The sequence below is a fragment of the Acipenser ruthenus genome, chromosome 53 (genome assembly GCF_902713425.1).
Source record: "Acipenser ruthenus chromosome 53, fAciRut3.2 maternal haplotype, whole genome shotgun sequence".
Lineage (NCBI taxonomy): Eukaryota > Metazoa > Chordata > Actinopteri > Acipenseriformes > Acipenseridae > Acipenser > Acipenser ruthenus.
Genome location: NC_081241.1, coordinates 1,404,861 through 1,465,808, shown reverse-complemented (window position 1 = coordinate 1,465,808; position 60,948 = coordinate 1,404,861). Strand labels below are relative to the sequence as shown.

Here is a 60,948-nt window from a genome sequence, read left to right as displayed (position 1 = left end):
TCAGTTCTAGAATTCTTCAATGGTGACAAAAAATGGGACAAAAACATTGGAAAACCTGCTACATGCAGCACACACTTTTGTGTCATCCACAGGCCTGATTGAAATGGTATTCCTGACATGTATTGTGTTACATGTAAAAGATGCATCTCCCTGACACAAGTCTGTTTCAGTCATGATGGGACCACAGGGCAATAGATCTGACAGACTTTGATATAGGGCTGATAAGAGGTGCTTGGCTGGCAGATGCTTCCTTTTTCAAATAGGCACAAATTACTACTGAGGCTTTTTCACAAGGAACAGTCTCTAAAGTGATGTGACTCTCTCTATGTATGGGCCATTCTGACTTGACTGCAGATTTCCACCCCCAATACAACACAACCTGAAGGAATTAGAGGCTGGTAATCATTGAGGAATGGTCCCGTATCCCTCCAGCACAATTTAAAAAGAACCTTGCAGAATCACTACCTGCCATGTCCAATCAGTGCCGTGCTGGCTGCCCATGGAGGCCCTACACCATATTGACACTGCTATGGCAGGTGTTTCTATTTGTTTGTACAAATAATGAAAAACCTTTTTTCTGTAAACAGATTATTTTAAAATACAAAATAAATGACCCAGACAATGAAGTGTAAATCATGTGTGTTTAATGTGATTTGTCCTGATTTGTTTACAGCTAATATACAGTTTTATATTTTCATTTATTGCAGATTCCTTATATCATCTATTCAGTGTTTATAACACATTATAAATGCTGTTACTACCCTGTATTACCGTATTACTTCAATTTGGCGTCGCTGCGTTTATTTTAATAGAGCAGCCTTTATACGAGGGCGATCTTTATTAATACGATTTTCAAACGCTGCCGATGTTTTATTCCATGACTCGTGACATTTTAGAAGTCAGGCGGCTGCTTATTTTCTGTAATACGGTAGCCTACCTGTATGTAGCAGCATGTGTGGCTATGACAGTTACCGAGAGCCTATTAGGTGGGATTACAATACACTAGAAAAGTCACATTCTTAGCAATGACTTCTTAACAACCACAAACCTGCTTCTAAACAAACCAACAACATTGTAGTACAGTCAGACATGGGGTCAAATGCATTTAAATACAAATGTCTTCATGTATTTGAAATTCTGAATTTGCTCGATGCAAATGTGATGCATTTACTACCAAACAAAATACAAATATGTGACAAACACCAAATGCATTTCAAATACTCTTCCATACAATACTTCTAAATTGATTGAGCTCTGAATTACTTCATTGAACTCTCAATTAAAAGTAATAATTGGCCTTTCAATAGCTTTTCAATTATTTGTAGCTCTTAAATGGCTAGATAATAAACATTTACTTTTCAAAAGTGGAGTCCTTCAGTTTGTATCTTTCAGGTCGATAAACTTTGCTTGCAGCAATACTGAAAAGTCTCTACTTTTATTATTATTAGTAGTAGTAGTAGTCGTAGTATTGAACAGTATTTAAATGCATTTGACATGTTTTTGAAGCTTTCCCATGATTTGAAATGCAAATGCCTGTATTTCAGAATGCAAATATCAAGTCAAATGCAAATAGTTCAACAGTTTGCATTTAAATTTGCATTTGACCCCAAGTCTGAGTACAGCACCTCCTCGCTATGATGCCCTTTATTATTACCAGGGATGCTAGAAATCCGTTTGCATTGGAATGACACAGAAAAATACGGAATGTGCATTTTACACAGCACAGGTCAGAGGATCACAAAATATATAAAAACTCTGTCATTGAATACGAGAGCACGCCAGATCAGGCTTCGTGCAGAACCAGATGTCATGTTGCAATGAGAATGTGACATCACACTGTTCTGCATATAGATCTTATAACAGAAACTTATTCCAGCTACAGAAAGTTCAAACGAACAGAAATAAGCTTGCGTTTACATTGATCTTAACAAACATCCTCATCATTTCAACACGACGCTCACTTCAAGGGTTTGCATTCGCTCTTCTCCATTTCATGGCAGGGGAGCTAAAAGAAAAAAAACATTAGGTTACCTCTGTAGAAAATAATGATGACTGTTATTGAAAGGGTTACTCTTGTATTGTGTTTCTGGTTTTTGTTGCAACCACCACGCTATTAATCTGTTAGTTTACTGCTCTAAGTATTTGCTTATTAGAAAAACAAAAAGTGAACACTTTTGCTCAGGGACTTTACAATGTTTACAACAAGTAAACTGTATCTTCAATAAAGACAGTGCTTCATTTAAATCAAATGAAAAATATACCCCCCAAAAAATGTCTCTTAAAACCTTTTTCAAATGGCCACATAATTGAGCAATTAAGAGCTGGAGTTGGAATGGAATGCAGAACCTGGAGGACTGGAATTGAAGAGCCTTGCTGTACAGTGTGATGTAATTAAACTGTGAGGTTTCAAAATAAATCAACAATTACCTCTGAGAGAAGACTTAGAGCTCCGTCTTCCCATCTGTACAAAAATTGAGAAAAAGGAGTCAATGAAAAACAAACACCTGACTGCCAGTACTAGTGTCTAAATACAACTCATTTCTAATATATATATAAAAGGTGTATTCACAAAATGACATACTGCTGCAGGTTACTGTTTCTCAGTCATTACTGCTTGTACATTTTTTTAATTATTTGGAATCCATTTTTACCCCCTGATAATGGCCAATTGTTTTTAAGATCTCACCGCTTCAACCCACGCAGTGACTCGGGAGAGGCAAAGACAAGCACGCTCAAGCGTCCTCCGAAACGTGTCCCGTCAAACCAGCCACTTCCTCTCACACTGCAAGCCGACAGTGAACCCAAACAGACCCATCACGTCAGATCTGGATACAACACAGCTAGCTTGCAGGCGCAGGGCCACCCACAGGAGTTGCTGGTGCGCGATGAGACAGGGATTACTTGACTCGAACCCTCCCCGCCCAGGCAGCGCTTGGCCAATCGTGCACCATCAAGTCAGCTGGGTAATCCTTGCCTGACTCTGCCAGGTGCCCGTGAGTCAGCTGTGCTGTCCCCTGCGTAGTCCTCCAGCGCGATAGGTCTGGTGACTTAGCTGTGGGCTTGCAGTGAAAAAAGAGGCCGGCTTGACATGCACATTTCAGAGGACGCTTGAGTGTGCTTGTCTTCACCTTTCCCCAGTCACTGCGTGGGGTTGCAATGGTGAGACAGGGTCTTAAAAACCACTGGATATTCAAACTGGGGAGAAAAACAGGGGTAAGAAGAATTGACGATTGCAAATAAATAATAAATAAATAAATAATAAATAAATAAACACACGTACTTGTGAGGAAGTTGCGTATTGCTTTTTCTATCCCCCCTTCTTGGACAGTGCAGATGTACTGCTGGTGAAGATCACTAGTTTTCAGGACAGACATCACTTTGTACACTTCACCCTCTTTCTCTGCTGGTGCTGTTTCTGACTGGTCAGTCAGATTCTCTCCTTTCTCATTGGTCCACTGGACCTTCGGCTCACGATACCAGCCAGTAGAATTACAGGTAAAAGTGCTGGTCACGGAGTCGAAATACACTGTGGGATTCTCAGGCTCTGATTGGATGAGAGGAGGGAGGAGGATATGGTTTTTTTTAGCAATCATGACAATGTGCAAATGTAGGTCATCATCATTTTTTGATATATATTTTGAAATATAATGGTGTAATTATACACTATTGCTTCAGCTATATCAGTGGTTTTCTACCCTGCTCCACCCCTGCCCTGCTGTTTTTTTTTCCAACATACTTTTTAAATCTCTGCTTAGCAAAGGAAGTTGATTCTTTTTACCCTTATCATTGAGTTAACAAACAACGTCAACTGATCTCACCTGATTCTTTTTGAACCTGCACTAATCACCAAATCCAGCTTACTAACTTCCACTGCTTTAGTTAGTTTCCAGTAGTGTTACTAGTTTGTTTTCTCTCCCCGCTAATTTAAACAATGTTTCTCTTTATCCAGTATGCAGTTAAGGCTTAACTATGAATTAATGAAGGTTTAAAGGGAGGGAGAGAGCTGAAAATGAAGGGGTCTGGGGTTATCATATCTACCTGTAGTTTAAAGACTCACCTGGTATAAACAGGTTGACAGTTTCGTCATATTTCCTGGAGCGAGTGGCGACAGTGCAGTGATAGGAGCCCTGGTCTGTATATTGAACGTCTTTGAGGAGCAGCGACATGTCTCCTTTGTCAAGCCCGTCCTCTCTGACCTCTGCTCTGGGATCTCCAGGCACACCTCGCTTCCCCCTTTTTACACCCGGGACAGCCTGAAGACCAGATATACATCAATCGGGTTCTAAATGACTTCTCTAAAACACTGTTTCTAGGGGCCCCACAAATGATATCACAGTAGTTTAGATTGTACAGACAGTCAAACCTGCTCATGTGACCTGCTCCTTTATTTAGAGACCACCTGGTCTAAGTGACCTCTTTAAATTTCTCCCAGTGATATCTGTGCTTTCATTTGCCTGGATTAAGAGACCGCCTGTCTAACACGACCAGTGACATCAATTCTCTTACCCAACAATGGACTCAACCTGTATTAACAGTAATCAAAGTAATGTAATCAATAAACAAACTATTAAAACAACTGCGCTTTCTTGTAAAGGGAAAGGTGAGGAAAATGAAAGGTCTTCCTCATCCTAGATAACAGAATTAAAGTTACTGAAGTTGGAAAGTGATAGGTCTGGTGGCTTCGCTGTGGGCTTACAGTGTGATATAAAGACGCTGGCTTGACAGCACATGTTCTGGAGGACGCTTGGACGTGTGCTTGTCTTCACCTCTCCCGAGTCATTTGCAGGGGTTACAGCGGTGAGACAGGGGTTTAAAAACAATTGGATATTTCAAATTGGAAGAAAAACTGGTGTAAAAATAATTGAAAAAAAAAACTGTCAAGGAAGATCAGACGTATTTGCTCTGATTTCTGCTCTTGGTGTTTGAAGTCGCCGCTAAATCAGAAACACATTGGCAGTAATAACAAGCAAACGAGTCCCATAGCTTTGCTTAATTGCCACATGTTAACAAATAAAATAACCCAAAAGCAGTCATTTTTTATGAAAACCTAGATGATCTGGTAGGGGCTGTGTTTCTTCAGTTAGTCATATTATTATCAAGTAACATGACGATGTACACAGAATAAAAAAGAAATACGTGAGAGAATGAATGACATGTTACCACTATTGTGTTACTATGTAGAGTAATAACAAACATGCTAGAGAAATTAACTGCTCACGTGTGATAAATACTTATTGTATTTGCTTGGTATTTATCACCTGTGAACCAGTTTAAAAGATGTAGAAATGAAGCAGAGATATGGGACTCTTTGGCTTGTTATTACTGTCAATTTGTTGCTGATTTCACAGAGACTTCAAACATTAGGTTCATTCCAGGCTGGAGTCAGGTTGAAAGCAGTGTGCAGAATCCCTGCAGGAGTATTAGGTGGGGTAGTACAGTAGAATGCTGTTTCACCTGAGCAACAACGTCATTTCCTTTCTTCCAGGTGACAGCAACGACATCCTGGGGACTGACGCCTTCCAGACGACAGCTGAAGGTGACATCACTGTAGGGTTTCTCTTGCAAATCCCGAACACAACGCAATCCAGACTCTAATGAGAATAGAAAAGAAGCATCAACAGGTAATTCAGTTATCTTATTATCTTATTAATTGATTTATTAACTGTGAGAAAAGTTACAGTAAATCAAGTAACAAATAGTTTATTAACTGTTAACAGACTAGTAACTAATGTTTATTAATATATTTACTATTCGTTAATAGTTAATAAGCGCCCCTCAAAATAAAGCATGACCCATCGATCCAACAAGACACTTGTTAAAATGTTGTGCTTTCATTTTCTTCATTCTGCTTTGAAAGCAAAGTGAAATGAAATAACACCCCAACCACGACTCCCCACCCCAACCACGACTCCACACCCCAACCACGACTCCACACCCCAACCACGACTCCCCACCCCAACCCAACCACGACTCCACACCCCAACCACGACTCCACACCCCAACCACGACTCCGCACCCCAACCACGACTCCCCACCCCAAACCAACCACGACTCCACACCCCAACCACGACTCCACACCCCAACCACGACTCCGCACCCCAACCCAACCACGACTCCACACCCCAACCACGACTCCACACCCCAACCACGACTCCCCACCCCAACCCAACCACGACTCCACACCCCAACCACGACTCCACACCCCCAACCACGACTCCGCACCCCAACCACGACTCCGCACCCCAACCACGACTCCACACCCCAACCACGACTCCACACCCCAACCACGACTCCGCACCCCAACCACGACTCCGCACCCCAACCACGACTCCACACCCCAACCACGACTCCACACCCCAACCACGACTCCGCACCCCAACCACGACTCCGCACCCCAACCACGACTCCACACCCCAACCACGACTCCGCACCCCAACCACGACTCCGCACCCCAACCCAACCACGACTCCACACCCCAACCACGACTCCGCACCCCAACCCAACCACGACTCCACACCCCAACCACGACTCCCCACCCCAACCACGACTCCCCACCCCCAACCACGACTCCGCACCCCAACCACGACTCCCCACCCCAACCACGACTCCGCACCCCAACCACGACTCCACACCCCCAACCACGACTCCCCACCCCAACCACGACTCCCCACCCCAACCACGACTCCCCACCCCAACCACGACTCCACACCCCAACCACGACTCCGCACCCCAACCACGACTCCGCACCCCAACCACGACTCCGCACCCCAACCCAACCACGACTCCGCACCCCAACCACGACTCCCCACCCCAACCACGACTCCCCACCCCAACCACGACTCCCCACCCCCAACCACGACTCCGCACCCCAACCACGACTCCACACCCCAACCACGAATGCACACTGCTTATTCATACTGAAGAGACAGATACAGTACATACCCACTGCACCATACAGCAAGAACACAAGACACAGTTGGAAGAGTGACATCATCTAAAAACAGAAAAAAAAATGAAATTTGAAAGCAAAATATTTGGCATAAGCATCAGTGCTTTTAATCCAGCCACTTCCTAATGAACCTGGCCAAGTGTAAATTGTGATTTCATCCCTTACAAAAAAGGTTTGGTTTTAGAAATATATCTGAAATATTGCTGTTATATTGCAACAAACCAAAATTCCCCAGGTAGCAACAGGTTGCAGGTAGCCTTGCTGTGATCCAATTCTAAGTTAACAGAGAGGTTGCAAAGAAGATTTTGTGGTTTGCTGCAATATAAACAGCAATGTTCCAGATATATATTTTTTTGTAAGGGATATAAGAAGCTGTGTTCCCTTCCTGTTTACAGCCAGAAACTTGTATATACTTTAGTTTGAAAATCATTTCAATGTGATTTCCAGAAGCAATTGTAAATGAAAAGAGGAGCACTCCATAATTTAATATGAGAATAATACAATACACACAGCTGAATCTCTTTTAATATTTATTTATTAGCAGTGACGACCAGGGCGACTTACAATTGTTATAAGATTTATAAGATCTCACCTTATTTTTAGAATTACCCATTTATACAGTTGGGTTTTTTACTGGAGCAATCCTTGCTCAAGGGTACAGCAGCAGAGTGTCCCCCACCTGGGATTGAACCCACAACCCTCTGATCAAGAGCCAGAGCCCTGACCACTACTCCACACTGCAGCCATTTATCAGCCTGCCTTGGGGGACAAGGGTCCTCCGATATGTGAAATCCACAGATAAACGAGGTGTGGTTAAATATGAGGAGAATGTATCAAAAATGAAGAAAACAGTAATGTAAACCAAAAGAATATTTATTATATATATTTTTTCAGTTCGCAACTCAGAACTCTCAGTCAGCAGCCACCTGGCTTACTCTATTGTAGTTGCTCCTCGTATTAAGGCTGGTTTATACTTCTCTCGCAGACAAAAGCCGAACGTCAGCTGCAGACACTTCTACGGGTGAGCCAGAAGGACTGAAGCCCCTCCGAGCTGACGCAGCAAAGTGGTCGTAGCTGTCGGTCACACTTTCAGCCAGTCTGCGTTACTGTCGACTTGTGACTACGACTGCCAACAGGCTCCACAATCCCGCGACGCTTTGAGACGGGATTTTAAAATTGCCCGTCTCATGAATGAAGTGAATGTGTAAATTGGCTCTATATATATATATATATATATATATTTTTAGCAGCAAACAAATAAAACTGTAGCCTATCTAAGCACCAATATTCATTATAGCAAAGGTTCATTTACACTTCAATTCCATTCATTTTAGAGGTAAGTTTAGAATCCTGGTTCATGTTTATTGGGTTTCTCATAAACTCGCTCTATCTCGCTTCACTGGCTTGTGAAAATCAAAAAATTGAACTGCGTTGTTTTACTGAGTATATTATTTTTTTGCTTGTGTGTTTGAGAACGTGTGCCGCCCTCCGGATAACTGAAGTCACAGATAAACAAACCTGCCCAGTTCAGTTCTTCCTAGCAACCACTGATGCAAACAAAGAGCTACTGTATCTTAAACGTGATTGGAGGATTTGTATATATGACTGTTTGCTTGTCTAACCTTCAGGATGTACCACTACCGGTTACAAACCTGTATAACTCTGTTTTCCCTGGCAACAGGCGACGCAAGGACTTTTCTTAAACGTGATTGGAGGGTTTTTTTTCTTATATATATTTATGCCGACTAGAGGGAGGACTCTTGTGTGTGGAGAGAATTAAAAAAACAAAACAAAACCGAATATTGAGGCCTAATGTCCCAAATCTCTATACAAACCAATAGAATCTACAGAATAGCCAACAGAATTCTATAGAATTTCTATCGACTAGACTACAAGTATTTAAAATTATAACCTATAGGTTAAATAAGGGTTTTTGACGTCTAAAAATAATGTGAAAAAGTAAAAATATATTAATGCGGAAATTAGTGCAACAATAGATTTAACGAAAATACAAATATAAAGACGTGAAAAGTTGAAAAAAAACGAACTTTATATCATATTATCTAACGCCTGGGTTCTCAGCTCAAACCGGGACATCCCTAAAACAATGTAATTCGTGCTTTGGTTAATTTTCACCAAATAAAAAACGAGTTCCCGGATTACAGGGGTGTGTTTTTAAAGATACTTTTAAAATGTAGGCTGAATACAATAGGCAGAATACAAAATATATCTCGTGAGTTACAAACATTGGCTATTAAAAATGTAATGTCTGGAGGTTATACATGATGAAATATAGGCTTATAATTTAAGATGCAGCCTACACCAATTCACTTATTAAAAACTGCGCTTATCCCTCCGTCAGAATATTTACATGCTGTATATCATCTCTGTTGTAATTTATTTTATCAGGTGTGCTGTAACTGGAAAAGACATTCAGGGTTCCATGACCAAAACTACTGCGACACTAAAGTCGGCTCTTCCGTGTTTGTTCTCCATAGCCTTCTTTGTTTAAATTGTAACCATTTTTGTTTATCGATCATCATACAACATTAACATACCTTAAGTCTAAATCTACAACAGAAATAAGTTATTTGTGGTTTTGTTTTTACCTTTAGTACGGGTTTATCTTCGCCGCGTCTTGTAATTGTACCTGTGTCGTTCCCAGTAATGATGAGGCACGCCGCGTTTCTGATAAGAGAAAGTGAAAGTTTAAGAATGATAAATGTATCACACCCAATGACGATGTAGGATAATTAAATGAGAACATTGCAAAAAATAATTAAGGTCATTTGGAGTTTAGTAAACCTAAACTGTGTCTCTAAATTGTAGGGGAATGAGAACTAATTGGCTAATCAAAGGAAAATAAATATTTTTGTAAGAATTGATGCAGCTATTCAACTTTTAATACTGTAATAATTGTTAGTAAAAACAAACAAACAAAATCTTATTTGGTTAAAAAAACAGCAGTATGACCAGTATTATTGAGATCATGATAATTGAAATACGAATTATTGGTGTTTAGGGTTTGGTTCATTTATAAACTCACCTGTTCGTATTGCAGTTGGTTTTCGGGATTGGTGTGCAGTAGTGGATAGGGTTGTTTCGGGGTCTTGTATTCGATAAGCTTTATTGACAGCTAAATGTGTTGAGAGACAGGGAAGTGTTTATCAGCTAGCTGCAGTAATACAAATAAAAATGATACATTGTAAAACGTCTGCGTCCAGCTCATTTATTCAAATAATATTCGAATAATTTACACCGCATCCGTATTTTGCATGTTGATGATTTAGAAGGTGCACTTGATTCAACTTACACTAGTATCTGAACATTAATAGGCCTGAGCATGTGTTAAATGTTTCTAATTTATCAAATAATTATGCCAGTTAACTAAACTGACAGATTAGTTTTGACATTCCAGAAGACACCACGGCCTACTAGGACTGGAGTTGGGCACCCCTGGAGTAAAAGTTTTGACAGCTGCTACAAAAACCAGAAGACACCAGACAGGTAGCTGGCTCTTCTGATTGCTAGAGAAAGCTAACTGTGGTTATAATGAGAACCATACAACTATGAACAGAGCAGAAGAATGAGAACACAATCACATGTAATCTTATAAGAAAACATACAGGTTAATGCATGAATATTACACACTACAAGATAGCTGATAACAAGAGATTTGTATGATTGCGCTATTATACTGGTGAGTTATGGATAGTTTCCATCTGTTATGTTCACAAAACCCTGTGCATTTCTGAACACTGATGCACTGCCAGATTACACCAGCAGGGGGCAGCATTACTGTACATTGAATTCCAAACAGTAGAATTCCATTCCTTGGTAAAGGCTTAGCTTACACCAGGGGTAGGAAACCCGTGCCACAGACACTTTTGTTGTTTGTTTTACCCAAGCCCCTTAATAAATTAATTGATTCAATGATTGTCTTAATTGTTCAGAATTCCCATTTGTTCCAGGTATTTAGCAAATAATGATTAGAAGATACCTACAAACCCTGCAGGATTGTGGCACTCCAGGACCAGGGTTGCCTACCCCTGGCTTTCACCCTCAACTCAAGTGTTTTCAAATGAAAATATCAACAGATCCTTTTTGTACCATTTGTCAAAAAGGTGAAATAGATTCTACATTCCATGTGCACTGGGAGCGCTCCGTTTTGTGTAATTTTTGGGAACGTGTGGCTATCACTGTCTCGAAATGATTGAAGACTGACACCCACCTCATTTCTACTAAACCATGATTCCAAACTTTGTCTATCCTAGGCAAATCGTAGGCTCCTTCCAGCAGCTCTTACAGCTGTAAAGAAAACCACTGACTCATTGTGTGACCCTAAGCAAGTCACTTCACCTCCTTGTGCTCCGTCTTTCGGGTGAGACGTAAATGTAAGTGACTCTGCAGCTGATGCATAGTTCACACACCCTAGTCTCTGTAAGTCGCCTTGGATAAAGGCGTCTGCTAAAATAAACAAATACAGAATTAAATGCAGTAAAATAGGGAGCACATAAGTGCAAGTAAAGCGCATTAAGGAATGGTGATAAAGTGTCCAGAGGGAAAAGAGGAGTTCTACAGGTGCTGTCTGAAGAGGCGAGTCTTGAGGAAGCGCCGGAAGGTGGTCAGGGACTGGGCAGTCCTGACATCTGTAGGAAGGTCATTCCACCACTGCGGGGTGAGGGTGGAGAAGGAGCGGGCTCTGGAGGCAGGGGAGAGTAGAGGCGGTACAGACAGTCTTCTAGTGCAGGAGGAGCGGAGAGGTCGAGTGGGGGTGTAGTGAGAGAGATGATATATAAAGTATACCCCTCCCCCCCATTCACACAGCCTGCTGTCCTCGCAGCTCCCCTTCCTGCCAGCCGATGCCTGAGCCAGACGGAGGGCCCTTGTGAGGGAGCTGTGGAGGGGCTCCACACAGAACTGGAGGCTGTTATCTGGAGCAGTGAAGGCCTGGGTGGCGTCGAAGCTCAGCCCGCAGTCCTGGCTCAGGGGTGCCTGGCCGGGATGCGCTCTCAGGAGCTCCGACTCTCCAGGGAAGGCGGAGTGCAGTCCCAGAGGGGCGTCCCAATCTACGGCCCCCGTCTTTTTTTGTGGACCCAACCCAACAATTAAGAGCGCACGTTATTGTGTAAAATCTGATAAAAGTTCCAACGTAAACATACAAGTAAATGAATAAATAGCATACATAGGCTTACTAATAATAAATCACATTTATACACTGTCGATAAAAAAAAAACATAACAGCCTATTCACAAAATAGAAAGAATATATATATTGTAAACGATCCAGTAGCGTGGTGCTGCTGACCACTGGTTTCCCGTTCCCACCAACTGGCACAGACTCGATACGTTTGCAGGCAAGCATGTTTTATTTACAATATTTACACAATAAAGCAGTTTCTGCTAAAGGCTAATGCCCTGTACGGGCCACTGACTAACTCACTTCTTCGACCCTCTCTAAGCCATTTCAAAACTACTACACTTCTACAGGCTTTGGCCTGTGCACGATCCACTTAGGTGGGACCAAGTCCACTGGAGCGACCCACCCTGGCCACTGTATCCGTGGAGACAGGAGAGTAGCACAGAGGTTCCTTCCTCCGAAGTGAGTTAGTCCACAGGTAAGAACAGGACCAGCTCTCTTCCTTAGAGCTGTCCTGGATCACAGGTAAGTACAGGGTACGCTCCTTCTGCTGGAGTAGTTCTGTAACACAGGCAAGTCCAAGACAGACTCCCTCTGCTGGAGCAGTCCTGTAACACAGGTAAGTACAAGACAGGCTCCCTCTGCTGGAGCAGTCCTGTAACACAGGTAAGTACAAGACAGGCTCCCTCTGCTGGAGCAGTCCTGTAACACAGGCAAGTCCAAGACAGTCTCCCTCTGCTGGAGCAGTCCTGTAACACAGGTAAGTACAAGACAGGCTCCCTCTGCTGGAGCAGTCCTGTAACACAGGTAAGTCCAAGACAGGCTCCCTCTGCTGGAGCAGTCCTGTAACACAGGTAAGTACAAGACAGGCTCCCTCTGCTGGAGCAGTCCTGTAACACAGGTAAGTACAAGACAGGCTCCCTCTGCTGGAGCAGGCCTGTAACACAGGTAAGTACAAGACAGGCTCCCTCTGCTGGAGCAGTCCTGTAACACAGGTAAGTACAAGACAGGCTCCCTCTGCTGGAGCAGTCCTGTAACACAGGTAAGTACAAGACAGGCTCCCTTGGATTTCTGGGTTGTGTAGTTTCTCCCCTAGCGTCGCCATTTCTTAAAGGCGACACTACCCTTTCCTCACAATATATATATATATATATATATATATATATATATATATATATATATATATATATATATATATATATATATATATATATATTGTGTATATAAATGTGTGTGTGTATATATATACACACACACATTTTCACCAGCATGTAAACCCAGCCAATGTCATGTGAAACGTGTGCCGTTTGGACCCATTTGATTTTTTTCACTGAATTGGAGTTAGAATGCGGACGTTGTAGTCTTTGTTTAAATACAGCCAAAGAATTGCAATTGCTGATAATAATAATAATAATAATAATAATAATAATAATAATAATAATAATAATAATAATAATAATAATAATAATAATCAAACATGCCAAAGTGTATGTGGTCGTGCTGCTTGGTGATCGCCTCTAAATCCTGCTTTCCAGAAGCAGAAGGACACTTGAGCTGGATGCCTCTGGGCATGCCCATGGCCACCAGCCTCCCTTCACTCAGCGCTTTGTAGGAGCTCCTGCCAGAGGTTCCACTCGCGACTCCTAACAGACAACACGGCAGGAAACACGTTTTATTGTAAAACACTTTAAGTTTGCAGACTATTTAATTATTTCAGGACATGTTCAATCTGTTGTATGAATACATTCATTTTTAATACACTTACAGTGTGTGTGTGAGTTAATTCAAAACTAAATATAATGTAAAAATCAATAAAATATCTAACTTGTGTATTTTGTGTTGAATGTGCTGCCCTTCTCTCTTTTAGTATTGGCCCTTCATTTCCTAAAAAATGAAAAAATAAATACAGCATCTTTATTAAATTCATTTAGTTTGATGTATTATGTGCTTGTGAATATGTTATAAGGGATTCTAAAAATGGGTATGATTGGCTGGCATGTATTATAATCAGCTTATTAAATGTTTACAATTTTCCACCTACATTCTCACAAAGGAAAATATGGTAATATATACATTTATTTTTCAATACTTCAAATGCCATTTGCACAGCTAAAGATTAAAAAAGTACTTCCTACAAGTTATACCAGCAAAAAAAATATTGTGTAATTCAACTTAAAGGGGATACCTGGGAGGTTTGGGGAAATAAATAAACATTACTACTTACAAATCAATTTCCTCATTTGAGTTAAAGGGTTTTTTTGTGTGTCACATGTTCCCATGTGTTGCAACAACTGCTAAAGTAAAGTGTGTGTGTGTTGTGTTCATTATTATTTTTTAAATCTTGACCGTTTTCTCTTTTAAATTGCAGTATTCCCTGGCTGTTTCCAGGATAGCGCAACGATGTCTTCTCATGCAATTTTCAGAACTACATTTCCCATCATCCTATTGGTCACTGGTAAATCTACCTGTTACAATGTGAGCAGGAGGATCATGGGAAATGTAGTTGAGCAGGCACATGTGCGCTCCCATGTGAAGCAATCTTGGAAACAGAATGCAATTTTAAAAAGTGATCAAGATTAAAGAAAAACAAACAATAGACTCACCATACTTTAGCAGCTGCAGCAACACATGAGGACATGTGACACAAAAAACATCCTTTGTTACCCTTTAAGATCCATGGCTGTTTTTGTCAATTTTCCCATTCTGGAGCTTCATTTTGAATTATTTAAAAACAGGCTTCTCTAGTCCAATTTCAGAATGTGTCTGGAATTATCAGCGGTTTTGAGGGAACTTGCCAATTTGAGGAAAATAAAAACAATAGTATATAGTTTTAAAAGTAAATTAAACGTATAAAATAATATTAATTTAATTTAATTAAAAAAAAAAATCTTAACTCAAATGAGGAAACTGATTTGTAAGTAGTGTTTACATATGTCAAAAATGTCAAGTATACCTTTACCCTTCAATATAATGCTTGTGAGTATGAGAACACACACTGTTTATTATAAAACATACTTTTCAATTCAATGAAACAAGTTAAGATATATTTCAATTCTGAATTTGTAGATGAGAGACAAGCCTGACCTATGCAGGTGGAAAGGAAGCAACACTGCAGCTCCATTTGCTCGTTCAGCCAGGCCAGGCCCTTGTCTGTCCCAAATCATGATCATTTATTGCTGCAGTCTACAGTGAGAACTATGACCCCCTTGCTTCCTAATTCTTGTAGGATTGACACCTATTTAAGATAGAACATCTCATCAGAGTGTGACAGGAACATTTGTTTTTAATTCTGAGTTTTAGATTGTTTGTTTGGTGCAAATAAAGAACTGGCTCTTTGAGTCTTTGAGGGGCTGGCATCTTTGTTTTATTTTCTGATTAGCAACTGGTAGAAACATAAGTACAAAAAAGACAATGAGCATTTACGAGCTTGATAACTGAGGTAGAACATGAACGAAAGCTGCAAATTTGAGGACTAGAGTTGCCCATCTCTTGTATAAGCTGACCACACAGATGACCTGTTGTGCAATATTCTTTAAGGTGTCCTTGTAGAGGCTCTTCTTTTGATCAGGACTGTGGTCTGCAGGTCGCTGTGGAGGGGTCATTTTCCTCATCGTTTCAGAGCACCGCTCCTGTTCCTCGGCTGTGCTGCTCCTCCAGGTCCTGTGTAAAGCCTGCACCTTCTCTTTGTTAGTGTTGCCCTCTGTAAAGAGCACAATATTGTATTTTATTATATCCAGTCACATCATCTATGTTTTGTATTTTGCTTTTTCTTTTAAATGCCTTTAATACATTAAAAATGTGTTCTGTAAGGAATAAAACCCTGTGCGTGTGTGTGTCAGTACCTCTGTGTGTGTTTATTATTATTATTATTTCTTAGCAGACGCCCTTATCCAGGGCAACTTACAATTGTTACAAGATATCACATTATTTTTACATACAATTCCCCATTTATACAGTTGGGTTTTTACTGGAGCAATCTAGGTAAAGTACCTTGCTCAAGGGTACAGCAGCAGTGTCCCCCCACCTGGGATTGAACCCACGACCCTCCGGTCAAGAGTCCAGAGCTCTAACCACTACTCCACACTGCTGCCCTGTTTGTGTCAGTACCTGTGTGTGTGTGTGTGTTTGTTTGTGTCAGTACCTGTGTGTGTGTATATGTCAGTAAGTGTGTGTGATTGTGTGTGTCAGTACCTGTGTGCGGGTCAGTATCTTAGTGTGTGTGTGTCTGTACCTGTGTGTGTGTGTGTGTGTGTGTGTGTGTGTGTGTGTGTATCTGTTTGTATGTCAGTACCTGTGTGTGTTTGTGAGTCTGTACCTGTGTGTGTGTGTGTCAGTACCTGTGTGTATTTGTGTGTGTGTGTGTGTGTGTGTGTGTGTTCTTGTCTACCTATCTAAGTGGGACCAAATCCAAGACCTCACTTGGGAAAGCCTTTAAATCAACTTAAAATGATGCCTAGACCCCCTCCCCCCAGTGAAGTTTTTTTGAAATGATCAAGTGGGGACTTGGGGGGTCCCCAAGTGTGTAAATGTTTTTTCTCAGTGCTGCCCCTGTAGGCTGGTGGTGGTAGTGCAGTGCCTTACACACACATGTGGTTCACACACTGTGCCTTTGATGTTGATGGCTGAGAGCCTGAGCCAGCTGGGAAACCAGCTCACTGAGGTATTTAAATTGTTTGATTGCAGAATCACCTGCTTCACCTGATTAAAACACAGGTGGTTCTTTTGACGCTGAGTGCGGCCGTACTGAACACGCACATTACAGGGCTTTTTACACTCAGTTTCTCCACTTTATAAATTTGGGCCTGAGTGCCTGAGTGTTGAACAAACTATGGAAGACTCTCTTCATAGCAAATGTAGTTTAATTATAATATTAAGAATGTAAAATTCTATGATGGAAGTATTTGTTTAACTTCTTTTTTTAAGCAATGCAGCATCAATCACGTTGTTTCAGAAACAATCATGCCAGCAATACAATAAGACTAATTAATGCTGCATCTTTCACTTAGTCATATTCATTTAAAGAGGACTGCTTTTTACATTCAAGCTGCATTATTTAATCTATTATTATTATTATTATTATTATTATCAATTAATAAAAATAGCAAAACAAGAGCACCAATAAAACATGCAATTGGTCTAAGTGTCCATTACTAATTAGCTATAATATCCCCTTTTCTTACCTACAGTAGCTCTATTTATTTTGCAGAAACACACAGAGCAGTGTGTGACCATCGTTCTGTACTCTGCAAGTGGGGACTTGTGTCGTTCTGTACTATCTAAATGGGGACTATAATGTGGGGGGTATTTATATAAAGAATTATGAACCTGGTGACGTTTTATATTGGTTGAAAATTAAAAGCACAGTTTGCATCCTAATCACTATAACTATTTTATACCAGTTACCTCCAATGTACTGGCATAGTGTACTTATATTACAGAAACACACACAGCCGTGTGTGAGCGTCGTTCTGTACTCTGCAAGTGGGGACTCCGAACTATCTCAGGATTAATAATTATTAATCTACTTATCAATTTTCATTCAGATCCATTATTGACAACTCTAAATGATAACTCTTTGCTCTAGATTACTGTACGCTTGTAAATGATTATGAGATTTAAAGAATTGTAAAAGTTAATTTGTGAATTTAAAAAAAAAGTTATATTGAAAAAACAGTTTCAATACTGTTTCAGTTAAACTAATTATAACCATAAGATTATTTCGATATAATTATATATATATATATATATATATATATATATATATATATATATATATATATATATATATATATATATATATAAATATAAGAACATAAGAAAGTTTACAAACGAGAGGAGGCCCCATTCGGCCCATCTTGCTCGTTTGGTTGTTAGTAGCTTATTGATCCCAGAATCTCATCAAGCAGCTTCTTGAAGGATCCCAGGGTGTCAGCTTCAACAACATTACTGGGGAGTTGGTTCCAGACCCTCACAATTCTCTGTGTAAAAAAGTGCCTCCTATTTTCTGTTCTGAATGCCCCTTTATCTAATCTCCATTTGTGACTTTGTGACCCCTGGTCCTTGTTTCTTTACTGCACAATACTGTTATTTTGGTTCTGCGTCAGTGACTTGGAGAAAAAGAACGTCTTATTTAGTTTTTCAGGGCAAATCGGGTAACCCTAACGACATGAACATTGTGAGAAACTCAAGGTCTAATATAAATTTGCTCAGACACCAAAATCCAAGCAGAACAACTGGACAAAACACACAAAAAGATCATTGTTTATTTTTCCTATTAAGTGCTGTTGTAACTGTTAGTATTAACCTGTATATTTAAAGTTCAAAATGAATCATTCAAAATGAAACATAATCTTAATTGATACAAAATTGTTTAAAATACAATGCTCCCATGGCACTCCATTAGCAACACAGACGTTTCCAAAAACGAACCCAGCATTTGAGTAACTGTGATAACAAGAAGCGGTCGGGATGATTTCAAACAGCATGAAAAGATAAGGGGCCGGTCTAAAGAAAGAGAAAGAAAAATGACATTTGAAGCGCTGTACTCTTTAACAACGGACTTGTTTCAATTGTGTTGCAGAGGAGAAACCCAGCTAACTGAGGAACGAGTGATTCAGTAGAGAGAGGCATGGACCCGACTCCAAGGAGAAGAAGAAGGAGTAAAGAGAATGACCCTCCTGATATGTCACAAGAGCCTGCCAGGTACTGAAAGTCTTTTCTTATTAGTTCACGGTGCGGCGGCATGCTGAATAATACCTTTACTAAGAAGCTGTTCAGGAATCCAAATCACTGAGCTGAGTCTCAAGCCCAGGGTTAGAGTCCAGAGCTCTCTGTGCTTTACAATGCTTCCCTATGCTTTACCAGACCTCTCTGTGCTTTACAATGCTTCCCTATGCTTTACCAGAACTCTCTGTGCTTTACAATGCTTCCCTATGCTTTACCAGACCTTTCTGTGCTTTACAATGCTTCCCTATGCTTTACCACACCTCTCTGTGCTTTACAATGCTTCCCTATGCTTTACCAGACCTCTCTGTGCTTTACAATGCTTCCCTATGCTTTACCAGACCTCTCTGTGCTTTACAATGCTTCCCTATGCTTTACCAGACCTCCCTGTGCTTTACAATGCTTCACTATGCTTTACCAGACCTCTCTGGGCTTTACTATGCTTCCCTATGTTTTACCAGACCTCTCTGTGCTTTACAATGCTTCCCTATGCTTTACCAGACCTCTCTGTGCTTTACAATGCTTCCCTATGCTTTACCAGACCTCTCTGTGCTTTACAATGCTTCCCTATGCTTTATCAGACCTCTTTCTCTCTCATTCCCCTCTTTCTTTCTCATTCTCATTTGAAAAACCATGTTAATGATTATTAAGAAATGAGAAAAAGTCAGTCTATCACGTTAATTTTTTTTATTAAATCACATTACTAAAATCTGAAATATTAAATATTTTATGGAAATCAAAAAACAAAAACACACACACAATAAAGCAAACGTAAGTTCACTTTATTAAAACTGTTACAGCACTGACTATTGGATGCCATTTTCTAAAATATATATAAAACATAACAATTCTTAAAAAATAAATTAAATACAGTTATTTCGTATGAAATCCATTTGTTGCTAAAAACAAATAATTCACCTCGTTTCGCTCTGCAGGTGGCGCCGTTTTACCCCCTAACTTTCATCCAAAGTTGTGTCAGATTGAACATTCCCTTCACCCGAGGAGTGGAGAGGACAGACAGGGAGTTCAATACAAAGGGTTTCTTACAACACAAAACAGTCTAGTTCAGCTGGCAGATTGTTACAGAGGAAACATAATGAAGCCAAAACCCAGGATAGAGCGGCTCAGTGAATGTGGTTTGGAATCTGTGCAGGAGGGTCATTGTGTCAGAGACGCCATAAAAGGACAGCGTGCCGGCATTAAAGTCCAGATACACTCCTATTCTGGGGGAGTGGGGGGCAGTTATTGCAGTGTGATTGTTATTGTGCCGGGCAGTGTAACTGGAACCAGAGCAGCGCAAACTCCAGGACTTGTCATTGAATCCAAGTCCACAGGAACGATCTGCTCCTTTCCTGCTGATCCCTTTATATGTGACTCCTATAGAAGCCCCTCTCCCACTGCACTCAATCTCCCAGTAACAGCGAGTCCCAGACAAACCCTCTCTGCAAAGCACTTGGAACCAGCTCTCAAATCTCTCTGAGTGATCAGGATATCTCTGGGTCTCTCTCCTCCATGTCACCTTTCTGTTCCCTTCAGACAGACAGAGCTCTCTATGCGCTGTGTTGGGGTCCAGTGTGAGCTGACAGGAATCTGATTGAAGAGAAGAGGACGGGTAGAGGAGAGACGGTTAGAAAAGTCAAATCACTGAGAAAATCAACAGTCATTGTCTGCTGCATCCTCACATCCTGTTTATGGAAGGTGTGTGTGTTGTTTTAATTATTTTTTTTAATACATTTTGACCACTTTTTTAAACTTTTAAATTGCATTTTCTGCCTCAAGATGGCTTCCCGTGGACCGGCATGGACCTCTCAGAACTACATTTCCCATAATCCTCCTGCTCACTGGTAATTCCATCTCAATTACATATGTGAGCAGGAGGATGATGGGAAATGTAGTTCTGAGAGGCCCATGCAATTACATGTGAAGCTATCTATAAGTATAAAAAAGTGGTCAAAATGTAAAAATAATAAAACTAATTAAAACAATACACACACCTCACGTAAACAGTTGTAGCAACACATGGGAACATGCAACACAATAAAATACAAAGGTCCTTATGAACCCTTTAAACCCTCTTGCTGTTTGATTGTTTTGTTCATTATAATTCCTCAATCTTATCAAACTTCTTCAATTGGAACCAATCAAATGCAGCTCTGCATACAATTACAGTTCACTTAATGTTCCTACAGGGTATGTGTTGCCATTTTACCCACTCAGACCCCTTGCTTACTAAATATCTTCAATAGAATATCACCCACTCTTCAAATATCTGTCTAATACTTTAATGAGCAATCCATCCCACAAGTGCAGTGATACTGCAATATACATTTACTACCAGCACAGGATGACTGGGAGGGATAGCTGTTCATTTTACCCCACAACTGGTTTCACATGCATTGTACATGTATTAAAAGATGGGATGATTATCTATTCAGGGATACCAAGATATTTAGGGAGAGAAAGGTCTGAGTGGAAAAACAGGCAACAAATGCCCCTCCCCCAGTCATTCTGCATGTATTCATCTGAACCAATACTTGTTGGAGAGGAGTGTAGATTAATGGCTTCACAATTACTAATAAATAATAATAATTGCTGCCCTCAAGCTCCACCCCTCCCTGTTCTGCAGTGTTAGCTCTTCTCTCAATGGAGTGACACATCTTTCAATCACATGTTTCAGTGCAAACAGACTTACATTTTAAAAACTCAGCTCTGTTCCTTGGCTCTGGAGCCTGCAGACTGTAAACTGCAACTTCATTCACTGGGCAGAAAAAAAGAGAGAGAAATAGAATTGAAACATACAACAGTCACTGTCTGCGCCGTCCTCAAATCACTCCCTCCTCCCTGCTTCATCAGTCCCTGCTCCCTCCTCCATCCTCCCTGCTCCTTCCTCTATGCTTCCTTCTCCCTCTTGAATGCTCCCTCCACCCTCCTGCCTCCTCCCACAAGCATCCTCCCTGCTCCCTTCTCCCTACTCCATCCACCCTGCTCCCTCCACCCTCCCCCCTCCACCCTGCTCCCACCTGCATCCTCCCTGCTCCCTATTCCCTGCTCCCTCCTCCATGCTGCCTGATCCCTGCTCCCACCTGCATCCTCCCTGCTCCCTCCTCCATCCTGCCTGCTCCCTCCTCCATCCTCCCTGCTCCCCCTCCATTCTCCCTGCTCAACCCTCCTTCCTCCCTGCTCCCTCCTCCATCCTACCTGCTCCTTCCTCCCTGCTCCCTCCTCTATCCTCCCTGCTCCTTCCTCCCTGCTCCCTCCTCCATCCTGCCTGCTCCCTCCTCCATCCTCCCTGCTCCCTCCTCCATCCTCCCTGCTCTCTCCTCCATCCTGCCTGCTCCCTCCTCCATCCTCCCTGCTCCCTCCTCCATCTTCCCTGCTCTCTCCTCCCTTCTCCACAAGTAATCAGACGTTTTTTTTGCTGTTTTGGGGCGATCAGCCAATAATAAAACCGTTTCCACCCTTTGTGCGTTTTCATTGGTCAGATTATATGTCAGTCACACAGCCTGATGAACCTGCTGAATGTGAGCTGAAGCAATCATGAAACTTCATCACTGAGAGCCGCAGTGGAACGTTATTATAGTTTAAAAAAATAATGTTTACACACACACACACACACACACACAATAGAAATAATATGTTTTTATATTTCTGATAAATAAAACTAAATAATAATAATAATAATAATAATAATAATAATAATAATAATAATAATAATAATAATAATAGGTGTTACACTTATGGAGCGCCGTTTCAAACCCAGAGATACCAAAGCGCTGGGGTGTGAATCTGCCCTCACAGCAACGAACATATATAGACATGTTTTATTTTTAATATCTGTGATTCTTATTCTTTAGCAGCGTACTGTAAGGTGTCTGTACGCGTATGTTATTAATGTAGTTATAACGTTATATTAAACAGCAGCACATCCCACAATCCTCTCGGGAGCGCTTGATAAAGAAACCCGTCCAGCCCTCCCTGATCAATCCAAGAGAAACCCGCGTTTCCAACATCGGAACCACCTCGGCAACAGCCGCTCCGCATCCCATCTGAGGACAGAGCTGCATTTCCATGAGGGAGTCACCGCGAACATGGAGAAACCGGACACCCGAAAAATCACCCGGACCCACACCAACGGGCTTTGAAATACGCTCTGATTCGGACTGAAGGGAATCCACTTCACACAAAAAGGGTTCACAGAAATGTGAGCAAACACAACCACCCTCAGAACAAACCCGTGAACACAGAAATGGAAAAATAGAAATGTGAAAGCGCGTCATTTTAACACGCTCCCTAACAATTGCCACAGAAACCGTGACGGCTAAAATACAAAACAGAAACAAAACAGAAATGTCACTCTGCAGAGAAGAAGAATTCAGCTCCACAACACCTGAAAAACTACAGGAAACGTTAGCTTATTAGCAGAAGAGTTTCTTTTTTTAAATGTATTTTTATTTATTTATTTTTTAAAAGGTTTCATACCCATTTCGTGCTTGAAAGGGAACGTGCTGTTTTTAAGTTACAAGTTCAAAGTGTTCTCTTTAGTTGCAGTCTCGTATCACTCCTAGTACAGACCACAGCAATCGCGGTTTTCTCTGTACTGTCTCACACAATGCAAACCTTATTTTAAACTGTGTGCACGTTATCAGAGTTGTTGCTATTTTAAATTCAATTCTTTATGGAGTTCTCTCTCTGTCTAAAAACTCACTGACATAAACTAAGCAGAGTAAGGGAAAAAAATGCTCACCTGAGATTATAAAAAATACCACATGGGGCAGCGTGTGTGTGAGTGTGTGTGTGATAGGCAGGGTGTGTGTGTGTGTGTGTGTGTGAGTGTGTGTGTGATAGGCAGGGTGTGTGTGTGTATGTGATAGGCAGGGTGAGTGTGTGTTTGAGTGTGTGACCTTTTCTCCCCCCTTTTACAAATTCAATTGATGATTATTGAGTCATTAGTGTCTCAACGACAATGCAAAAATGTGTCATTTCTGTGCTCTGTGTTGTTTCACATTGTGGTTTTTCACAATATAACTTTGCTATATCTTGCATGACACAGTTTTTCTGTTTATATCCCATGTATAAAAAGAAGCTTCTTCTGAATAGCAGAGTTATCTAGTTTACATGACATAAATATAAACGCTGAAAAACTTTGATTAGCGTTCCCCCAGTTCACATCAGTCTAGAGACAAACGCATTTGAATCACGTTTAAAATGGAAAATGAAGGATCACACCTAATTTAACTCCTGTCACAATTCACACAATTCACCTCCTCCCTCATCTCTCCTGCATGCTCCCTGCTGCATCCTCCCTCCTCCTTTTTCCCTGCTCTCTCCTCCCTGTGCCCTCCTCCCTCTATGCTCCCTCCTCCCTGCTTCCTCATCCATGCGGCCTTACTGCTCCCTCCTCCCTTCTCCCTCTATGCTCCCGCCTCAATCTTCTTTTCTCCCTCCTCCCTGCTCCCTCCACAGTGCTCCCTCCTCCTTCCTCCATTTTCCCGGCTCCCTGATATCTTCTCCATGTTCTCTCCTCCCTGCTCCCTCCTCCCTCCATGTATTCATCTGAACGAATACTTGATGGAGAGGAGTGTAGATTAATGGCTTCACAATTACTAATAAATAATAATAATTGCTGCCCTCAAGCTCCACCCCTCCCTGTTCTGTAGTGTTAGCTCTTCTCACAATGGAGTGACACATCTTTCAATCAAATGTTTCAGTGCAAACAGACTTACATTTTAAAAACTCAGCTCTGTTCCTTGGCTCTGGAGCCTGCAGACTGTAAACTGCAACTTTATTCACTGAGCAGAAAAAAGAGAGAAATTAAACATGTGGATTAATACACAACACACACAAGACTCCAAACAGCAATCTGAAAAGAAACAAGACTTATTCAAGGCTTTTCAGGGTGTAAAAATCTCTCCTCCCTGCTCATTCTTCGATGCTGCCTCCCTCCTGCAATATTCATATAGCCAACAATCTGCAAGAGGTCTTTATTAATGTCTTGCAAGTCCTGTCCCTCCTCAAGCCATGGTCTATTTGAGAAATCTCTACCAAAGGAATCTATTTCACACCAACCTGTTGTGGTTATTTTGGCTAATTCCCCCTTGCAGAAGTCCTCAATATGGTCTTTAAGTTCAGATACAGCTTTCCTCACAGCCCCAAAAGAGATGTCTGTATTGACAGTAACGCTGGGTAAGTCTCCAGCTTCAGGGGGGGCACAGAGAGACTGGAAATTCTACAACAGGAAAGTGGAGAAAATGAGTTTTCAGTGAAACAGAATGGGGTCCAAAACATTCCTGGGGAAAAGCAAGGATTCATTCAATTGGAGAGGTCTGTCTGAAACCGTCCCAGTTATGGACTTGAGATTTTCTAACAAGCAGTGATGTTACCTGTAGAAAATGGATGTGATCCTCTGTCTCTGAAAGCTGTTTCAGCTCAGCGTTTCTCCTCCTTAGCTCAGCAATCTCCTGCTCCAGTTTCTTCATGCGTCCTTCAGCCTGATTCACTGCAGCCTTCTCGTTAGCTCCAATCAGCTCAATAACCTCAGTGTGGATCTTCTCAATGGATCGGATCAGCTCAGTAAAGATCTTCTCACTTTCCTTTATTTCTATGCATGCAGATCTCTGAGTGAAAGAACACAGTAGAGGAGACATGGTTAGAATTAATATCAAAAACACATCAGGCATAGACAGTAAACTTCTGTAGATGTGTTCCAGTCCATCTGTTTATTCTAATAATAATAATAATAATAATAATAATAATAATAATAATAATAATAATAATAATAATAACCCCCTCTTTCAATACCCACTTTCAGTGACTCCACAGCCTGTTTCAGCTGCTCTGTTTCTTTCAGTCTCTCCTGGATTCTCTGTTGTATTTCTGTCTGTGTCTCTCCCAGCTGCTTCTGTGTAGAAACACAGTGACACAGTGACATTTCTGATGGGGCATTGAGTGATATCCTGTCACACCCAACACAGGCCTGTTGAAGTATGCTATTGAACCTGACAGAATCAATTTAGTTTAAATATATGTTATGTTTTCTTGTCCCCTTACCTGTTTACAATGTTTGCTTTAATTCTGAGTGGTTCTCGAATATAATTTGATCTTCAGTTCTAGTTGCACGCCATAGACATCTGCAGCACAGGCTAGATCAGACAACATGTGTGTATAGTAGTAAGATACAACACCATCTAGTGCACAGCTGACAGCAATACAAAAGGACAGTTGATCCACAGTAGCTGTCCACTAGATGGTACTGTTTCATACTAGTAACAGTGAATGATGGCTGATCTAGCATGTGTTACATGTTTGTTTTGTTAAGCACCTAGGAAACTGAAGCAGCTTTCTCTTTAATGGATATTTAGGGCTTCTGATTTCCGTTTTTAATTGATAAACACAGATAAAACAGCACTGATACAAAACAATGAAATCAGTGTATACCCAATAAACACTGGAAAAACACTGGACATGGTTACTCAATTCACATTGACTTCATCGCTTTCCATGTGATAAAATAAAATAAAATAACCTAAAACAGAACAAACAAACAACAACATTTCTCATCTTGTATATTGTATATCATATTAATCTTGTATATTGAATATCATATTAATCTTGTATATTGTATATCATATTAATCTTGTATATTGAATATCATATTAATCTTGTATATTGAATATCATATTAATCTTGTATATTGAATATCATATTAATCTTGTATAATGAATATCATATTAATCTTGTATATTGTACCTCATATTAATCTTGTATATTGAATATCATATTAATCTTGTATATTGAATATCATATTAATCTTGTATATTGCACCTCATATTAATCTTGTATATTGTATATCATATTAATCTTGTATAATGAATATCATATTAATCTTGTATATTGTACCTCATATTAATCTTGTATATTGAATATCATATTAATCTTGTAGATTGCATATTATATTAATCTTGTATATTGTATATCATATTAATCTTGTATATTGAATATCATATTAATCTTGTATATTGAATATCATATTAATCTTGTATATTGTATATCATATTAATCTTGTATATTGTACCTCATATTAATCTTGTATATTGAATATCATATTAATCTTGTATATTGAATATCATATTAATCTTGTATATTGAATATCATATTAATCTTGTATATTGCACCTCATATTAATCTTGTATATTGAATATCATATTAATCTTGTATATTGAATATCATATTAATCTTGTATATTGTATATCATATTAATCTTGTATATTGTACCTCATATTAATCTTGTATATTGTACCTCATATTAATCTTGTATATTGAATATCTTATTAATATTGTATATTGTATATCATATTAATCTTGTTTCTTTTTTGTTTTTTGCTTTTTAATTAGGTGCTTGACTTTGCTAGGAATGCTGTTTTTAAACAGTTTTACCAATTAAACTATAATATCTTAAACAATTAAACTGATCTATGATTTAATTAAATTGCAAGATACATCTAAAAAACACTAGGAATATAAATCATGCTAATTTTACACTTCAAATTCCAATGCACCACAAAACAGCTGAACAAATCTTTCTTACCCTGTGAGGCAGGGCTGAGGTCCTGCACGTGTAAACAGTGTGATTTTGTTTGATTGTAAATAATGTTTTTGATAATCAAGATTGTGCTAGATATGGCAGGGTATATTCAAATCTAGGTGTGGAATGTGGCCAGGTGTTAATCGATTAATTGATTATCTCTTAGCCCCGGCCACATGCCTTTAAAAAGGGTCTGAAAAGCCAGTTTCTTGGTTCTACAAGCAGGGATACAGACTGTCTGGGAAGGAGAGTGTTGCTGTAGGATCCTCACGACTGCGTGTGTTAACCAGGGTGAGAAAAACACAAGAGGAAAAATGTATCTCGGATCACTGTGTGAGTTAACCAGGATCGCTAGCACTGGAAGGAATAGGGAACAAGTTTAGGGGATTTTAATCCCACCCAAGTCTAGAGAGGAGGTGTCAGGGAGACTGTTCCTGGAGCGGGACCTCCTTTCTTGTTTGGTCAACTTTTATTTTCTAGTTGTTTTCGAGCAGTGTTTTGTTTTGAATGTTTTGTGTTTTTTATATCATAGAAAACCTCCTGTGTCTCTCCTGTCAATCAGCGATAGCCACACCCATAACAACGCCCCTGTTACACCCTGAAATACATTGTAGTGCATCATAGTTTAGAAAGAGCAATTAAAAAACTAGGGCTCTTTAAATAGCTCTTAATATACAATTAAAATCTGATCTGATGTGAAACTGTATAACCTAGTAAACAGACATGTTAAATATCCCTGGGAATTCTTATCTTCTAGGATAGCTACAAGGAAATGGTTCAAACCCTTACCTGTTTCCTGGTCCTTTCTGTCTCAGCTGAGACTGTATCATGGCTCTTGTGTTCCTTGTCTGCACACAACAAGCAAATACACGTCTGATCGGTTCTACAGAAGACCTCTAAAACCTTTTGGTGTTCAGCACAAAGCTTCTGCTCCAGATCTCCAATTGCATTGATCAGCTTGTGCCTCTTGAAAGCAGCCCCCTCATAGTGTGGCTTGACGTGTGTCTCACAGTAAGAGGCCAGGCACGTCAAACAGGATTTCACAGCTTTGAACTTTCTCCCAGTGCAGAAATCACACGGCACATCTCCAGGTCCAGCATAACTTTGAGCAGGAGGAGGATTGAGTCCTGTCTTCTTTAATTTCTCCACAACTTCAGCCAGCACGGTGTTTCTGCGCAGAACAGGCCTTGGGGTAAAGGTCTCTCTGCACTGGGGGCAGCTGTAGACACCTGTATGATCAGTCTGATCCCAGTAGTTCTTAATACACCCCATACAGTAACTGTGTCCACATGGGATAGCGACTGGATCCTTCAATAGCTCCAGACATACTGGACAGTTCAAGTGCTCCTCTGACCACAAGTTTGAAGCCATTCTTGCTAGAGAGAGACAGAGAGACAGAGAGACTGACGATTTCACAAGAAACGAAACTTCACTGCGCTGATTTCCTGGAGTTGTGTAAAGCTCTGAGAGGCGGGGTTTGGGACTGAGGCCAGGTTTAGACAAGCAGGGGGAGCAGAAACTGCCGAATCAGATATTCTATGAAACTGTTTCTAAATCCCCCAACAAATATTACAATGTTAAGATTAGGAATGAAACAACGGATATTAACAACTGTTTAATATCAGGGCTGAAGAGTCTGACTTTGTGTTTTAGCCCCAAATCTATAACATGTAAAATTAAGGAATGTTCTGTTACACGTATGTTTGTGATGACGGTTTGAACGGCATCTCGTTACCTTAGTAACGCCTTACTGTAATAATATTACTTTAGTCAATAACGAGGTAATATAACGCGTTTAGCTTTCAATGGCAGTAATAACATTACAGTTACTTTCCACACAATAAACGCGCTTGCCTCGTTCTCTTGTCTCTGCTGCGCAGCTGCATCGGTTGTCTTTTCTTGTTTTAAAGCCAGTATATTTCAGTGCGGTTATAACCGGAAACGCGACGCGCTCTTTATTATTTATTGATTTGATTTTTAATTCTTTATTTAGGAAGGCCATGTGAGCTACAAGTAGCTCGTTTACAAAGGCGTGCTAGAAATAACAGCAGCAGGTTACAGGTTTCAAAAATAAAAATAATATAAACGCACAATGACAAGACAATACACAAAGTACACCTCAGATTTACACAGCACACACACAAGCCTGTTTAAGCACTAGAACAACAGGGTTTGTTTTTTTAATTCCCACAGGAGATGTCAGGTCTCAGTCCTGCGGGTAACAGCTTCCAGTCTGTAGCAGCAGAACAAAACGAAAGACTTTCTTCCCGCAGCACTTTTTCCAGTCGGTATATTAAAGTATTGTGTGTCTCAGACATTACGATAGGCTGTATTTACAGGTAAACTCAGAAACAAGCTGTTTAAATAAACTGGTAATGTGTTGTGTGCCCCTTTAAAGAGAATCCGATTCCAGTGATAATTCCTTGTGTTAGCAGGCGATCGCAAGTTTAATGTCGAATACGCGCTGCAGTGATGCGCTAGCGGAGTACACGGGAGCACACAGATACACATCCTGTTACACATTGTATCGATCTTCTTCAGCGATTCCTCACTAGCAGACCCGCACATCACATCATTATAGTCTAGAATAGGGAACACAAGTAACTCATTTAAACCTTGCTGTAAAGCTTACACAGTGGCGCTGACCACACAATCCTCCAAGCTTCCTTCCAATTTTACTACATACATCTTTAATGGGTTTATCAAATTGAAGAGTTGTGTCAATATAAACCCCTAGATATTTAAAAGTGTCGGCTCTCTCCAATGCTGTGGTGTTACAAGCAACAAGAAAATAAAAAATTCTAAAAGGATACACATGTTCCTAATGTTATAAATATTTTCAGTTCCCGGGGTAGAATCTTAATGGTTCATATTGATATAGCGCGGATATTAAAAACAACGCATCCAATTCTCTGCATGCTGCCACATCAGACCTTCACACAGCGAGGTGTGAAAGATTAAACACAAAGAAAATATCAATGAAAGAATTTAAAATCAGTCAAATATAAATGTAGCCCACAAACAACAAATATTTCAGTTCTTGTTCTGTCCCTGTATATTTAGAGATTCACAAACCCCATTAAACACGTATTTGTCTGCTGATTGCTCTCATTCAAAATGGTACGTCATTTTGGAGATGAGATTAAAAACGATTACATCTGGAAAATAATTAAGGAGGATCAAAATAATTAATTAATCAATAAAACAATGTTTCTTCAAAATTAGCCTATAGAAATACATTACGGGTTACAGTTATGGTTTGGCTGAATGAGAAGAATACAACCCCCCAAAAAATGTGTGTGAGTTACTGTTTAGTTCCTTAGTTGTGAAATGATCACGTGATAGGGGTGTAAGGATTCGTGAAATGCACTTGAGCTGCGTGATGACGTATTTAAGAGCCTGGCACGTGCGCGCTGCACACATATTATTATTATTATTATTATTATTATTATTATTATTATTATTATTATTATTTCTTAGCAGACGCCCTTATCCAGGGCGACTTACAATCGTAAGCAAATACATTTCAAGTGTTACAATACAAGTAATACAATAAGAGCAAGAAATACAATAACTTTTGTTCAAGCAAAGTACAAGTGTGACAAACCACAATTCAATAATACAGCAGATAATAGTGATAGTTACATCAGGATATGATTAAATAGTGATAGTTACATCAGGATGTGATTAAATACAAAGTACTACAGGTTAAACACTTGGCAGATTACAGTATTCTGAAGTACAGGATTAAATGCAGTAAAATAGGGGGCAGATAAGAGCAAAATAAAGCACATTTACATGAAGGGTGATAGTGTCCTAGGATACAAACAGAGGAGTTCTACAGGTGCTGTTTGAAGAGGTGAGTCTTAAGGAGGCGCCGGAATGTGGTCAGGGACTGGGCAGTCCTGACATCTGTAGGAAGGTCATTCCACCACTGCGGAGCAAAGGGTGGAGAAGGAGCGGGCTCTGGAGGCAGGGGAGCGTAGCGGAGGTAGAGCTAGTCTTCTCGTGCAGGCGGAGCGGAGAGGTCGAGTGGGGGTGTAGGGAGAGATGAGGGTCTGGAGTCTTGAACTGGATGCGAGCGGTGATCGGGAGCCAGTCGAGCGAGCGGAGTAGTGGAGTAGCGTGGGCGAAGCGAGGAGGAGAGAACACCAGGCGGGCAGCAGAGTTCTGGATGAGCTGGAGCGGACGGGTGGCGGATGCAGGGAGGCCAGCCAGGAGGGAGTTGCAGTAGTCTAGGCGGGAGAGTACCAGGGCCTGGACCAGGAGCTGGGTAGCATAGTTGGTGAGGAAGGGTCGGATTCTTCGGATGTTGCTCAGGAAGAATCGGCAAGTGCGTGCCAGAGTGGAGATGTGCTGGGAATAAGAGAGGCAGGGGTCCAGGGTGACTCCAAGGTTCTTAGCAGAGGAAGAGGGAGAGAGTGTGGTAGATTCCAGAGGAACAGAGATAGAGAGATCAGAGGAGGGGGAGGAGGAGGGAAAGAAAAGGAGGTCAGATTTAGAGAGGTTGATTTTGAGGTGATGCGAGTGCATCCAGGAGGAAATAGCAGACAGACAGGTAGAGATACGGGAGGAGATGGTGGAGTCAGAGGTGGGGAAGGCGAGGAAAATCTGAGCATCATCAGCATAGAAATGGTATGAGAAACCATAGGATGCAATGAGGGGGCCCAGGGAGCGGGTGTAGAGAGAGAACAGTAGAGGACCCAAGACTGACCCTTGTGGGACTCCAGTTAAGAGAGGGTGAGGTGTGGAGGTTGCTCCACGCCAGGTTACCTGGTAAGTGCGGTTGGAGAGGTAGGAGGAGAACCAGGCCAGAGCAGTGCCAGAGATCCCCAGGGATGGGACCACACATACCCTCTTAGGATGGGACCATCAAGTTAAAATGGTTATCAGGTTTTATTCGAAAATGTGAAAGTTTTTGGTTTGATTTTCATTCTAAAATCTTTAAGAGTTTTGGTGGTATAGATTATTTATTAAGATGTGTTTTTGAGATTTCTAAACTGCCCATTAAATTATCTGCATTTCATCAGCAAGTCCTCCGTTATTGGAAACTAATACATAAACACATAACTTCACTCCGCATACTACTCCAATCTGGAACAATAGATGTATCCTAATTAAGAGAAAATCCTTCATTTACAGTGAATGGGTGGAGAAAGGTGTCTGGTCTATTCAGGCAGCAGTGTGGCGTAGTGGTTAGGGCTCTGGACTCTTGACCGGAGGGTCGTGGGTTCAGTCCCTGGTAGGGGACACTGCTGTTGTACCCTTGAGCAAGGTACTTTACCTAGATTGCTCCAGTAAAAACCAAACTGTATAAATGGGTAATTGTATGTTAAAACAATGTGATATCTTGTAACAATTGTAAGTCGCCCTGGATAAGGGCGTCTGCTAAGAAATAAATAATAATAATACACACTCCTGATTCGCTGGTACAGTACTCCCCTGACCTTCCAACTCCCACCTAATAGGCTCTCGGTAACTGTCATAGCCACACATGCTGCTACATACAGGTAGGCTACCGTATTACAGAAAATAAGCAGCCGCTTGACTTCTAAAATGTCATGAGTCATGTAATAAAACATGGGCAGCGTTTGAAAGTCGTATTAATAAAGATCGCCCTCGTATAAAGGCTGCACTCTTAAGCGCTGCAGTCATCTTGATCAATTTAAAATAAACACAGCAGAGCCAAATTGAAGTAATACGGTAATACAGGGTAGTAACAGCATTTACTAATGTGTTATAAACACTGAATAGATGATATAAGAAATCTGCAATAAATGAAAATATAAAACTGTATATTAGCTGTAAACAAATCAGGACAAATCACATTAAACACACATGATTTACACTTCAATGTCTGAGTCATTTATTTTGTATCTTAAATTAATCTGCTTATTGAAAAAGGTTTTTCATTATTTGTACAAAAAATGGAAACACCTGCCATAGCAGTGTCAATATAGTGTAGGGCCTCCATGAGCAGCCAGCACGGCTCTGATTGGACGTGGCAGGTAGTGATTCTGCAAGGTGCTTTTTAAATTGTGCTGGAGGGATACGGGACCATTCCTCAATGATTACCAGCCTCTAATTCCTTCAGGTTGTGTTGTATTGGGGGTGGAAATCTGCAGTCAAGTCAGAATGGCCCATACATAGAGAGAGTCACATCACTTTAGAGACTGTTCCTTGTGAAAAAACCTCAGTAGTAATTTGTGCCTATTTGAAAAAGGAAGCATCTGCCAACCAAGCACCTCTTATCAGCCCTCTATCAAAGTCTGTCAGATCTATTGCCCTGTGGTCCTGTCGTGACTGAAACGGACTTGTGTCAGGGAGATGCATCTTTTACACATCACACAATACATGTCAGGGATACCATTTCAATCAGGCCTGTGGATGACACAAAAGTGTGTGCTGCATGTAGCAGGTTTTCCAATGTTTTTGTCCCATTTTTTGTCACCATTGAAAAAATCTAGAACTGAAAGTGAAAAATTAAGGGGTTAAAATACCTCCAACACCGAGAAATTATCGCCCCCTGCTGGGAGAAGCAAAGAACTGCAGTTTAGTCTCCTCAATACAAGGGTGGTTGGATAGCGGCTTCCCTTTGATCAAGGTGTTTTTTTTTCAGCATGCTACAGCACTGGGGAATCTGTTCGGTAACAATTTATTTATTCAACATATATATGTGCGTGCGTGCGTGCGTGTGTGTGCGTGTGTGTGCGTGCGTGAGTCTGTTAAACAATAATCTAGACAATGACAAGCATTATTTATATAATTTAGCTACATCTGGTAAATCTATAAACCTGGGGCTTAATGCATACCTTTATACAGGCAATCAATAGATACAAGATGACTTTTCCTTGTGTTATTATTATTATTATTATTATTATTATTATTATTATTATTATTGTTATTATTATTATTATTATTATTATTTTGTTTGTAAATGATCTCATCTGATTTCTGAAATGGTTGGATAATTACCCTCACAAGCACTTCATTAGATGCACTTGGTCTACTTGTTATGCAGTTCAGTTGCAATATTTATTTATTTATGCTTATTTGAACAATAATGTGAATGAAATATCATCACAAGAAAGAAGACATTTCCATGGATATCGTAAATCACAATCAAATTGCATTACATGTGCAATCTGCCCACAGTGGAAAAGCAGAAACGTGTTTTAAGCCTGGCCTTTGTCGCCCTCTTCAGGACAAACTCTGCAGCTGCGCAGAGCCTGATTGAAAGCAATTATTTTCACTTGGTGTGGTTCTATTGGAAATGTAGGGCTCTATTCACACAACCTTCAGGACTCTTCCAAGCACTGTTCTGTTAAAGACTCTTTATGGTTTAAATCAAGTTGTTTAGAGAAGGGGAGCAGTTTATTGTTTATTAATTTTATTGTGTATTATTATTCAAAGCACCGTTGAAGGTCAACAATCTTTATAATCAAGTTTTAAATTAAAACCAAAATATGAATGTAAATAAGCACCATTTTAATAACCTGTTTTATGTTTCTATACTTCAATTAATGTAAACTTTTTTCATGTACTTTTTCTTTAAATGTTTTGTAAAGTTTTAATGTTCAATAAATGTTTTGTTCTGCACCTACTTCTGAAATGAACATAAACTAAGTGGACTGTCAACAGCAGCTGCTCTCTGGAAACGTGAAGTGAACAAAAAAGCTTTGGAGAAAATGTTAAACACACATAAAATATATTCTACTATAACAATGACCACACAGTGTTGCTTTAACTAAACAATAGCAGCAGACCAGCCTATTTCATACAGGTCTTTGTAACTAAACTATACCAGCAGACCAGCCTATTTCATACAGGTCTTTGTAACTAAACTATACCAGCAGACCAGCCTATTTCATACAGGTCTTTGTAACTAAACAATACCAGCAGACCAGCCTATTTCATACAGGTCTTTGTAACTAAACTATACCAGCAGACCAGCCTATTTCATACAGGTCTTTGTAACTAAACAATACCAGCAGACCAGCCTATTTCATACAGGTCTTTGTCCAGTGACTGCTGGGTCTGATGTAAGAAGAAAAAAACAGAGCAATTCAGCCTATTGTATCTTTCAAAGGTTTGCCTGCCAGTTGAAGGAGCCAATGATAGCAGGGTAATACTATTGTGAAGCTGCTCAAAGAACACTACAGGTACAGTCCTGAATCCTCCCAGAAGCTGAGGGTGTGAAGTATAGAAGAACTGAAATGTCCGCTCTGGATAGACAAACACCAAAAAGATAACAAAGTTACAAACTGAATGAAAGGAGGCAGTACAATATTGTGGGATCAAATAAAAGCAGGTTTTTCACATCTTCAGCATGCCCAGCTGGCACGAGCCTGTGAGGCTCTGTTGTCTTCAGAGCGCGAGCTCGGGTTCAAATGATTTCAGTAACTTCTCGACTCTGGGATCAAGCTATCAGACACTTCCAGACGGTTAGTCAAGCTAACAGCCCCTAAAAGACTAAAACATGCCATTTAAAACACATGAAAGCCCCGTGCAGCCAGTCTACCCAGGCTAAGTGCTTGAGAAAGAGAGAGGGAGAGAGGTGTAAAGGGAAGGGGTGTATATCACACTGCTCATAAGAACATAAGAAAGTTTCCAAACGAGAGGAGGCCATTCAGCCCATCTTGCTCGTTTGGTTGTTAGTAGCTTATTGATCCCAGAATCTCATCAAGCAGCTTCTTGAAGGATCCCAGGGTGTCAGCTTCAACATCATTACTGGGGAGTTGGTTCCAGACCCTCACAATTCTCTGTGTAAAAAAGTGCCTCCTATTTTCTGTTTTGAATGCCCCTTTATCTAATCTCCATTTGTGACTATACAGGAGGCGAGAGCGCGCCTGCCTGTGTCTTCCCCCAAGAGGGTAGATAGCAGAGTCTCCTGTATCATTCGCTCCACTGTACCTCCCTCGCTGTGCGATTGCGTGCGCAGCTCTTAAATACGTCATCACGCAGCTCAAGTGCATTTCACTAATCCTTACACCCCTATCACGTGATCATTTCACAACAAATTAACTAAACAGTAAATCTAATAAATAATTATATGGATCGTTTCAAACACACACACACACACACACACACACACACACACACACACACACTCACACACACACACACACACTCACACACACACACACACACACACATACACACACAGACACAATCACATACACACACACACACACACACACACACACACATACACACAAACACACACACACACACACACACACACACACTCACACACACACACACACACACATACACACACAGACACAATCACATACACACACACACATACACACACACATACACACACACACACACACACACACTCTCACACACACACACACACACTCACACACACACACACACATTTTTTTTAGGTAGTATTATTCTCATTCAGCCAAACCATAACTGTAACCCGTAATGTATTTCTGTAGGCTAATTTTGAAGAAACATTCTTTTATTGATTAATTAATTATTTTGATTCTCCTTAATTATTTTCCAGATGTAATCGTTTTTAATCTCATCTCCAAAATGACGTATCATTTTGAATGAGAGCAATCAGCAGACAAATACGTGTTTTATGGGGTTTGTGAATCTCTAAATATACAGGGACAGGACAAGAACTGAAATGTTTGTTGTTTGTGGGCTACATTTCTACTTGACTGATTTTAAATTCTTTCATTGATATTTTCTTTGTGTTTAATCTTTCACACCTCGCTGTGTGAAGGTCTGATGTGGCAGCATGCAGAGAATTGGATGCGTTGTTTTTAATATCCGCGCTATATCAATATGAACCATTAAGATTCTACCCCGGGAACTGAAAATATTTATAACATTAGGAACATGTGGATCCTTTTAGAATTTTTTATTCTCTTGTTACTTGTAATACCTCAGCATTGGAGAGAGCCGACACTTTTAAATATCTAGGGGTTTATATTGACACAACTCTTCAATTTGATAAACCCATTAAAGATGTATGTAGTAAAATTGGAAGGAAGCTTGGAGGATTGTGTGGTCAGCGCCACTGTGTAAGCTTTACAGCAAGGTTTAAATGAGTTACTTGTGTTCCCTATTCTAGACTATAATGATGTGATGTGCGGGTCTGCTAGTGAGGAATCGCTGAAGAAGATCGATACAATGTGTAACAGGATGTGTATCTGTGTGCTCCCGTGTACTCCGCTAGCGCATCACTGCAGCGCGTATTCTACATTAAACTTGCGATCGCTGCTAACACAAGGAATTAGCACTGGAATCGGATTCTCTTTAAAGGGGCACACAACACATTACCAGTTTATTTAAACAGCTTGTTTCTGAGTTTCCCTGTAAATACAGCCTATCGTAATGTTTGAGACACACAATACTTTAATATACCGTCTGGAAAAAGTGCTGCGGGAAGAAAGTCTTTTTTTAATATCATTTGTTTAATTCCTAATTTTAACATTGTAATATTTGTTGGGGGATTTAGAAACAGTTTCATAGAATATCTGATTCGGCAGTTTCTGCTCCCCCTGCTTGTCTAAACCTGGCCTCAGTCCCAAACCCCGCCTCTCAGAGCTTTACACAACTCCAGGAAATCAGCGCAGTGAAGTTTCGTTTCTTGTGAAATCGTCAGTCTCTCTGTCTCTCTGCAGCAGAAATGGCAGAAGCGAATATTCTGGTAGCGCATGACCAGTTTAGCTGTTCAGTGTGTCTGGAGCTATTGAAGGACCCAGTCACTATTCCATGTGGACACAGTTACTGTATGGGGTGTATTAAGAACTGCTGGGATCAGACTGATCATACAGGTGTCTACAGCTGCCCCCAGTGCAGAAAGACCTTTACCCCAAGGCCTGTTCTGGGCAGAAACATCATGCTGGCTGAAATTGCTGGAGAATTCAAGAGGAGAAGACTCAATCCTCCTCCTGCTCAAAGTTATGCTGGACCTGGAGATGTGCCGTGTGATTTCTGCACTGGGAGAAAGTTCAAAGCTGTGAAATCCTGTTTGACGTGCCTGGCCTCTTACTGTGAAACACACGTCAAGCCACACAGTGAGGTTACTCCATTAAAGAGGCACAAGCTGATCAATGCAATTGGAGATCTGGAGCAGAAGCTTTGTGCTGAACACCAGAAGGTTTTGGAGGTCTTCTGTAGAACCGATCAGACGTGTATTTGCTTGTTGTGTACACAAGATGAACACAGGAGCCATGATACAGTCACAGCTAAGAAAGAAAGGCGTGTGAAACAGGTAAGGGTTTGAACCATTTCCTTGTCGCTATCCTAGAAGATAAGAATTCCCAGGGATATTTAACATGTCTGTTTACTAGGTTATACAGTTTCACATCAGATCAGATTTTAATTGTATATTAAGAGCTATTTAAAGAGCCCTAGTTTTTTAATTGCTCTACCTAAACTATGATGTACTACAATGTATTTCAGGGTGTAACAGGGATGTTGTTATGGGTGTGGCTATCGCTGATTGACAGGAGAGACACAGGAGGTTTTCTTTGATTCAAAAAACACAAAACATTCAAAATAAAACACTGCTCGAAAACAACTTGAAAATAAAAGTTGACCAAACAAGAAAGGAGGTCCCGCTTCAGGAACAGTCTCCCTGACACCTCCTCTCTAGACTTGGGTGGGATTAAAATCCTGGATTTGAATATGCCCTGCCATATCTAGCACACACTTGATTGGCAAAAACTTGATTTACAATTAAATAAATATACGCTATTTACATGTACAGGACCTCAGCCCTGCCTCACAGGGTAAGAAGGATTTGTTCAGCTGTTTTGTGGTGCATTGGAATTTGTAGTGTAAAATTAGCATGATTTATATTCCTAGTGTTTTTATATGTATCTTGCAACTTAATAAAATCATAGATCAGTTTCATTGTTTAAGATATTATAGTTTAATTGGTAACACTGTTTAAAAATGACATTCCCAGAAAAGTCAAGCACCTAATTTAAAAAACAAAAATATGACCAAGATTAATTGAGAGGAACGCGAAGTTACAGAGAGAACTGCCAGTGACTCTCTCTACAGCACGGATAGATTACGTGTTTTCAGGGTATTGGCGCAGCAAAAGTAAATCAGATGAAAGCACCATTTCACTTTTAATTTGTAGTTCCCAACACTCTGATGTGAAATGTAGAAAAAAGTAAATCCCTGTCATACAGTAAGAGAAACAAGTCGCCAAAGGAAGGTAACAATGTCCATCTCCTCCTCCTTCTTCTTTTCGTGTTTTATTTATTTAGTGTTTTATTTTCTTTGCAGACCCCAGGCACTTGTATCCACACATATGTATATTACAAGACATCCGAGTTTAATGACAATTAACAATTAACGTATATTGTCGACATGGAAATATGCTGGGGAACACACTTATTGTGATGTCTGTATCATTTATATTAAACGATATATATATATATATATATATATATATATATATATATATATATATATATATATATATATATATATATATATATTAAAATGAACTCGGGGTTTCTGTGTGTTTAGGCCTTTTTTACATTTCTTCACAATTTGCAATTCTATTTTAAATTCCACGAGTGTGTGAATCCTCCCTATTGAACTGTAATATAGCTTTAAATCCCACGAGCAAGAACAACCCTCCGTTTCTAATTGTAATCTCGTTTTAAATCTCACAAGCGTGTGCAATCCTCCAATAGAAATGCAGGAATGTGCTGCCACTCAGTTTAAAGTATTCAGAATGAATCAATGATAGATACAAGTCAGGAAGGAGGTTCATTGCCCGACTGCACTGGGAAAGGTTGTTTTTTTGTTATTCTTTTTAGGTTTTATGTTACTTTATTGTATTTTTTCACATGGAAAGGGGTGAAGTCAACGTGAATTGAGTTACCATTTCCAGTGTTTTTCTGGTGTTTATTGGGTATACACTGATTTCATTGTTTTGTATCAGGGCTGTTTTATCTGTGTTTATCAGATAAAACCAGAAATCAGAAGCTCTAAATATCCAGTTTCCTAGGTGCTTGACAAAACAAACATGTAACACATGCTAGATCAGCCATCATTCACTGTTACTAGTAAGAAACAGTACCATCTAGTGGACAGCTACTGTGGATCAAGTGTCCTTTTGTATTGCTTGCAGCTGTGCACTAGATGGTGTTGTACCTTACTACTATACACACATGTTGTCTGATCTAGCCTGTGCTACAGATGTCTATGGCGTGCAACTGGAACTGAAGAGCAAAATATATTCAAGATCAACTGAGAATTATTGCAAACATTGTAAAGAGGTAAGGGGACAAGAAAATAGAAAATATATATAAACTCAATGATTCTGTCAGTTTCAATAGCATACTTAAACAGGCCTGTGATGGGTGTGAAAGGATATCACTCAAAGCCCCATTAGAAATGTCACTGTGTCACTGTGTTTCTACACAGAAGCAGCTGGGAGAGACACAGACAGAAATACAACAGAGAATCCAGGAGAGACTGAAAGAAATTGAAGAGCTGAAACAGGCTGTGGAGTCACTGAAAGTGGGTATTGACAAGAGGGGGGTATTATTATTATTATTATTATTATTATTATTATTATTATTATTATTATTATTAACAGGTGGACTGGAACACATCTGCAGAAGTTTACTGTCTATGCCTGATGTGTTTTTGATATCAATTCTAACCATGTCTCCTCTACTGTGTTCTTTCACTCAGAGATCTGCATGCATAGAAATAAAGGAAAGTGAGGAGATCTTTACTGAGCTGATCCGATCCATTGAGAAGATCCACACTGAGGTTATTGAGCTGATTGGAGCTAACGTGAAGGCTGCAGTGAATCAGGCTGAAGGACGCATGAAGAAACTGGAGCAGGAGATTGCTGAGCTAAGGAGGAGAAACGCTGAGCTGAAACAGCTTTCAGAGACAGAGGATCACATCCATTTTCTACAGGTAACATCACTGCTTGTTAGAAAATATCAAGTCCATAACTGGGACAGTTTCAGACAGACCTATCCAATTGAATGAATCCTTGCTTTTCCCCAGGAATGTTTTGGACCCCATTCTGTTTCACTGAAAACTCCTTTTCTCCACTTTCCTGTTGTAGAATTTCCAGTCTCTCTGTGCCCCTCCTGAAGCTGGAGACTTACCCAGCGTTACTGTCAATACAGACATCTCTTTTGGGGCTGTGAGGAAAGCTGTATCTGAACTTAAAGACCATATTGAGGACTTCTGCAAGGGGGAATTAGTCAAAATAACCAAAACAGGTTGGTGTGAAATAGATTCCTTTGGTAGAGATTTCTCAAATAGACCATGGCTTGAGGAGGGGCAGGACTTGCAAGACATTAATAAAGACCTCTTGCAGGTTGTTGGCTATATGAATATTGCAGCAGGGAGGAATGAGCAGGGAGGTGGGTAAATGAAGGAGGGAGCAGAGAGGAGGAAGCAGGAAGGAGAGAGCAGTGACGCGTGAGCAGGGAGCATGAAAGAGAGGGAGGAGGGAGCAAGGATTAGGGAGCAGGGAGCATGGAGGAGCTAGCAGGGAGGAGTGTGCATACAGGAGGGAGGAGGAAGCAGGGAGGAGGGTTCATAGAGGATGCAGCAGGGAGCATGCAGGAGAGATCAGGGAGCAGGTGAATTGTGTGAATTGTGACAGGAGTTAAATTAGGTGCGATCCTTATTTTTCCATTTTAAACGTGATTCAAATGCGTTTGTCTCTAGACTGATGTGAACTGGGGGAACGCTAATCAAAGTTTATCAGCGTTTATATTTATGTCATGTAAACTAGATAACTCCGCTATTCAGAAGAAGCTTCTTTTTATACATGGGATACAAAAAGAAAAACTGTGTCATGCAAGATCTAGCAAAGTTATATTTTGAAAAACCACGATGTGAAACACAGAGCACAGAAATGACACATTTTTGCATTGTCGTTGAGACACTAATGACTCAATAATCATCAATTGAATTTGTAAAGGGGGGGGTGCAAAGGACACACACACACACCCTGCCTATCACACAGACTCACACTCACACGCTGCCCCATGCAGTATTTTTATAATCTCAGGTAAGCAATTTTTTTCCTTACTCTGCTTAGTTTATGTCAGTGCGTTTTTAGACCAGAGAGTGAACTCCATTACGAATTGTATTTAAAATAGCAATCACTTTGATAAGGTGAACACCGTTTAAAATAAGGTTTGCATTGTGTGAGACAGTACAGAGAAAACCGCGATTGCTGTGGTCTGTACTAGGAGTGATAGGAGACTGCAACCGAAGAGAACACTTTGAACTTGTAACTTAAAAACAGCACGTTCCCTTTCAAGCACGAAATGGGTATCAACCCCTTTAAAAAAATAAATAAATAAAAATACATTTAAAAAAAGAAACTCTTCTGATAATAAGCTGACGTTTCCTGTAGTTTTTCAGGTGTTGTGGAGCTGAATTCTTCTTCTCTGCAGAGTGACATTCCTGTTTTGTTTCTGTTTTGTTTTTTAGTCGTCAGGGTTTCCATGGCAATTCTTAGGGAGCGTGTTAAAATGACGCGCTTTCACGTTTCTATTTTTCCATTTCTGTGTTCACGGGTTTGTTCTGAGGGTGGTTGTGTTTGCTCACATTTCTGTGAACCCTTTTTGTGTGAAGTGGATTCCCTTCAGTCCGAATCAGAGTGTATTTCAAAGCCCGTTGGTGCGGGTCCGGGTGATTTTTCGGGTGTCCGGTTTCTCCATGTTCGCGGTGACTCCCTCATGGAAATGCAGCTCTGTCCTCAGATGGGATGCGGAGCGGCTGTTGCCGAGGTGGTTCCGATGTTGGAAACGCGGGTTTCTCTTGGATTGATCAGGGAGGGCTGGACGGGTTTCTTTATCAAGCGCTCCCGAGAGGATTGTGGGATGTGCTGCTGTTTAATATAACGTTATAACTACATTAATAACATACGCGTACAGACACCTTACAGCACGCTGCTAAAGAATAAGAATCACACGAAGCTGAATAATGTATAAAGAGATATTAAAAATAAAACATGTCTATATATGTTCGTTGCTGTGAGGGCAGATTCACATCCCAGCGCTTTGGTATCTCTGGGTTTGAAACGGAGCTCCATAAGTGTAACACCTATTATTATTAATATTATTATTATTATTATTATTATTATTATTATTATTATTATTATTATTATTATTTAGTTTTATTCATCAGTGATATAAAAACATTATTTCTATTGTGTGTGTGTGTGTGTGTGTGTGTAAACATTATTTTTTAAACTATAATAACGTTCCACTGCGGCTCTCAGTGATGACGTTTCATGATTGCTTCAGCTCACATTCAGCAGTTTCCTCAGGCTGTGTGACTGACATATAATCTGACCAATGAAAACGCAGAAAGGGTGGAAACGGTTGTATTATTGGCTGATCGCCCCAAAACACTAAAAATAACGTCTGATAACTGGTGGAGAAGGGAGGAGAGAGCAGGGAGGATGGAGGAGGGAGCAAGCAGGATGGAGCAGGGAGGATAGAGGAGGGAGGAGGGAGCAGGCAGGAGGGAGCAGGGAGAATGGAGGGGGGAGCAGGGAGGATGGAGGAGGGAGCAGGGAGGAGGGAGCAGGGAGAATGGAGGGGGGAGCAGGGAGGATGAAGGAAGGAGCAGGGAGGACAGAGGAGGGAGGAGGGAACAGGGAGGAGGGAGCAGGGAGGAGGGAGCAGGGAGAATGGAGGGGGGAGCAGGGAGGATGGAGGAAGGAGCAGGGAGGACAGAGGAGGGAGGAGGGAACAGGGAGGAGGGAGCAGGCAGGAGGGAGCAGGGAGAATGGAGGGGGGAGCAGGGAGGATGAAGGAGGGAGCAGGCAGAATGGAGGAGGGAGCAGGCAGGATGGAGGAGGGAGCAGGGAGGAAGGAGCAGGGAGGATAGAGGAGGGAGCAGGCAGGAGGGAGCAGGGAGAAAGGAGGGGGGAGCAGGGAGGATGGAGGAGGGAGCAGGGAGGAGGGAACAGGGAGGAGGGAGCAGGCAGGGGGAGCAGGGATGATGGAGGAGGGAGCAGGGAGGATTCAGGTGGGAGCAGGGAGCAGGCAGCATGGAGGAGGGAGCAGGGAATAGGGAGCAGGGAGGATGCAGGTGGGAGCAGGGTGGATGGAGTAGGGAGAAGGGAGCAGGGAGGATGCTTGTGGGAGGAGGCAGGAGGGTGGAGGGAGCATTCAAGAGGGAGAAGGAAGCATAGAGGAAGGAGCATGGAGGATGGAGGAGGGAACAGGGACTGATGAAGCAGGGAGGAGGGAGTGATTTGAGGATGGTGCAGACAGTGACTGTTGTATGTTTCAATTCTATTTCTCTCTCTTTTTTTCTGCCCAGTGAATGAAGTTGCAGTTTACAGTCTGCAGGCTCCAGAGCCAAGGAACAGAGCTGAGTTTTTAAAATGTAAGTCTGTTTTCATTGAAACATTTGATTGAAAGATGTGTCACTCCATTGTGAGAAGAGCTAACACTACAGAACAGGGAGGGGTGGAGCTTGAGGGCAGCAATTATTATTATTTATTAGTAATTGTGAAGCCATTAATCTACACTCCTCTCCAACAAGTATTGGTTCAGATGAATACATGCAGAATGACTGGGGGAGGGGCATTTGTTGCCTGTTTTTCCACTCAGACCTTTCTCTCCCTAAATATCTTGGTATCCCTGAATAGATAATCATCCCATCTTTTAATACATGTACAATGCATGTGAAACCAGTTGTGGGGTAAAATGAACAGCTATCCCTCCCAGTCATCCTGTGCTGGTAGTAAATGTGTATTGCAGTATCACTGCACTTGTGGGATGGATTGCTCATTAAAATATTAGACAGATATTTGAAGAGTGGATGATATTCTATTGAAGATATTTAGTAAGCAAGGGGTCTGAGTGGGTAAAATGGCAACACATACCCTGTAGGAACATTAAGTGAACTGTAATTGTATGCAGAGCTGCATTTGATTGGTTCCAATTGAAGAAGTTTGATAAGATCGAGGAATTATAATGAACAAAACAATCAAACAGCAAGAGGGTTTAAAGGGTTCATAAGGTCCTTTGTATTTTATTGTGTTGCATGTTCCCATGTGTTGCTACAACTGTTTACGTGAGGTGTGTGTATTGTTTTAATTATTTTTATTTTTTTTACATTTTGACCACTTTTTTATACTTATAGATAGCTTCACATGTAACTGCATGGGCCTCTCAGAACTACATTTCCCATCATCCTCCTGCTCACATATGTAATTGAGATGGAATTACCAGTGAGCAGCAGGATGATGGGAAATGTAGTTCTGAGAGGTCCATGCCGGTCCACGGGAAGCCATCTTGAGGAAGAAAATGCAATTTAAAAGTTTAAAAAAGTGGTCAAAATGTATTAAAAAAAATAATTAAAACAACACACACACCTTCCATAAACAGGATGTGAGGATGCAGCAGACAATGACTGTTGATTTTCTCAGTGATTTGACTTTTCTAACCGTCTCTCCTCTACCCGTCCTCTTCTCTTCAATCAGATTCCTGTCAGCTCACACTGGACCCCAACACAGCGCATAGAAACCTCTGTCTGTCTGAAGGGAACAGAAAGGTGACATGGAGGAGAGAGAACCAGAGATATCCTGATCACTCAGAGAGATTTGATAGCTGTGCCCAAGTGCTTTGCAGAGAGGGTTTGTCTGGGACTCGCTGTTACTGGGAGATTGAGTGCAGTGGGGGAGGGGCTTCTATAGGAGTCACATATAAAGGAATCAGCAGGAAAGGAGGGGATCATTCCTGTCTCCTTGGATTCAATGACAAGTCCTGGAGTTTGTTCTGCTCTGATTCCAGTTACTCTGCCCGGCACAATAACAATCACACTGTAATAACTGCCCCCCGCTCCCCCAGAATAGGAGTGTATCTGGACTTTAATGCCGGCACGCTGTCCTTTTATGGCGTCTCTGACACAATGACCCTCCTGCACAGATTCCAAACCACATTCACTGAGCCGCTCTATCCTGGGTTTTGGCTTTGGGATTATGAATCCCCTGTAACAATCTGCCAGCTGAACTAGACTGTTTTGTGTTGTAAGAAACCCTTTGTATTGAACTCCCTGTCTGTCCTCTCCACTCCTCGGGTGAAGGGAATGTTCAATCTGACACAACTTTGGATGAAAGTTAGGGGGTAAAACGGCGCCACCTGCAGAGCGAAACGAGGTGAATTATTTGTTTTTAGCAACGAATGGATTTCATACGAAGTAACTGTATTTAATTTATTTTTTAAGAATTGTTATGTTTTATATATATTTTAAAAAATGGCATCCAATACTCAGTGCTGTAACAGCTTTAAAAAAGTGAACTTAAGTTTGCTTTATTGTGTGTGTGTTTTTGTTCTTTGATTTCAATAAATTTTTGTTCTGTTTATTTTTTTCAGATTTTAGTAATGTGATTAAATAATAAAAAAAGTGATTAACTGAATTTTTCTTATTTAGTATTAAACACTCAAATGAGAATGAGAAAGAAAGAAATAGAGAGAGGGGAAGGTGAGAGAAAGAGAGGTGTGGTAAAGCATAGGGAAGCATTGTAAAGCACAGAGAGGTGTGGTAAAGCATAGGGAAGCATTGTAAAGAACAGAGAGGTGTGGTAAAGCATTGGGAAGCATAGGGAAGCACAGAGAGGTCTGGTAAAGCATAGGGAAGCATTGTAAAGCACAGAGCGGTCTGGTAAAGCATTGGGAAGCATTGTAAAGCACAGAGACGTCTGGTAAAGCATAGGGAAGCATTGTAAAGCACAGAGAGGTGTGGTTAAGCATAGGGAAGCATTGTAAAGCTCAGAGAGGTCTGGTAAAGCATAGGGAAGCATTGTAAAGCACAGAGAGGTCTGGTAAAGCATAGGGAAGCATTGTAAAGCACAGAGAGGTCTGGTAAAGCATAGGGAAGCATTGTAAAGCACAGAGAGGTGTGGTAAAGCATAGGGAAGCATTGTAAAACACAGATAGGTGTGGTAAAGCATAGGGAAGCATTGTAAAGCACAGAGAGGTCTGGACTCTAACCCTGGGCTTGAGACTCAGCTCAGTGATTTGGATTCCTGAACAGCTTCTTAGTAAAGGTATTATTCAGCATGCCGCCGCACCGTGAACTAATAAGAAAAGACTTTCAGTACCTGGCAGGCTCTTGTGACATATCAGGCGGGTCATTCTCTTTACTCCTTCTTCTTCTCCTTGGAGTCGGGTCCATGCCTCTCTCTACTGAATCACTCGTTCCTCAGTTAGCTGTGTTTCTCCTCTGCAACACAATTGAAACAAGTCCGTTGTTAAAGAGTACAGCGCTTCAAATGTCATTTTTCTTTCTCTTTCTTTAGACTGGCCCCTTATCTTTTCATGCTGTTTGAAATCATCCCGACCGCTTCTTGTTATCACAGTTACTCAAATGCTGTGTTCGTTTTTGGAAACGTCTGTGTTGCTAATTGAGTGCCATGGGAGCATTGTATTTTAAAAAAAATTGTATCAATTAAGATTATGTTTTATTTTGAATGATTCATTTTGAACTTTAAATATAAAGGTTAATACTAACAGTTACAACAGCACTTAATAGGAAAAAAAACGATGATCTTTTTGTATGTTTTGTCCAGTTGTTCTGCTTGGATTTTGGTGTCTGACCAAATTTATATTAGAGCTTGAGTTTCTTGCACTGTTCATGTCGTTAGGGTTACCCGATTTGCCCTGAAAAACTAAATAAGACGTTCTTTTTCTCCAAGTCACTGACGCAGAACCAAAATAACAGTATTGTGCGGTAAAGAAACAAGGACCAGGGGTCGCAAATGGATATTAGATAAAGGGGCATTCAGAACAGAAAATAGGAGGCACTTTTTTACACAGAGAATTGTGAGGGTCTGGAACCAACTCCCCAGTAATGTTGAAGCTGACACCCTGGGATCCTTCAAGAAGCTGCTTGATGAGATTCTGGGATCAATAAGCTACTAACAACCAAACGAGCAAGATGGGCTGAATGGGGCCTCCTCTCGTTTGTAAACTTTCTTATGTTCTTACGTATTTAACACAATAATAGTTTTACCAAATTATAGTGGAATAGTTGTATGCTTGTGTCTTTAGGAAATATCAGTTTACAAAAGCTCCCTTATTTTGAAGACTCCATGTTCACAAGTATGCGGAAGCCCCTTTGGCAGTCAGCATGCTCTGACATCATAAGTCACATGACCGGAACCTGCGTGACGTCGAGTTATTTTGCTTAAACATCAATAATAACCGAACAACGAAGAAGAAGAAGCGAAAAGGACGGAAAATACAAAGAAAAAATGATGTAGCCTATCATTGTGATAAGATGAAATATTGAAGAACCTTGACAAGATGTTTTGCCGGTACGCAGTTCCGGGCCGTACCGGCTGACTTTCACCTCTGATTATTATTATTATATTTATGTGTGTTATTATTATTATTATTATGATTATTATTATTATGCATATAGTTTTATTATCCACTATCCTCAACAATACGAAGTATAAAATCGACTCGCACAAGCGCTCCTCTTCACTGTAGCTGAAGCGAGCTGCGGGTCACATGACACAGGAAGGAAATGTCTTCAAAGCAGTTCCTTGGGTTGGGCAGCAGCTGGTTCATGACGAGAGAGAAACACAGACCTGTTCAGAGTCATGCGAGTCACGAACGACTTTAAATAATCCTGTGTGTGTCTTTATCTCACCTCGCTCGACCCGCTGACAAGTCTTGACAGCCCGCTATTAATAATGAACCGGGGAAATGCTGAGGTTCCCAGGCAGCTCTGGAGACATCTTTGTTTCCTCCTCCTTGAAGTCCTCTCCGTGTCTGTATCTCCGAAATCACTCGTTCCGCAGACAGCTGTGTTTCGACTGTGCAACACAACTGAAATCATTAACGAGGGGAGCACAGAGCACCCCGATATACTCACAGCAGAACAGCCTCCATTCACAAAACCTATAGCAACGCGATCATTAACGAGGGGAGCACAGAGCACCCCGATATACTCACAGCAGAACAGCCTCCATTCACAAAACCTATAGCAACGCGATCATTAACGAGGGGAGCACAGAGCACCCCGATATACTCACAGCAGAACAGCCTCCATTCACAAAACCTATAGCAACGCGATCATTAACGAGGGGAGCACAGAGCACCCCGATATACTCACAGCAGAACAGCCTCCATTCACAAAACCTATAGCAACGCGATCATTAACGAGGGGAGCACAGAGCACCCCGATATACTCACAGCAGAACAGCCTCCATTCACAAAACCTATAGCAACGCGATCATTAACGAGGGGAGCACAGATTTGTAATTACCAGTAAAATGTAATGTTTCTATATTCCAATCTGTGCCAAACGTCACTTTAAAAACCCGTGTATTATGAATGTAAAGCCTAGACCGGGTCTGTCCCGCGACACATCCGTTTCATTTACACTGTAATGCGGACTCACATGAACATAATATTTCTACCTGTGCTGAGTGGGAGCTGCAGAGGGGGGCTGTGTTTTTACGTAACTTTAGTTAAACTGCAATAAACTCTCTGTCAGACTTTCTGTGTCCTCACCTCGGACTGTATAAAGCAGGATAGGACAGTCAATCCCGTGATGCAGTTTGGTGCTCAATTACAGGCGCCATTTGTGGAGCCCACTCAGTACTGAATACATTGCGGAGATGCTGTGGAGCCCACTCAGTACTGAATACATTGCGGAGATGCTGTGCTGCAGCGCCAGGATATACCAGTATTTTTTTTTTTTATAACAATAGAAAATATTGTTAATATAAATTGCCTGCTATTTATGCGAATTCATGCTTGATTATGTCAAGAAACATTTTGCCAGGCTAGCGCGAATACTTTAAAAGCATTGCGAGCGCGCAGTGAAAGAGCTCTACGGGCTCCAGAAATGTGTCACTGTTTACTAACTCCGCCCACTTGTGACATCATTGTCCTATCGTTCTTTATATAGTCCTAGGTCCGCCCCCAGTGCTATTGGCTGATGTCGACACACATTATTCAAGAGTTCTGTCAGACTTTCCATCAAGCAAGACTTTCATTCGACGCGCGTTTTATGGAGCCTTATTATCAAAGCGGCCGAATTATAATTATACGATTTTAAACCATCAAAAACGAAACCTGCCGAACCTCTGGAACCAGGCCGATAAAAAGAAACTCAAAACTGGATGTCAAAAACGGAAGCAAAAGACGACAAAAAAAATAAATAAATAAACTGCAATAAACACACTGTCATTTCAGATGTAATGCATTTCCATCATGTTTTAATGACTTTCATATACATTTCTTATGTGATTATCTGTTGAATATGCATTTCAAATGTGATTCGCATGACTCATCTCAAACACATACACATGTAAAATATGTTTTAATACAATTCTGTCACAATGTATTGCATTCTAATACAATAAATCTGTGTAAATTTCCAGTAGGGAATATCCAGATATAGATACAAAATCTACATTAACAACAGGGGCAAAGTGACGCAAAGGAAATCCCATTCACACCAAACCAGATTCACTTTACCAATAACAAAAACACACCGCTCTGTCGCTTCTATTAATCATTATTATTACAATATTAGTATTAATTTCTTAACAGACGCCCTTATCCAGGGCAACTTACAATTGTTACAAGATATCACATTATTTTTACATACAACTACCCATTTATACAGTTGGGTTTTTACTGGAGCAATCTAGGTAAAGTACCTTGCTCAAGGGTACAGCAGCAGTGTCCCCCACCTGGGATTGAACCCACGATCCTTCGGTCAAGAGTCCAGAGCCCTAACCACTACTCCACGCTGCTGCCCTAGTTGTTTATAAATGATCTCTTTGAATTTCTGAAATGGTTGGATAATGTATTTTCCTTGAGATTATTATTATTATTATTATTATTATTATTATTATTATTATTATTATTATTATTGTGTTTTAATTGTTTTTAAATTATCTCATCGGATGGTTGTAATGGTTGGATAATTGCCCTAACAAGCATTTAATTAAATGCATTTCGTCTACTCATTAGGCAGTTCAAAGTTTCAATATTTATTTATTTATTGCTTACTTGAACAACAATGTGAGAGAAATATCATCACAAGAAAGAAGACATTTCCATGGCTATCGTAAATCACAATCAAATTGCATTACATGTGCAATCTGCCCACAGTGGAAAAGCAAAAACGTGGTTTAAACGTGGCCTTTGTCGCCATCTTCAGGACAAAATCTGCAGCTGCACAGAATTGATTAAAATCCATTATTTTATATATATATATTATTGGTTAATGTAGAGCTATTCACACAACCTTGAGGACTTTTCTAAGCGCTGTTTTAAAGACGGTTTATTAATATATATATATATATATATATATATATATGGTGTAAACCAAGTTAAATAAAGTTTTTTTAGAGAGGTTGAGATGTTATTATTATTATTATAATTGCGTTTTAAATTAAAAACAAAACATGAATTTAAATAAGCACCACGTTTAATAGCCATTTATTGACATTTGTGTACAAACCATTGGAGAAAATGTTAAACACACAAAGATATTCTACTATAACACTAGAACACTACAGGTACAGTCCTGAATCCTCCCAGAAGCTGAGGGTGTGAAGTATAGAAGAACTGAAATGTCTGCTCTGGATAGACAAACACCAAAAAGATAACAAAGTTACAAACCGAATGAAAGGAGACAGTACAATATTGTGGGATCAAATAAAAGCAGGTTTTTCACATCTTCAGCGTGCCCAGCTGGCACGAGCCCGTGAGGCTCTGTTGTCTTCAGAGCGCAAGCACGGGTTCAAATGATTTTAAGCTATCAGACACTTCCAGGTGGTTAGTCAAGCTAATATCCCCAAAAAGACTAAAACATCCCATTTAAAACACACAAAAGCCCAGTGCAGCCAGTCTACCCAGGCTAAGTGCTTGAGAAAGAGAGAGGGAGAGAGGTGTAAAGGGAAGGGGTGTATATCTCACTGCTCATGAACACACTGCTCCCAGGGAGGAAACCCACTGATCCTCAACTACTGCTCCTAGTGATCTCACACAGCTCCAATCCTCCAAGTCCACAGCTTGAGTTGCAATCTGGTTTCTCAGCTTCTCACACGGCACAGCACACAGCTCCCAACTTACAGCTCCCAGCTCCAGCACAGTTCATCTCCAGCACCCCCTCCTCAACACTCACCACCCCACACTGTATACTCTCAATCCATCACTTCTCATTAACAGCTCCCCCTCCTCAACACTCACCACCCCACACTGTATACTCTCAATCCATCACTTCTCATTAACAGCACCCCCTCCTCAACACTCCCCACCCCACACTGTATACTCTCAATCCATCACTTCTCATTAGCAGCACCCCCTCCTCAACACACCCCACCCCACACTGTATACTCTCAATCCATCACTTCTCATTAACAGCACCCCCTCCTCAACACACCCCACCCCACACTGTATACTCTCAATCCATCACTTCTCATTAACAGCACCCCCTCCTCAACACTCCCCACCCCACACTGTATACTCTCAATCCATCACTTCTCATTAACAGCACCCCCTCCTCAACACTCCCCACCCCACACTGTATACTCTCAATCCATCACTTCTCATTAACAGCACCCCCTCCTCAACACTCCCCACCCCACACTGTATACTCTCAATCCATCACTTCTCATTAACAGCACCCCCTCCTCAACACTCCCCACCCCACACTGTATACTCTCAATCCATCACTTCTCATTAACAGCACCCCCTCCTCAACACTCCCCACCCCACACTGTATACTCTCAATCCATCACTTCTCATTAACAGCACCCCCTCCTCAACACTCCCCACCCCACACTGTATACTCTCAATCCATCACTTCTCATTAACAGCACCCCCTCCTCAACACTCCCCACCCCACACTGTATACTCTCAATCCATCACTTCTCATTAACAGCACCCCCTCCTCAACACTCCCCACCCCACACTGTATACTCTCAATCCATCACTTCTCATTAACAGCACCCCCTCCTCAACACTCCCCACCCCACACTGTATACTCTCAATCCATCACTTCTCATTAACAGCACCCCCTCCTCAACACTCCCCACCCCACACTGTATACTCTCAATCCATCACTTCTCATTAACAGCACCCCCTCCTCAACACTCCCCACCCCACACTGTATACTCTCAATCCATCACTTCTCATTAACAGCACCCCCTCCTCAACACTCCCCACCCCACACTGTATACTCTCAATCCATCACTTCTCATTAACAGCACCCCCTCCTCAACACTCCCCACCCCACACTGTATACTCTCAATCCATCACTTCTCATTAACAGCACCCCCTCCTCAACACTCCCCACCCCACACTGTATACTCTCAATCCATCACTTCTCATTAACAGCACCCCCTCCTCAACACTCCCCACCCCACACTGTATACTCTCAATCCATCACTTCTCATTAACAGCACCCCCTCCTCAACACTCCCCACCCCACACTGTATACTCTCAATCCATCACTTCTCATTAACAGCACCCCCTCCTCAACACTCCCCACCCCACACTGTATACTCTCAATCCATCACTTCTCATTAACAGCACCCCCTCCTCAACACTCCCCACCCCACACTGTATACTCTCAATCCATCACTTCTCATTAACAGAACCCCCTCCTCAACACTCCCCACCCCACACTGTATACTCTCAATCCATCACTTCTCATTAACAGAACCCCCTCCTCAACACACCCCACCCCACACTGTATACTCTCAATCCATCACTTCTCAATAACAGCACCCCCTCCTCAACACTCCCCACCCCACACTGTATACTCTCAATCCATCACTTCTCATTAACAGCACCCCCTCCTCAACACTCCCCACCCCACACTGTATACTCTCAATCCATCACTTCTCATTAACAGCACCCCCTCCTCAACACACCCCACCCCACACTGTATACTCTCAATCCATCACTTCTCATTAACAGTGGTGGCTGGCGGTCGAACAAACGGGGAGGCAGAATAAAAGCAGAGGTCTTGGGGTCCCCTTCAGCCCCCAGCAGCAGAAGAATCGTATGATTCTATTCTGACTGACAACACTTTTCATATCTTCTTAATGTTTTCCCCCAATTCAAAGCTGTTAAACACAGCCAGCAGAACAAAGAAAACTGCAGCCCATCGTAATTGATTCTAATAAACGTGACTGCTACACACCGCCAGCGTATGTTTAAAATACAACATTAATACAGCATTTAGATTTCAAGACCTCGTCACTTTAACATACTTTGCATAAAATATTTTCTAAGAAAAGTTGTTAAAGTAGGAGAAAGGCAGACACGAATCAAGCAGCCACCTTCAGTTATGTGAAAAGTTCAATAGTGAGTCCAGTTCATTATTATTATTATTATTAATATTATTATTATTATTATTATTATTATTATTATTATTATTATTATTATTATGATGATGATGCTGATGCGCTGGGGAGACTGCACTGCGGTTGATCCCCGGAGCCAGCATCACAGCCGCTGTGTGCTGATGCGCTAGGGAGGCAATAAGCTGATCCCTGGAGCCAGCATTACACTTCAGCCATTAACACCAGACAGAAGGATATCTACATCATCAGATGGAAGGAAGCGCAAACGGATGGAGACACAGATGGATCACATTAGTTTACTGTAAAGCTACGTCTTAGTTGGTGCTTATCTTGGCGAGAGCCGAGTTCAAATTAGCATGAAGTCTTAACATTTACTCTCATGTAATAGAAATTATTATTATTATTATTATTATTATTATTATTATTATTATTATTACTAATTAGTTTTATTTTTCAAAAATATAAAAAAAAAACATTATTTCTATTGTATGTGTATGTGTGTGTGTGTGTGTGTGTGTGTGTATGTAAACATTATTTTTTAAACTATAATAAGGTTTCACTGCGGCTCTCAGTGATGAAGTTTCATGATTGCTTCAGCTCACATTCAGCAGTTTCCTCAGGTTGTGTGACTGACATATAATCTGACCAATGAAAATGCAGAAAGGGTGGAAACGGTGGTATTATTGGCTGATCGCCCCAAAACACCAAAAATAACGTCTGATAGCTGGTGGAGCAGGAAGGAGGGAGAATCTGCAGTCTGCAGGCTCCAGAGCCAAGGAACAGAGCTGAGTTTTTAAAATGTAAGTCTGTTTTCACTGAAACATTTGATGGAAAGATGTGTCACTCCATTGTGAGAAGAGCTAACACTACAGAACAGGGAGGGGTGGAGCTTGAGGGCAGCAATTATTATTATTTAATTAGTAATTGTGAACCCATTAATCTACACTCCTCTCCATCAAGTAGGGAGGGAGCAAAGAGGAGGATGGAAGGAACAGGGAGGAGGGAGCATAGAGGTGGGAGAACATAGCATGAAGAAGGGAGCAGGGAGGAGGGAGCATAAAGAAGGGAACAGGGAAGAGGGAGGAAGGCAGCATGGAGGCCAGAGCATAGAGGAGGATGGAGGGAGCATGGAGAAGGGAGCAGGAAGGAGGGAGTGATGTGAGGATGCAGCAGTCAATGACTGTTGATTTTCTCAGTGATTTGACTTTTCTAACCGTCTCTCCTCTACCCGTCCTCTTCTCTTCAATCAGATTCCTGTCAGCTCACACTGGACCCCAACACAGCGTATAGAAAAAAGGAGGAGGAGGATTGGGGAGAGGACTTCCTGTGTGGCAAACAAAAACTCAAGCTTCAGATCAAGAGCACATGGGAAAATGATGGGTAACTTTACATGTGCAATGCAGGCCCTTCAGGTTTCATTTGTGATCTTTTATTTAAACTATTATAAAGGAATATTTCTTCCCTGAGTTGTATCATTACTGTGCACTTTGTTTGGATTTGTTTTAAAATCTACCATTTCCCAGAAATGTAAGTTTTGTTAAACATGCAGTCCTGTCGGGCCCAATCAAGATGGACTCCTCAGACCACAGTGAAATCAAACGCAGTGTCCTTTCAGCTCATGTTGTACAGCAGGTGACATTATCAAGGGAATTCCCTTTTTGACGGCAGGTTTTACACTGAAAAGAAAAACATTAAACAAAAATCAATTAACCCTCACAGGGTGTGACTGAATGCAAAATATGTTTCCATTACATCTTTTGAATGTACTTAATGCATTATAGGGTTAACATGGATAAATCTACCCCAGTCTCATAATGATGCTCATTGGATTTCTCCAAACACCTGTATTATCTACACATGTATGTAATCTGTACCTAACCATGTGATTGTTATTCTCAGAATAAATGTGTATTCCAGTTAAGAATGTGTAAATACATTGTGAGGCTCCTCACTGGCCCTGGCTGCTTTCTGCTTCACACAGGCTTGCTTCAGTGTGCTGCCTTTCTGACTCATCCTGACTTCCTCCTTCACATTGACTGTCGTCCCACACCTCAATATATTAAACTGAAAGAAAATGTAACTTGTGATTTTTTTTATTGAATTTTAGTTTGGGGAACATGAATCTGGTTACAGACACTGTGACTCAAATAAGTTCACAAATAAACATATTTTTTTAAAACAAAAACAGTCTGCACTCGTGTATTGGTTTGCCAGATCTAAAATGTAGAACAGACTTCAGCGTGTGCAGACAGAGATATACATGCTGTATGAATACGGGACTGAAAATAGCCAGAGGATTGAAGCACAGTTACATTGTTTACATGGATCTAAGAGGATGAATACAGCCCATGATTTTTAAACAGCTGCATTTCACTTCGTTTTACAAGCTTGCGTGTTTTTTTAACAACTTCATCTTCACAGCAGACTAGTTCATCAAGGCAACTAACGTATGAAAAAATAACATTTATATGAAATACATTACATATGATTTCTACTGAAACCGGGGGTGTCGCATACAGTAAATCTGTATAATTTATTAATATATCAAACTTATATGTATTAAAGTATCTAAATCAAAAGGTTTTAAATCTAAAGGTCATTTAATGTTTGATTACGAGACCCCATATATACACAGTTCCATGAACACATACATTTCAATAATATAGCATTGCGATCCTGTGTGAGACAAAGTATAGGATTTCTATCTGTGGAAGAAGTGGCTCAGCTGTTTATTGTACAGCTCTGGTCTGTTGTCAGTCTTCCATTAGCTTCATTACTCAGTCCTTACCTAGTTTCACATGCACTCTGTGTAACCCCCAACTTCCTGTTGTTGCAGAACTTAGGCTGTGGTTTTTCAACTTTGCTATGCTTAACCCGACACGAGCGCTTGTTCTGCTTTGACATATCAGATGCATGTGGTTTCTGTTCTCACATGTATCTAGATACGTGCAAGATTGTCTGTTTGTCTCTTTCTCAGAAAACCATATTTCCATACTCCTCACATCTCACACGTTCCTTTGCGGTATTGTCAGCCACCTTCAGTTATGTGAAAAGTTCAATAGAGAGTCCAGTTCATTATTATTATTATTATTATTATTATTATTATTATTATTATTATTATGATTATGCTGATGCGCTGGGGAGACAGCCCTGTGGTTGATCCCCGGAGCCAGCATCGCAGCCGTTGTGTGTGCCAGTGTAGAAAGCTGTGTGTCTGTAGGTGAGTGCCAGTGTAGAAAGCTGTGTGTCTGTAGGTGAGTGCCAGTGTAGAAAGCTGTGTGTCTGTAGGTAAGTGCCAGTGTAGAAAGCTGTGTGTCTGTAGGTAAGTGCCAGTGTAGAAAGCTGTGTGTCTGTAGGTGAGTGCCAGTGTAGAAAGCTGTGTGTCTGTAGGTGAGTGCCAGTGTAGAAAGCTGTGTGTCTGTAGGTAAGTGCCAGTGTAGAAAGCTGTGTGTCTGTAGGTAAGTGCCAGTGTAGAAAGCTGTGTGTCTGTAGGTGAGTGCCAGTGTAGAAAGCTGTGTGTCTGTAGGTGAGTGCCAGTGTAGAAAGCTGTGTGTCTGTAGGTAAGTGCCAGTGTAGAAAGCTGTGTGTCTGTAGGTAAGTGCCAGTGTAGAAAGCTGAGTGTCTGTAGGTGAGTGCCAGTGTAGAAAGCTGTGTGTCTGTAGGTGAGTGCCAGTGTAGAAAGCTGTGTGTCTGGAGGTAAGTGCCAGTGTAGAAAGCTGTGTGTCTGTAGGTGAGTGCCAGTGTAGAAAGCTGTGTGTCTGTAGGTGAGTGCCAGTGTAGAAAGCTGTGTGTCTGTAGGTGAGTGCCAGTGTAGGAAGCTGAGTGTCTGTAGGTGAGTGCCAGTGTAGAAAGCTGAGTGTCTGTAGGTAAGTGCCAGTGTAGAAAGCTGTGTGTCTGTAGGTAAGTGCCAGTGTAGAAAGCTGTGTGTCTGTAGGTGAGTGCCAGTGTAGAAAGCTGTGTGTCTGTAGGTAAGTGCCAGTGTAGAAAGCTGTGTGTCTGTAGGTGAGTGCTCCTCAACACTCCCCACCCCACACTGTATACTCTCAATCCATCACTTCTCATTAACAGCACCCCCTCCTCAACACTCCCCACCCCACACTGTATACTCTCAATCCATCACTTCTCATTAACAGCACCCCCTCCTCAACACTCCCCACCCCACACTGTATACTCTCAATCCATCACTTCTCATTAACAGCACCCCCTCCTCAACACCCCCCACCCCACACTGTATACTCTCAATCCATCACTTCTCATTAACAGCACCCCCTCCTCAACACTCCCCACCCCACACTGTATACTCTCAATCCATCACTTCTCATTAACAGCACCCCCTCCTCAACACCCCCCACCCCACACTGTATACTCTCAATCCATCACTTCTCATTAACAGCACCCCCTCCTCAACACTCCCCACCCCACACTGTATACTCTCAATCCATCACTTCTCATTAACAGCACCCCCTCCTCAACACTCCCCACCCCACACTGTATACTCTCAATCCATCACTTCTCATTAACAGCACCCCCTCCTCAACACTCCCCACCCCACACTGTATACTCTCAATCCATCACTTCTCATTAACAGCACCCCCTCCTCAACACTCCCCACCCCACACTGTATACTCTCAATCCATCACTTCTCATTAACAGCACCCCCTCCTCAACACTCCCCACCCCACACTGTATACTCTCAATCCATCACTTCTCATTAACAGCACCCCCTCCTCAACACTCCCCACCCCACACTGTATACTCTCAATCCATCACTTCTCATTAACAGCACCCCCTCCTCAACACCCCCCACCCCACACTGTATACTCTCAATCTATCACTTCTCATTAACAGCACCCCCTCCTCAACACTCCCCACCCCACACTGTATACTCTCAATCCATCACTTCTCATTAACAGCACCCCCTCCTCAACACTCCCCACCCCACACTGTATACTCTCAATCCATCACTTCTCATTAACAGCACCCCCTCCTCAACACTCCCCACCCCACACTGTATACTCTCAATCCATCACTTCTCATTAACAGCACCCCCTCCTCAACACTCCCCACCCCACACTGTATACTCTCAATCCATCACTTCTCATTAACAGCACCCCCTCCTCAACACTCCCCACCCCACACTGTATACTCTCAATCCATCACTTCTCATTAACAGTAGCGGCTGGTGGTCAAAAAAAATGGGGAGTCAGAAGAAAAGCAGAGGTCTTGGGGTCCCCTTCAGCCACCAGCAGCAGAAGAATCATATTATTCTATTCTGACTGACAACACTTTTCATATCTTCATAACGTTTTCCCCCAATTCAAAGCTGTTAAACACAGCCAGCAGAACAAAGAAAACTGCAGCCCATCGTAATTGATTCTAATAAACGTGACTGTTACACGCTGCCAGCGTATGTTTAAAACACAACATTAATACAGCATTTAGATTTCAAGACCACGTCACTTTAACATACTTTGCATAAAATATTTTCTAAGCAAAGTTGTTAAAGCAGGAGAAAGGCAGACACGAATCAAGCACACCCTATCCACTTCATCTGTTCAACTTAATAAATGAACATCAGAATCATTCGATACCGTTCTGTACAGACGAAACAGATCTGTTTTATATAAAAGAAGCAATTCAGACAGACTTCAGTTCTGGAGCAGGAACATTACTGAGCTGTATGTCTTGAAGCAAAGCTGACTGATGGGAAACCGACACCGGTGTTATTCTGATCTGACAGTTTTAACATTCATTTTCTTCATGGCTAATTGTTGTTGTATTGTCTCATACGCAATTTACAGTTATATAATAAATCAGAGTGCTTATATGTAATAATAATGCGCGCAAGACCACGCAAGCTGCTGCCGTTGTGATGAAACCCCTGAAACCCCTGAATGTCGTGCTTTAGGAGCTGCGCACGCACTCGCACGGTGACGCAGGTACAGTGACGCAGGTCTCCGTTCTGCACACAAACCCTTCTCGATGTAGAACCCGCCAGAACTGAAAAGCCAAACCACTTCCATCAGCCAATGGAAGGGCGAGAATAAGAGCCAATCAGAACGCATTCTGTTTGACCAATGAAATACGGGTAGAGCTGGCTAACCTATTTTCCTCGTGGCCAATCAGAACGCAGACGGCTCTGTGTGTGTCCGGGATATCCCTGTAAGCGAAATGTCGCGATATCCGTGACGTGTGGCGATGACTGAAAAT

General features: G+C 41.2%; 3 protein-coding genes across 3 annotated transcripts; 1 reads left to right on the top strand and 2 right to left on the bottom strand.

The window, feature by feature from the left end:
* Positions 1-627: 627 nt before the first annotated feature.
* Positions 628-9,689, bottom strand: LOC117432668 (butyrophilin-like protein 1). The gene is made up of 7 exons (XM_059016560.1): positions 9,559-9,689; positions 6,943-6,994; positions 5,455-5,591; positions 4,058-4,253; positions 3,281-3,544; positions 2,428-2,461; positions 628-2,005 (listed from the first exon to the last, which is right to left on the bottom strand). The coding sequence occupies exons 2-6, from the start codon at positions 6,992-6,994 to the stop codon at positions 2,442-2,444; spliced, it is 669 nt and encodes a 222-aa protein (XP_058872543.1). The 5' UTR covers positions 9,559-9,689; the 3' UTR covers positions 628-2,005; positions 2,428-2,441.
* A 9,794-nt stretch (positions 9,690-19,483) lies between these two features.
* Positions 19,484-28,955, bottom strand: LOC131723142 (tripartite motif-containing protein 16-like). Its single transcript, XM_059016602.1, has 6 exons — positions 28,182-28,955; positions 25,614-25,709; positions 25,192-25,425; positions 24,878-25,037; positions 24,535-24,600; positions 19,484-20,401 (listed from the first exon to the last, which is right to left on the bottom strand). Exons 1-6 carry the CDS (start codon positions 28,761-28,763, stop codon positions 19,872-19,874), a joined length of 1,668 nt encoding a protein of 555 aa, XP_058872585.1. The 5' UTR covers positions 28,764-28,955; the 3' UTR covers positions 19,484-19,871.
* Positions 28,956-37,885: 8,930 nt separating this feature from the next.
* On the top strand, positions 37,886-46,767 carry LOC117432848 (tripartite motif-containing protein 16-like). Its single transcript, XM_059016567.1, has 6 exons — positions 37,886-38,634; positions 40,815-40,910; positions 41,088-41,321; positions 41,476-41,635; positions 44,709-44,774; positions 45,877-46,767. Exons 1-6 carry the CDS (start codon positions 38,047-38,049, stop codon positions 46,407-46,409), a joined length of 1,677 nt encoding a protein of 558 aa, XP_058872550.1. The 5' UTR covers positions 37,886-38,046; the 3' UTR covers positions 46,410-46,767.
* The last annotated feature ends 14,181 nt before the right edge of the window (positions 46,768-60,948 follow it).

What these genes read in the sequence shown, in the direction of transcription:
- LOC117432848 (XM_059016567.1), top strand. Translation starts at nt 38,047, where the DNA reads ATGGCAGAAGCGAATATTCTGGTAGCGCATGACCAGTTTAGCTGTTCA. An exon ending in AGGCTGTGGAGTCACTGAAA is followed by an intron (nt 40,911 to 41,087) that starts GTGGGTATTGAC and finishes TCTTTCACTCAG; the next exon opens with AGATCTGCATGCATAGAAAT. An exon ending in ATCACATCCATTTTCTACAG is followed by an intron (nt 41,322 to 41,475) that starts GTAACATCACTG and finishes TTCCTGTTGTAG; the next exon opens with AATTTCCAGTCTCTCTGTGC.
- LOC131723142 (XM_059016602.1), bottom strand. Translation starts at nt 28,763, where the DNA reads ATGGCTTCAAACTTGTGGTCAGAGGAGCACTTGAACTGTCCAGTATGT. An exon ending in AGGCTGTGGAGTCACTGAAA is followed by an intron (nt 25,426 to 25,613) that starts GTGGGTATTGAA and finishes TCTTTCACTCAG; the next exon opens with AGATCTGCATGCATAGAAAT. An exon ending in CAGAGCTGAGTTTTTAAAAT is followed by an intron (nt 20,402 to 24,534) that starts GTAAGTCTGTTT and finishes CTCTTCAATCAG; the next exon opens with ATTCCTGTCAGCTCACACTG.
- LOC117432668 (XM_059016560.1), bottom strand. Translation starts at nt 6,994, where the DNA reads ATGATGTCACTCTTCCAACTGTGTCTTGTGTTCTTGCTGTATGGTGCA. An exon ending in CTTGCTGTATGGTGCAGTGG is followed by an intron (nt 5,592 to 6,942) that starts GTATGTACTGTA and finishes TATTCTCATTAG; the next exon opens with AGTCTGGATTGCGTTGTGTT. An exon ending in GAAATGACGTTGTTGCTCAG is followed by an intron (nt 4,254 to 5,454) that starts GTGAAACAGCAT and finishes TCTGGTCTTCAG; the next exon opens with GCTGTCCCGGGTGTAAAAAG.